Source organism: Salvelinus fontinalis, chromosome 24, assembly GCF_029448725.1.
Source record: "Salvelinus fontinalis isolate EN_2023a chromosome 24, ASM2944872v1, whole genome shotgun sequence".
NCBI classification, from domain to species: domain Eukaryota; kingdom Metazoa; phylum Chordata; class Actinopteri; order Salmoniformes; family Salmonidae; genus Salvelinus; species Salvelinus fontinalis.
In genome coordinates, this window is record NC_074688.1 from 6,142,728 (window position 1) to 6,214,816 (window position 72,089).

At 45.0% G+C, this 72,089-nt stretch overlaps 1 protein-coding gene across 4 annotated transcripts; it reads right to left on the bottom strand.

Moving 5' to 3' along the window:
- Nucleotides 1–3,013: 3,013 nt before the first annotated feature.
- On the bottom strand, nt 3,014–51,446 carry LOC129821840 (protein phosphatase 1 regulatory subunit 37-like). Of its 4 annotated transcripts, XM_055879528.1 has the most exons (13): nt 49,556–51,445; nt 24,369–24,466; nt 19,936–19,981; nt 19,746–19,846; nt 17,812–17,931; nt 15,806–15,956; nt 15,525–15,680; nt 14,949–15,079; nt 10,441–10,582; nt 10,116–10,282; nt 7,772–9,920; nt 7,542–7,640; nt 3,014–6,639 (listed from the first exon to the last, which is right to left on the bottom strand). In XM_055879528.1, the coding sequence occupies exons 1-12, from the start codon at nt 50,274–50,276 to the stop codon at nt 7,552–7,554; spliced, it is 4,071 nt and encodes a 1,356-aa protein (XP_055735503.1). In that variant the 5' UTR covers nt 50,277–51,445; the 3' UTR covers nt 3,014–6,639; nt 7,542–7,551. The 4 variants fall into 4 exon arrangements, with proteins under 4 accessions (XP_055735503.1, XP_055735504.1, XP_055735501.1 ...); XM_055879529.1 differs by lacking the exon at nt 3,014–6,639 and having other exon boundaries at nt 7,044–7,640; nt 14,967–15,079; XM_055879526.1 differs by lacking the exon at nt 3,014–6,639 and having other exon boundaries at nt 7,548–9,920; nt 49,556–51,446.
- Nucleotides 51,447–72,089: the final 20,643 nt, after the last annotated feature.

Sequence of the window (72,089 nt, forward strand, 5' to 3'; positions counted from 1 at the left end):
CAAATTGGAAAGTTCATACATATTCATCCTGGTCCCCCCGTGGGAATTGAACCCTGGTCCCCCCGTGGGAATTGAACCCACAACCCTGGCGTTGCAAGCGCCATGCTCTACCAACTGAGCCACACGGGACCACGGGTTTTGGGGCTGTTGCTGGGCAACACAGACAATTCATTAAAAATCCTACAATGTGATTTTCTGGATTTTTATTTCTCATTTTGTCTGTCATAGTTGAAGTGTACCTATGATGAAAATTACAGGCCTCTCTCATCTTTTTAAGTGGGAGAACTTGCACAATTGGTGGCTGACTAAATACTTTTTTGCCCCACTGTAGTATCAATAAGAATAAAGCTGTGTCATAATGTCAGGGGGAAAGTTCCTAATAAAGTTATATCCATCATAAAAACTCATTGTGAGCGACCACATCTGGCTCTCCAAGACATGAGTGGAGTCTTGCGGCAACCCAAATGGCATCCCTCTGCTAGGGTTCTACATTTTGATGGTTGTGATGAGACAGAAAATAAACGAGACACTTAAAAACATTTTTTTTAAAAATAAAAACCTTTAACTTGGCAAGTCAGTTAAGAACAAATTCTTATTTGCAATGATGGCCTACACCGGCCCAACCCGGACGATGCTGGGCCAATTGTGCGCCGCCCTTTGGGACTCCCAATCACGGCCGGTTGTGATACAGCCTGGAATTGAACCAGGGTGTTTGCAGTGATGCCTCTAGCACTGAGATGCAGTGCCTTAGACCGCTGCGCCACTCGGGAGTCCGAGTCCAACTCAAGATTTATTGACAACTGGTCAGCAAGAGAAGCATATGAATAGTATACAATCTTCTAAATACATGTTAGATTACGTCTTACATTCAGCAAGCTAGGGACTTTCCTTGGTCTCAGCCTATCAACTTCATACAGGATTGTCCAGGTTTGTCTTGTGATGGTCATGCTGACATGCCATCATCCCATGATACACAAATAGGAGGCTTAGTCGTGCCCTGGACATATTATGCTATTACAAACAAAGGAGAACCCATAGATTGAGAAGATCAACTCACCATCCCATGAGCAACCCATACTGGATACATACTAACCCACATGAGCACCACATACTACACAAACCTATCCCTCTGTAACAGAGTTGGGAATTCCAACCCAACCTGGGTGCAAACTCGCAACCGTTTTCTTCCCCTCCATCCATGCCAGTGTAGATGCAGCGGTGCCAGAGCCCCATCTCAGACAGCTCCTCCCTGCCTACGTGCAGTCCAGTGGACAGTGAGCCAACAGGCTAGATGAGGGTTGACACCAGAGAAAAGTCCCTTTCACCCTTATACCAACACGCCTGCACATTCCTCAGGCCCTGCTAAGCCCAGGGAAAGGCCTGGCGAGGAAGCATTTGATCACTTGCCACTGTCCTTAGAAAATAAACTCCCTATAAAGGTTGAATAGTTGGATCCTACAGATTTTATGATGCTTTAATAAAAGAAAATAAGGTATGCGTGACGTCAGCCAGAGTAGCAGGTAATTAGGTAGCATGTTATCCCTCACATACATTCTCAGGTTAGAGCTGCTATTTCAGCATTGCAGTCACACTCAATCCAATCTTTGCAAAAATTCAAACTGAATGTGTGTCCAGAGGTTGGCTGACTGACAACTTGCAAAATATTACATATTACAAGACATAGCATAATATATAATATCAACAACAATGTGGAGTATTATTCATCTATAAACCTACAAAGTATATTACTTCCCGGCACCTGTCGATTCTATGGGATATCTGTGGATGTGCATAATTTCCCTCTACCCTCTTTTCAACGTCTTGTGCTCACTCTGCATGTCATCACAGTTATGACGGTGATGTTTGGGTATGTTGTCTGCAGTGGTGGAAAAGGTACCCAATTGTCACACTTGAGTAAAAGTCAAGATACCTTAACAGAAAATGACTCAAGTAAAAGTGACAGTCACGCAGTAAAATACTATATGACTAAGTCTAAAAGTATTTGGTTTTAAATATACTTAAATATCAAAAGTAAAAGATTTCTAAAATATACTAAAGTATTCAAATATAAGTGTAAATCATTTCAAAGACCTTATATTAAGCAAACCAGACGACACCATTTCATTGTTTTTATTTATTTAAGCATAGCCAAGGGCACACCAACATAATTTACAAACAAACCATGCTGTATGTATTATTTTCTTTAGGAATATAGTAAAGTAAAAGTTGTCAAAAATATAAATAGTAAAGTACAGATACCCCCAAAAAACTACTTAAGTAGTACTTTAAAGTATTTTTTACTTAAGTACTTTACGCCACTGGTTGCCAAAGGGAAAAATTTGCCAGAACGGACACACAAGACGGAATGAGTTTGGTCTGTCCACTGACACTCAAATAGTTTAATAGCTAACACTGATGACCATTAACTTTCCAAGACAACCACATTAGTTTATCAACTAGACACCAGATTGTTAACTTGTTAATGTTTATGGCACATCTTCTCTGTCCGACCTCTGGTTTCACTTAGTGTGCTGGGACAGAAAACTACAGCAGTGTCAACCACAAAAATAGTACTAAACACAGCTGAGGAACACGGTCGACACTGTGCAGGTGGTCAATTGGGTTTCTGTCTTACAAATGCTACACAATTCATCACCAACACAATAACTGTGGCATATACAGAACATATAATGAATACATTGAAATATGTATAGCGCTTTTCATTACAGAAACTCTAAATCAGGGAAAATAAATATAGATGCAATATACAATAAAAACAACAGTGGGCCAGCAATATAGGCTATGAAAATGACAGTCTGTAGTAGAAGGTTTTAAGGGCCATTTTTTAAGTTCTCATGGATGAAGTGGCTCTCGGTTCGTCAGGGAGAGCATTCCATAGGCGAGGGGCAAGGGAGCATGAAGGCTCGGTCTCCCATAGTTTGGAGACGTGTATATGAACCTAGCTCAAAAGAAGGGTCAGGCAAGGCAACAAACATGAAACCAAGAGACATGAGAAATTAGGAAACCCTTTATTTCAACCAAGATTATACACAAAATCCATAAATGCAGTAAAACTTTAACCCAAATAAACAAAAACAAGATATTGTACCTTCATAGATAGTTTAGAAGAACACATTATGAGATGTAGGTGAATCTACAAAACACCACAGGTCACAATATTGCACAATATCATTGCTTATATGATCCACCTCATAAGTCTGCATGTACTCTAAAGACAACACTAATTATTTCAGGTGAGGTGTACTGGGAGCAGAAAGCCACGGCACTACTTCTAAGTTTACTGAAATTAAAGGTGAACGGGGAAGCTGAGAAAAGCAGGCTTAGAACTGAAGGTCACTTTTAATTAGTTTTCAGTGTTGCCTTCCTTGTGGATTTAAGCCTTTTCATGGGTGGCCGTTTGGGCTGGGGAAAAGTAGAACAAAAGAAATACTTGCATAGATACAGTAGGAAAGGGAATAAACATGAAGGAAAATGAGCTATTACATGTTAATGTTAGCATGGGTGTGGAGTTAAGTTTATTCCAGAAGGTCCTGCCCTTAGTCTCTCTATCCAATCAGATCACACATGTCTACTGTACAGAAAGAGAATGGCCCTTAAATGTATTTTTACTCTCTGTAATTCAGGGAGCTTTGCAGATGCTGAGTTTCGCTTATGACGTTTATGTTTAAGGCTTTCTCTAGCCCCCCCTACTTTCCTCTCTCATGATCTTTCTTCATATAAGCACCTGGGGGGTGGGAGGGTGGGGTTGAATTAGTATTGGCTGGAATTCCTTCAGAACAGAATTATTAATAAAAAGAGAACAGAATCCCCCCCCACACACAATCCCCTCGCCCCATGAGCCTGTCTCCGAGGGGAGCGGTGAACCGCCTCACCCCTCAACGTCCCATCTTAAAGTTTGGTCACATTTTTGGAAAGTTCAGATTGAGCCATGCCATCTCCTGAAATCTGATGCAAAGACGGACCTATTGAGTCTTGACATAGTAGAGAATAAGATCCATACCAGAATAGTACTGAATGCTTGGCCAAGATGCCACTCCATACTTCAAGCATGCCATGTCATAGTAGTACGCAATTGCTGGTCCGAGTGGTCTCAATGTTTTTTTTTTAGAACCATCTCTATATCAGTACACATGTCCTATTGGCAAAACAAAAACTAGAGAAAAAAACATGATAGAAATCCATAGAATACTTTGAAATGAGATAAAAACAATGGCAAGTATCCAAAACAGATCCTGTTCTCTCAATACCTCTCTTGAAAGAGGGGTCACTAGCCTGGCCAAGCTATCGGTCAGCTCTTGTACTGGGCCTTGGACCTGGTATGCGAATCAGATTTCCACCATTGTTATTGCAGTTCCACATTGTGTCCGTGGATTCTGTGTGAAGTGGATTACTACTTTTGTCTTTTAGATCTCTGACAGGTAACATTACATTAAGCCTCTTAATTCCTTCAATACAAAGCAGTATCACCTTGCCTAATACAACTCAGACCAGGTCACATCCCATCAGAACGAAAAGACGACAGGACAACACCCATTGAGATACACAGTATTCTTATTCCATATCTCTGACGCACCAGAGATCATCATACCAACCTGATACCAACAAAGGTGATAGTCATTTTGCATAGGCAGTCTCTCACTCCATCCATCCATCCATCCCTGCCTTCCTTCCTTCCTTCTCTCTCTAGTCTGGTTCTAATGTCTCAAAGCTCCAGAATTTGTTAAAATGTGGCTTAGAACACTCTTGGAGCAGGCTTATGAAACACTACCAAAGGCCTCCTACAAAGACCTTTTTTAACTTGATTGAGTCTCTAAAACTGATGTGCTGTGACATTGTCAGTTAAAGCCATACCATTTCCTTCCTCGTATAGAAAGACATTTTAGGTCCATGTCACCTTGACCAATAAATTCCTCTTCTCTACATCTGAATAAATGGAATATGGCCATTGGCTAATTCGCTTAAAACGTACACAAAAAAAAAGAAAAAAAAAGAGATTAACATGGAAACACTAGCAGCATTTCATTTGCTTGTTGATGGGATGGTACTAACCAGCGGAATAGCAGTGCAAAATAGACTTTCAGACCTACAGTACTTTGTCCTAAATGATGGTCCGTCAAATTAAATATTTTCCGAAAATTCCAAATAATTTCCATGCAGAACATCCAATAAATCAATGCAGTTCCCAAAGAGAGTATTTTCAGTGAAACACTCTGTCACTTCATTAGTCAGTACATGCATTTATTTGAGAGAGGAACAAAAATGTTTTGCCATACATATCTGTGATTACCAGCACATTTCGAATTAATTTAACAAATAATTAAAAATTACTAAAAATTAAAGCATTACAAACAGCGGTGGCAGCACAGACATGATTACCTGGGCTGAGAAACAACCTGGTTGACCAGGGGAGACAGAACAGTGGGATTGAGACAAGGGGCTCTATTCAACCAAAACCTATATCCAGAGGATCCCGCAGCTGAGACAAACCTGTATTCTTCTTGCACTGTAAGAAAGCACCTTTTTGCCTTACCCTGGAACCTTCTAGATACCGGTTAAATAGTGCCCTTGGTACCTGGGCCATAGGTTCACAGTGTTGGGCATTCAGGCTCATATATGTCCCAAGATGGTATAAGACTGAGGGACCCCTGTGTTCACTCAAACGTTCACCCACCTGTTTATATCAATGTCCTCCTGGCCTACAAGGAAAACACCAATATCCCCAGCGCTCCCTTGTGGTCTTAGCACAGCGCTGTTTAAGATGTACAGTTTCAACACAGGAAGTCTCTCAGTCAGCGTTTTATCAGAGTGATGTGAACAATCACTCACATAGCTCCTCCTTAGGAAAACGTTCATTTTCACAACTGCACTCTTCCCCCCCCCCCTCCCTATTGCCATATCCGTTGATCCCGCCACCCAGCATACTCTCATCTACCCCATACCCCCACCCCCCCCAAAATAAAAATAAACGTAATAATTGCTCTAATTTGAATCTGAAATATACACCAAAAATGGGGAAATCTTTAGAAGCAAACCCCATGGAAAATAACTAATAAAATGAGGAAGAGAAGGGGAGAAAAATAAATCACACGAAGGCTCATACAACTATAAAATAAATACAAAATGACTGATTTCTCCAAGCAGTAAAACAAAAAGAGATGAAATTAAACCTAGTCGAGTCGAAGGCAACATTTATCCTGTGTTGAGTTGGGAAATGAGATGGCACAGTGTTGTACCAACAAAAGACAAAGAAAGATGGAGGACTGCTTTTTATTTATACTCCTATTGAGTGTCACACCACATTTAATCACTCTGGGTCGGACAAACAAAAAAAATCCACCTGGAATAGAACGTCTGATAACTGTCCAGTCGAGAAAAAGACAAGAAAAAAAAAAACGGTAGACTTTCTCCGTAATGAACGGCATCACTCCGTCAAAGGCAGACATTTTGTTATCCAACATTTACAGAGGTTCCCAGAAAGCTTTAGATTGGAGTAACTCCGCTATCTGATTCTTAAAGGAAACCCAACATCATTTGTGAACTGAGACCGTGTGCTTTTGGCAGATGACAGGTGGTTTGGGTGTTCCAGAGCGTTGCTGGAGACACTGCAGGGGACGATTCCTGAGGGGGCCAAAGCGAACGGAGAGAACAGAAAAGAAAAAACGGTCACTTTGGCAGAGATCCCTTACGAGGTGGTGGTGGTGGTGGGGGGGGGGGGGGCAGATAAAACTGTAACACACACATTCCTTGGTTATAAAAACCCTCCGTTTCCCCACTGTCATTGTCAGAGAATGACACACAAAGCCAGTGGGTCCTCTTGTCTGGGTCCCACACTGTCACACACAGCTGTGCACACTCTCTTTTGTCCAGCAGAGGGCAATAGTATGTTTTTGTGTCAGTGTGCAAACCCACGACACTATGAAGAACACACGTCGGGGTGGAGCAGTGGGTGAGCAGTGTGTGTCCTGTGTCTTTGGTTAGCGCAGTGATAAACCCCCTCCGTCCCTCTCAACCTCTTTCTCCCCCCCCCCCCCCCCCCCAGTATGAGCGTGGTTTCCTGATTGACAGAATGTAGTGACAGGCAAAAGGTTAGTGTGATTTTCTTAGTGTCCATTCTTGTTTTTTCTTTACAATACAGTGTGCGCGCGTTTCAATTGAAGTGAATTCCTTATATGCTGTGACGAAGCTCAATGATTATTGTTTTGTGTATTTCTTGTTTGACTTAGATGACAACTGGTCCTCTGTTTTCATAGAGAGGGGGTGGTGAGGAGTTCGTGGTAACAACAACCAAATTGGAGGAGCAACAAGCCGAGTCACAGAGACAGAGACGATACGAGTCCTGTGTACCTCTTTCCTACAGAACCACCGCAGAACAAACAGATAGGACCGATATTAGAGCACACATTGTATTATTTGATATAGATCGGCCAATCTATTTTTGGGGTGTGTTACCACAAATGTGTCTAGCGTGTGTGGACTGTACATTGTAAAGAGATCCAGGAGATTAGTAAGTGTAGGTGTACCATGACACAGCTATGGTGCGTCTCTTCCAGTCTCCAGGCTGGCCTCCAGCAACAGCTCCTCCAGGTCCTGACCACAGCTCAGCTCTGCTGTGACACTCACTGCAAAATACACACACTTTGTCAGACTGTGTGTGTGTCTGCGAGTGTACCATGTGTATACCGTATGCATGTGTCGGTCACACCCGTTGTCCCACTACAGACAGGGTGTTCCCTCAGAGCCTGTGACTCACCGTGCTCCATCACACAGCTGCCAGGCCCAGGCTTGGGGCCCTCAGGGTCCAGCAGGTGAAGGGCGAACTCTGGCTTCAGGCCGTTGGGAAGGGCTGAGCCCACCACTTCCTCCCCCTCGTCCGTGGAGCTCTCGTCTGGGGACTCCTCTGCCTTGGGAGGGGAGCTACGGCCCTCCACCTCCAGGGAAGTGTCTGTCTCGGCTGGAACAGGTGAGGGCTCAGCGGGAAGAGTGGTCTGTGATTGCCCCTCTGGTTGAAGCTGCTGCTTCTGTAGTTCCTCTAGAACAGGATGTTGTTGTTGCTGCTGTTCCACCTGCACAGGAAGTGCCTGTTTTGCTAGTTGCTGCTGTTCCTCCGACAGATACAGTTCCTGTTCCGCTTCTGCTACACTCTCCGTGGCTCCCTGCTCCGACGGACTCTCTGGCGCCACCTGTCGCTGTGCCCATGGAAGTGTCTCTACCGGTTCCTGTTGCGGGGCCAGAAGCTCAGAGTCTGGCTGCACTGTTTCAGGCTGTGACTGGAGCGGTGCTGTTAGAAGCAGACTCCCCAGGGGCTTCGTGTTAGTCTGTGTAGCTAGCTGAGGTGCTAACGGTTGCGGCGCTAACGGTTGCTGAACTGTGTCACGAGCATGTTCCGGACTCTGGTCCTGCTGTGGAAGCCGTTCTGACTGCATCTCATCTTCCTCCTCTGTGTTGGTTTGAGACTCCGCCTGTTCACAAAGTGTCTCTTCTACTGGGTCCTGACTCTCCTCCTTTTCCACAACCACCACCTCCTCTCCTTCCAGCGCAGCTTCAGTGGACTGCTGCTCAACAGCAGACTGTTCTAGCTGGGGCTCTGTAGCTGTCTCTACCATCTGCTCCGTCTGTTGGGGTGATGCTAGTGTTGCTGCTGCTACTTCTGTAGGAAGGGAGGGTGAGTGTGATGGCTGGGCTGCTGTTAATGGGCTCTGCTCCGCCAGTACAGGTTGTGAACGGTCTAGAACGCCCTCCACTTCCTCCTCTTTGGGCTGGGTTAGGAGGTTGGATGGTAGTTCTAGCGTCTCCGACAGGTCATTAGGAGTCTCTACTACGGTCTCCTCTGAAGGGGGTAGCTCTGGCGCAACAGGACTCTGCTCCGTCTGTTTAGGATCGACCGTCTGTGGTTCGTCTGAACTCTGGACCAGCTCCTGTGTCAGTGGTGTCGGCGTGGTCTGGGGCTGTGTCTGTTCTGGCAGGCTCTGTGTCACCTCCTCCTGTGTCAGTGGTGTGGGCGTGGCCTGGGGCTGTGTCTGTTCTGGCAGGCTGTGTGTCACCTCCTCCTGTGTCAGTGGTGTGGGCGTGGCCTGGGGCTGTGTCTGTTCTGGCAGGCTGTGTGTCACCTCCTCCTGTGTCAGTGGTGTGGGCGTGGCCTGGGGTTGTGTTCTCACCTCCTCCTGTGGGGGTTGTGAAGGAGGATGTGGTTGCTGTGTGGTTTCCTTCACTAGTGACACCACCGGCTCTTTGGAGACCTGGGGCTTGGTCAGGCCAATCTCCCCCAGGACCTGCTGCTGGTCAGAGAAGCTCTCAACTCTGGTCACCATGAAGATCTTGTGGCCCCTCCCAGGGCTCGACACAGAGATACAGCGGCCCGGCGAGGGGGGCGTACCGGGGGCCCCCGTGGACTCTGTGACGGTGATCCCTGAAATGACAGACCCCGTAGCTGGTGAGGCAGAGGGGGCGGGGGGCGTCTGTGAGGCACTGAGGGGGTGCTGAGTTGTCGCCGCCCGGACTGAAGGACCAGTGTGTTTGGGGGCTGGGGAGACGGAGGGAGCTTTAGAGAGAACCACCTCTTCCTCCTCTTCGTCGTCCGTGTCCGAGTCGGACTCCGAAAGCAAAGGCAACACCACTCCCTCAGAGCTCGCTGCCAATTGGCTTTCAGTCAGGCGCTCAGTGTCTTTCACTCCTTCCTCTCCTCCCTCACACTCACTGTCTTTCCCATCGTTATCAACATGCTCGCCGGAATCAGCTCCGTCCTCCTCTATGGTTCTGTCCTCGGTGGCGATCTCGGCCATGGAGGCCGAATGCATCTGCTGCTCGGTCTCCTCCTTCTCCTTGGCTAGGATGAAGTTCCGCTTGCAGCCGTTCTGGATCTCAGCCAGCAGGGAACGCTGCGTATCGATGAAGCTCTTCACCTGGGAGGCAGAAGGAAAACACAGAGGCATGAGAACTAGGTGAGATCGGGGCTTTCTACATTGATGTTCCCTGTCTACTTTAACCCTACTCCCCCCAACCCTACAAATTCATCTGGACAATGTATTACAAAGGACAACCGGCATACAGTCCCCACTCCTCTCTGTAATTCTCCCCATCTCCCCCCTCTCTCTCACAGTCTCTTTCTTGGGCTCTCGGTCCAGGTCGAGGCGTAGGAGGGAGGTGTTGACTTTGAGGGCCAGGGAGAGGGCCATGAGGCCCCCCGTCTTGATCTCGTTCTCCCTCAGGTCCAGACGCAGCAGCCGGGGGCTCTCGGCGACGAACTCAGCCACCGCCACGGCACCTGACATACAGTACAGGGGGAGCGGAGATACAGGGCTCAGCTCAATGCCGTTTCACACACTAACAGCTCCATTTACATAGTCAATGAGGGTTTTATTTTAAACCAAAAGTATTTTAATAGTTGTAAATAGCTAAATAAGAACACACACACACACACACCCTCGCAAGACAGCTTGGTGGACGCCAGGCCCAGCCGGAGCACCGAGCGGTTGGCGATCAGACCGTCCTTCAGCTTGTGGACCCCCTCGTTCCCCACAGAGTTATGGCCCAGATTTAGGGTCTCCAAACTCTGGGTACAGGGCTAGAGAGGGAGAGAGAGAGGAACAGGTTTTGCACATAGCATGGGATAGGGGGCAGGAAATATACTGTGACGTATGATGCAAAGTACAACACACTACAAACAGATGGCTGTATCCATCACTTTGAAAATGGATATGTATATACAGTGCATTCGGAAAGTATTCAAAACCCTTCCCTTTTCCACATCTTGTTACGTTACAGCAAATTTTCTAAAATGTATTAAACAAAAACAAATCTCAATCTACACACAATACCCCATAATGATAAAGCAAATTTTTTGCAAATGTATAAAATAAAAAAAACTGAAATACCTTAACATAAGTATTCAGACCCTTTGATATGAGACTCGAAATTGAGCTCAGGTGCATCTGGTTTCCATTGACCACCCTTGAGATGTTTCTACAACTTGGAGTCCACCTGTGGTAAATTCAATTGATTGTACATGATTTGGAAAGGCACAAACCTGTCTATATGAAGGTCCCTCAGTTGACAGTGCATGTCAGAGCAAAAACCAAGTCATGAGGTTGAAGGAATTGTCCGTACAGCTCCGAGACAGGATTGTGTTGAGGCACAGATCTGGGGAAGGGTACCACAAAAAAAATTCTGCAGCATTGAAGGTCCCCAAGAACACAGTGGCCTCCATCTTTCTTAAATGGAAGAAGTTTGGAACCACCAAGACCCTTCCTAGAGCTGGCCGCAAAGCCAAACTGAGCAATCGCGGGAGAACGGCCTTGGTCAGAGAGGTGACCAAGAACCCAATGGTCACTCTGACATGGCTCCAGAGTTCCTCTGTGGAGATGGTTGTCCTTCTGGAAGATTCACCCATCTCTGCAGCACTCCACCAATCAGGCCTTTATGGTAGAGAGGCCAGACGGAAGCCACTCCTCAGTAAAAGGCACATGACAGCCCGCTTGGAGTTTGCCAAAAGGCACCTAATGGACTCTCAGACCATGAGAAACAAGATTCTCTGGTCTGATGAAATCAAGAGCAAACTCTTTTGCCTGAATGCCAAGCGTCACGTCTGGAGGAAACCTGGCAACATCCCCACGGTGAAGCATGGTGGTGGCAGCATCATGCTGTGGGAATGTTTTTCAGCGGCAGGGACTGGGAGACTAGTTAGGATCAAGGGAAAGATGAACGGAGCAAAGTACTGAGAGATCCTTGATGAAAACCTGCTCCAAACCGCTCAGGACATCAGACTGGGGCGAAGGTTCACCTTCAAACAGGACAACGACCCTAAGCACACAGCCAAGACAACACAGGAGTGGCTTCGGGACAAGTCTCTGAATGTCCTTGAGTGGCCCAGCCAGAGCCCGAACTTAACCCGATCAAACAACTCTGGAGACACCTGAAAATAGCTGTGCAGCAACGCTCCCCATCCAACCTCACAGAGCTTGAGAGTATCTGCAGAGAAGAATGGGAGAAACTCCCCAAATACAGGTGTGCCAAGCTTGTAGGGTCATGCCCAAGACTCGATGCTGTATTCGCTTCGAAAGGTGCTTTAACAAAGTACTGAGTAAAGGGTCTGAATACTTACGTAAATGTAATATTTCAGTTTAATATTTTCCATGAATAAGCAAATATTTCTAAAAATCTGTTTTTGCTTTGTCATTATGGGGTATTGTGTATAGATTGATGAGGGGGAAAAACTATTTAATTTCAGAATAAGGCTGTAATGTAACAAAATGTGGAAAAAGTTGAGGGTTCTGAATACTTTCCGAAGGCACTATATGTATGCATGCATGTATGTATACACAGTACCAGTCAAAAGTTTGGACACCTACTCATTCAAGGGTTTTCTTTATTTTTACTATGTTCTACACTGTAGACATCAACACTATGAAATAACACATACGGAATCATGGAATAACCCAAAAAGTGCTAAACAAATAAAAAATATATTTTCTATTCTTCAAAGTAGCCATCCTTTGCCTTGACAGCTTTGCACACTCTTGGCATTCTCTCAACCAGCTTCACGTGCATTTATTTTCCAACATTCTTGAAGGAGTTCCCACATATGCTGAGCACTTGTTGGCTGCTTTTCCTTCACTCTGCAGTCCAACTCATCCCAAACCATCTCAATTGGGTTGAGGTCAGGTGATTGTGGAGGCCAGGTCATCTGAAGCAGCACTCCATCACTCTCCATCTTGGTCAAATAGCCCTTACACAGCCTGGAGGTGTGTTGAGTCATTGTCCTGTTGAAAAACAAATGATAGTCCCACTAAGCCCAAACCAGATGGGATGGCGTATCGCTGCAGAATGCTGTAAATAAATCACAGACAGTGTCACCAGCAAAGCACCCCCACACCATCACACCTTCTCCTCTATGCTTCACGGTTGGAACGTTCAACTACTCTCTGCGTCTCACAAAGACATGGCGGTTGGAACCAAAATTCTAAAATTTGGATTCATCAGACCAAAAGAACAGATTTCCACCAGTCTAATGTCCATTGCTCATGTTTCTTGGCCAAAGCAAGTCTCTTCTTCTTATTAGTGTCCTTTAGTAGTGGTTTATTTGCAGCAATTCAACCATGAAGGCCTGATTCACAGTGTCCTCTGAACAGTTGATGTTGAGATGTGTCTGTTACTTGAACTCTGTGATACATTTATATGGGCTGCAATTTCTGAGGCTGGTAACTCTAATGAACTTATCCGCTGCAGTAGAAGTAACTCTGGGTCTTCCTTTCCTGTGGCGGTCCTCATGAGAGCGCTTGGTTTTGCGACTGCACTTGAAGTTCTTGACATTTTCCGGATTGACTGACCTTCATGTCTTAAAATAATGATGGACTGTCATTTCTCTTTGCTTATTTGAGCTTTTCTTGACATAATGTGGACTTGGTCTTTTACCAAATAGGGCTATCTTCTGCATACCACCTCTACCTTGTCACAATAGAACTTATTGGCTCAAACACATTAAGGAGGAAAGAAATTCCACTAATTCACACCTGTTAATTGAAATGCATTCCAGGTGACTACCTCATGAAGCTGGTTGAGAGAATGGCAAGTGTGTGCAAAGCTGTCAACAAGGCAACGGGTGGTTACATAAAATATATTTAGATTTTTTTTTAACACTTTTGGTTACTACATGATTCCATGTGTTATTTCATAGTTTTGATGTCTTCACTATTATTCTACAATGGTGAAAATAGTCCAAATAAAGAAAAACCCTGGAATGAGTAGGTGTCCAAACTTTTGACTGATACTATATATACATATAGTAAAAACAAATGTATTGTACGTGGTGCCTACATGTACACGTCTCTCCCATTATGAGAGTGCAGCGGAGGCAGTCATGGGATCTCGTGCATGAGCGTTAGATGAATGTCCAGAGCGTGTGTTCTGCACCACTAGATCCAGCCCGTGATGGGAACGCTAGCCGACAGGCCTCTCTGAGGACCCGGAATCTCGTGTCTATGTGCCAACATTCTCAGAAGGCCTCAGTATTCCAAACACCCCTCAACGTCGCGACAAAGGGACATCTAAAAAGGGACATCATTCTAGGTTCCTCAGTTCTTAAAGAGTGACAGCTGCGATTTCATTTCTGTATTTTGATATAGCGAGGAAGTATCAGTCGTACCAAACCTGTCCACCTGGGGGTCTGACTAGGCTTCTTTCCAGTTGGGTGATATACAGTACATTCAGAATATCCTCCACCCAGCCCTAAAAACACTTTCCCTCAGGCCTGCTGACTAAGTCCTCCACGCGGTCAAAACAGTATCATTCTCTATGTCAAGGATAAACGGACTGTTGGGAGCACCACCACTATGTGCATGAGCCACCCTCCCACTGACCGACAGGCCTGGATATAGACATCACCACCATGCTTAACTAAAAAAGGCCCAGTGCAGCCGTTTCCATCTCGGAATGTTGACTGCACTGGGCCTTTAAAGCTAGGCCCAGTTCTCCTGGCAACCGGATCGGTGATAATGACCTGTACCCAGCTTCTCTGTCCTGATAGGACGAGCCGAGACAGGCTGGGAAGGGGGAGATAGCAGTGGGAGGGAAAGGGAAAGCTGCTGACATCACTGGAAGTAAAACTAGCCATACGGGTGGGATTCTTCAGAGCGACTTCAATTAACTGTAGATCTTGCAGTGTTATGAACTTCATGTACAGAATGGGGTCCAATGTAACTGCCAACGAATGTCTATGGTTCCACAGGGAACCCATAGGGATTCATTGTCTGTTTTATACATCGTTTCTGTGGGAGAGATGTGAGGCAGGCTCCAGACACAAAAACACAAGACTGCTTAAATCAGCAGAGTCCAGGGAGCACACGCAAACCCCAGTTTCCTCAACCCCATGGCTGCATGACATGTGTGCGCGTGTGTGAATGCGTGTACATCAATGCTGAGCCGAAGCACCTCACTTTGCGGCGTGTGTTTACCAGTGCAGCTGCGAGGAAGCCCATGCCGTTGTGCGTTAGCTGGTTGTTCCAGAGCACCAGAGTGACCAGGCCTTTCCGCTGTTCCTTCAGGCCTTCACAGACATAGGCCAGACCTGCACATCACACAGAGGGGGGGATAGAGAGAAAGAGGTTAGGGGAAATGGTTGAGCGTGGGTTTAGTTTGTGATTCAAATGACATTTGTGGTTAGAGAATGCGGTTCTTCCGTTCTTTAAAACACGTCCAGATTATTTGTTACAAGGAAACAAGAGTCGGAGTGGAACTATTTTAGTATTTTGGACTGCAAGATGAAAAACTCAACGCTGGGTTATGAGGTTGTCATGATGTGATAGATAAGGTGAGAGAAACACACACACACAGACAGAGAGACAGAGAGACAGAGAGAGAAAGAGAAATAGTGAGAAAGAAAGGTTCAGACAGGGAGAGAGAGAGAGAGAACTGGGAGAGAAACAGAGTGAAGAGGCTGGTGTGAAGAGGCTGGTGTGAAGATGCTGGTGTGAAGATGCTGGTGAGATGATAGCAGCGAGCTGTATCCCTACCAGAGTCCAGTATGTGGTTGTTGCGGAGGTCCAGTATCTGGATGTTGCAGTTGAACTTGAGCAAGTTGCCCAGCTGTGCCGAGTCCTGCAGGCCGTTCAGCTTGTTATCAGCCAAGTACAGCTCCCGTAGGTTCATGTTCATCTTCAGAGCCGTGGCTGGAGAGAGGGAGGGATGAGAGAGGGAAGGAGAGACAAATGAGAGAAGGATGAGGAAATGGAGGCAAAAACTTCTTGGTTAACACAGTGATGATTCCCTGCCCCCCGTCTTCCCGCCCTGTTACCCAGCAGCATTAGTGGTCGTCCAGAGAGCCCAGCGTTCTCTAGGTGCAGCACAGCAAGACTGCCGCTGATGCGGAGCGCCCGTGCCACAAACGGGGCAGAGTGATCCAGCAGGGGTGTGTTGCGGGCGTCCAGGTACTGCAGAGAGCTCGTCTGGGGGCAAAAAACACATGCAGTAATGTTTAAATAAAATTTCTAGTCAAATTTATTTTATAAATCCCTTTTCACATCTGCAGTTGTCAAAGTGCTTTACAGATACCCAGTCTAAAACCACTTTATTTGTATGATTTGAGAGTACAAAGGAAGGAGCCTCATTCTCTAGATCTCATACCCACGTCGTCATGAGTCACTGACACATTCTTCTTACAATCAAAGGGTAGAAAAAACATGGTCTCCTCTGTGTAGGCATGCTAACCCATAACAGCAGACAGTTTTGTTTGTGCCTTCGGGAGGCCTGCGATCTGCAGCCCACGTACTGTCAGCTGTGGCTAATATGGACGGCAGGTAGTCTAGCGGTTAGCGCATTGGGCCAGTAAACGAAAGGTTGCTAGTTCGAATCCCCGAGATGACATGGTGGAAAAAATGACGATGTGCCCTTAAGACACTTCATCCTAATTTCTCCAGGGGCGCTGGCCGTGACCCCATTCTCCAAGGGTGTCTCAGAGAGTTGGGATATGCAAAAAATAAATCACATTTCAAATTTGCACATAATACACACTTGTGAAATAGGACAATTATAAGTGCCCACCAAATGATTATATCTGAACATCCATGTGCGCACAAACAGACTTGACAAGAGGATGTCTTTGGAAAATATATTGGATAATCCTCCCAGCATCCCTGGGAATGGGAGCACACACACACACACACACACACACACACACACCCCCCCCCCCCCCACCGGGTTTAACTGTGACCTGACCTCTCTTCCATAATCCAGGAACTTCCTGTAATCTGTAATCGGAGCTCTCATAGTGATGACTCACGTCACAGCGCCAGTTAAGAGCATTACACCTTGCTGTCACTGGAAAGAGACAATATTCTCTAACAAATACGTGCTACGTCCAGCCAGCGATGATGCATAGCCATATCCAGACACACCTGTACACACAACCAGGCATGTATAGTACCTCTGCAAACGCAAAGGACGTCAAGCTGCTTGCTTCGAGAGTACTGCTTCCCTGTGATTTGGCTCAAAGAGGCCTCGGAAGTCAGGACCTCTGCCTTGCAAACACATGACCTCTCTCCTGAATTGTCTCTACCCGTCACGCTATTGAAAAAGGCCTTTTAACTGCGCAAGGGGCTGAGGACAGTTTCACATATCCCCACCTGCTACACAAACACACAAGCCAAAAAGCACACTTGTGTACGTACACTAAACCTCCTGCATGCCTGAGTGCCCGATTGCAGCCCCAGGGGGTGCTTCAGTGGAGACCGCAGGCATGTCTCATCCTGATACATACCCAGGGGAGATGTCTTTCTAAACCAACAAGGGTTTAGTGTTAATGAAACGGGGGATAGGCTACGTTGCAAATCCAGTTGGTCTAAATGCACTAAACATGTCGCTGGATTCTACGCATTGTCATTTTAAAAACGCCTATCACTTGCCTTTTATGATGGCTAAATACCGCACCATTTAAACACCTGCCCCTTAATCCCCAAAAGTCTAAATATTGGACTGTAAATAGTGCCTTCCTGTACTATACTTATGCCATAAAATGTATTCTATTCTACTGAGCCATTTACTTTATGTTCCTATTTTATTGTATTTTATTTCTTCTTATTGTTGTTTGCATTGTCTAGAAGGAACCTGCAAGTAAGCATTTCATTGGACGATGTATACCACGTGTATCCTGTACATACGACTAATAAAACTTGAAACATTTAGAAAACCCTATCAATTAGTGGTGATAACATCACATCCACTGTTTCGCCATTGATTCATTGCTCGACCCCCCTCCCCCCCCCGACCCCAGTGACCCTCTGCCCAGAGGTCAAGACCTCTCACCTTCCTCATCATGTGTGCTGCGGCCTGCCAGCCGCGGGTGCCGATGTGCTTGTTGAAGGAAATGTTGAGGTGTGTGGCCGACTCATAGTACTCAATCATGTCAAAGAGAGCGGACGCACCCTGGGAGGAAGAGAGGAGAGACAGAGGAGGATCAAATGTTAGGCAACACTTTACACTGGCCTTACATCCCAACTACTAAGATAAGATCACGAAAGAGAAATATTCCATACAAGTGTTGCCAAACGTTCTAAATGGGAGGAAGGACTGAGTGTTGTGCACAAGCTCTGTTACTATGGAAACGACCAACCGCCTCAAGGGTGGGGGGGTGAGACCTGCTGGAACATACCACTGGTTGGTTGGTTGGTGAGTGAGCGTGAGAGACGGACCAAAGGAAAATAGAGAAATAGGCCTATATGGTAGAAGCTGATACTACTGCTCAGACATCAACACTCCAAAAGGTCCGGGATTTTTACCCAGGAAACCTACACCCAGAAAACTCATGAGCAGGCGAGTATTGTGAGTAGAAGGGAATCTACACACACAGGCATAGGCCCCATTTGCCTGAAACAGCAGAAATAGTCAAGTCATGAGTCCGGTGGGTAAAGTATCTGGCTGGCTGCAGAATCTCCATGTCGACCTCAGTCTAGGAAGCACCACATGACTGGGGCCAGGACAGCACAATCTGCACAGGGAACCTTTCCTCAACCCTCCAGAAATCATTAGAAACTGTGGAATCATTCATGCAAATAATACCGTGCCTTTGGAATTAATTCACGCAAATCAAACAAAACATTGTCTTCGATTAAATAAGTAGACAAAACGGTCGAGATAGAATCTGAGGTAACAACATCTTATCTGACCAGAACCATGACCATCCAAAAGTAAAGAAACTGAACAAATAAGTCCTGACGGATGTCCCTGGCTGGCTGGTGTAGCTACAGTAAGTCTCATTAACAGAGAGCCTGATGAAGTGAGGCAGCTGGAAAAGGGTAACACAACCCACTACAGAGAGACTGGGCTGATCCATGGCTGTCTCATCCACTGCCTCTCTCATTCACCCACTCCTTCGCTCCCTTTCTCTCTGTCGCCCAGGTAGGGCCATCCACATCCAGCCCGGCAAACCCACTGTCCCCATCTAAACTCCCTATAATGACCCCCCTGCCTTGGGGGGGGGGGGGACGACGACGAATCCGTGAGAGAGCCACTAAAAAGAAGGTCTTTAATGAGCGAGTGTGAGGGAGCTCTGCAAGTCAGTTCAGTGACATTTTCAGGGCAGTCAGTGAGTGTGGGGGGATGCGCCTGCATTCATACCACGATGTATTTGTTTAGTACTGTCGGTGTATCTATGCATGCATGAACATGCTTATGTGGATAGCAAATGGGTGCATGCACTGTCCTCTCTGCGTGCATGAATTTGCACTCACGTATAGGTCTACAGTATAGTCTGTGCAAGCATGGACAAAAAGTGTGTGCATTTACAGCACTTGACTGAGTAGCACATGGAGCCAAGCCTACAAAATGTGTGTTTGAGGAAATAAGACGTGGTCAGACTAGGCAGCGTCGGCAGCGTTGTGTCCCTCTGGCCTACAGCAGAGCTCTGGTTCTGACCGCCTTGTCTGTCTGCGTCTGACCGCCTGTCTGTCCGCGTCTCAACCCAACCCCATCTAATGGTGTTTACATTCACAGAGCTCTTAGAGTAATCGCGCGACCCTGGGAGACACTGCACATCCTGTCAGAGGAGAGAGGGACAGGAAAACAGACAGGGGGAACGAGAGGACAGGGAAATAAGAGGGAAATAATGAGAGCAAGGGAAAGGAGTGGAAGAGGAAAGAAGGCAAAATTAAAAAAAATGTAAAAAAGTAAGATAGGAGGGGAGGGTAAAACCGGGAAGGGAGAAGAGGGGGAAGGAGAGTAAGTGGTGTGGATAAACGTACATCTTCATCCAGGTTGGTCTGCTCCAGGTCCACCACTTTAAACTGGACCCGCTTGAACACCTCCTCCAGGGACTCACACGCCTTATAGTCCAGCTTCTCACCTGGAGGGACACAAGCGGTCACGCCTTGAAGACAGACCTGTGTGCACGTGTCTGTTGTACGCGGTGCATGTGTTTCAGTATAGGCTTACCTTTAAGGTCCAGGCATTCATTTCGATGAGTTAGGTCTTTCAGCTCCTAAGAAAACACAGGGAAACAGAACAACCCTCAGTAAGACACACAAAGCCAATCCCTCAGAGAGACAACGCAGTAGGGCAATGTCACCATAGAGACAGACTTTGACTTTCATCACATAAAAAGGGGACCAATATGAACCCATGTAAATGGAGAAAAAAAACTCCTGTGTACACAGGATACAAAGAACAGGTCGGCAGGACACGATTGCTCAATGGGATTAAAGTGTGTGTGTGTGTGTGTGTGTGTGTGTGTGTGTGTGTGCGCGCACGCTCTTGCGTCAGAAGAATACAACATCAAGCCAAGACCTGCCTGAACAGACAGGAAAACGGCAGACAAAGCATTTCTTCTCTTATCTGGACCAGTGTGACAGTATGCTTGTATGCCAATAATAATATCCAGCATTTTATCTGTTGAACGTCCCAGATCCCTATATAGGTAAAGGTTGATTCTTCCCGTTCAAACTCAGTGTGTCTGTGTGTTGTTACACACACACCTGGCTGACGCACGGCAGCCATTTTGTGCCAATAAGATGCGCGAGATCAAAAGGACAAGGAAAATAGTGTCATCTGAAATGTAGCAGGTCCATGAAACCGGAGCTGGACACATTGCGATTACAGCGTGTTATAGAGGCCCGTGGCGGGAATTGCCCTCAGTCACATCTCTACACGACCCACAAGTCTGTTTACGTGACGCATGTGTCCTCACTCCACAGCAACCAATTCTATTCTGCACAGTTAGTGTCATAACGCCGATGCATCCCAGCCCACCTCCAACCCTGTCGCCCTCCCTACCACCCCCCCCAGCAAATCCCATTGCGCTGCACTACACGGCACGGTGAACATGAACTCAATAACCTCACCTCCCCCACCACCGGCTGCTTGTCAGATAGTCACCGCTGATAACAGTAGCTAAACAGACCTATGTCCTCATATCAAAAGCAAAGTACACCGGAGTGTATTTTCAGGGTATGTGATCTACACAACCAAGAGCAAAATTAGGGCCATCCGTTCATAGGTTACGGTCAATACTTAAAAATTGCAGATGAGAAATACAGCCAAGTCTGTCCAAGATCAGCAGCGATAGATAGCTAAGAATGGATCACGGCCCTGAAGCTCTGCTAGGATCTGAATATAGCCCAGCCAGACAGCCATTCGTGTGAGAAACTACAGACCGCAGAAAAACAATGACCTTTCCATTTGCTCCCTGTTTGTTTTGGAAAACAGACTAAAGCAAATAGTCCCCTGGCCCTATAGCCTTCAGGTGGTTTTGACTGTCTGCAGGCGATACTGACAGACACTTCAGCCCAGACAAACACACCCTTCTTGAGAAAATTAAAAAGTCATTGTACTTTAAACTACAGCTTGTTTAGTTACTTGCCATGAAGAATACACAGCCATTAGCACAATATACTATGTTGCCAGAAGCCTACAGCAGATGCATGTGAATGTGACGGTGTGAGAGGAAAGACAGACCTAGTCAGGTGTGTGAGAGTGCGTGTGAGCAGCACACAGTGAAGACGCGTAAGACCCACTGAGGCACTGCATAGTGTGTGTGTGTGTGTGTCACCCATTCAGGTACAGATACATTCATCTGAGTGAACAACTTTCTGGGGCTGATGGTGTGTGACCCTCCGTGGCGTTCTGGGATTGGCAGGTCCTCCACTCTTCTACCTGGGGTGATTGTGTGTGTCTCAGAGAGGCGAGCGAGGAACTATGGAAAAGGAACCCGATACGGCACTGCACAGGCCTCCACAATAGGACATAATAGGACTGTTTGGCCGCAGGTATGTCTGTCCCTGAATAATGAGTGTAGTTCTATAGACCTTAACGAGTATGCCAAAGTGAACATCTGTATCCTTATGAGTGTGCGTATTCTTGAGCGTGTGTGGACATGTGCGTACACATCTATAGTTGTGCGTGTGTGACAGAGGGGGAGATTGAATGTCCTTGTGCCGAGGCGGAGCAGCGGAGACAGAAATGTGACACAGGCGTGCCAAGCGTCTAAGCCCCGGGGCTCTGGTTGGGGCTACTGAGGCTCAGGTATTCCACACACAGACGCTGAATAGGCTAGAGCCCCTTAAACACACACACACTTAATGTAGGTAACCTGTAGGCCCCTGGCTGAACACCACGTGCACAGTACACACAAAATAAAAAGTGTATTTAAAGGGAAGGGGGGGGGAAACTAAACACCTCTTTCTTGGCAGCCATTTTTTTTTTGACGGGTATGTTTATACAGCCGTTTCTTTCAAGGATGACTAAGCAGAAAAACCGGGCCGTGGATCAGAGCAGACCAGCAGCCAACACACTGACGACGGTGTATTCACTGGCTGTTAACCCCACAGTGGAAAGTTACCCGGCCTTTATTTAAGGCCCGAGCAGAAGGCCAACTTAGCGCAGTGATGAGTCTTTCCACAAGTGTGCGCGATGTCACCCTCTCTCTCACCAATGACTAAACACCGCCTGAGTGCGGTGACGGGAGATTCCCTGAGCCTCCGTCACAAGAGAGAGAGGAGGCGGATTGAGCAAGGTTTTTCTTGCGAGGAATGCGCGAGGTAGAGAGGTGCAGGAGGGGTAGACAGGCGACAGTACAAGGGGTTGAGAGAGAAGGAAAGGGAGGCAATTCTTCCACCAAGAACATGTGTGTTTGCACAGTATGTGTGTGTGTGTGTGTGTGTGCGTGTGTGTGGGCAGTGCGAACCGCAAACATCCAACAGTGATAAGGGCTTGTAAGTAAGCATTTCACGGTAAGGTCTACACCTGCTGTACTCGGCGCATGTGACAAATAGGACAACATTTGATCACGTGTAGCTGCACTCCCCATCCTGCCGCCAGCCCTTCTGTCACTCACCCTCTGACTCGTCCCTATGAGCTCATCCTCACACAACTGCGGATTTAAACCGCCATCCCACACACACACACACCCTGACGCCCATTGTCTTCCTAAGACGAGACACACAACAGAGAAGGACAACCTGCTCAGGAGACTTCAGGAAGCTACTGTGGGTATTAAAAAAAAAACATGCCCATAGTTCTGTACGCAAGCAACAGGGTGTCTATTGACCATCAACAGGGTGTCTATTGACCATCAACAGAATGTTTACAGTAGGCTGCTTTAGCTTAAGAGTGTGTGTGTGTTTGTACTGTGCAAGGGTGTGTGTTTGAGAATGTCTGTGTGCATGTGTGAGTGTATGCGCGAGTGTGTTAAGGGAAGGTGGATGGGCGGAAAGAGTTCTGTATAATTAAATTGAACCTTTATTTAACCAAGCACTTCCCGCAAACACTCAAAACTTTCCAATGACACGGCACAGCAGACAGAGACATTCTGGAGTGTGCGGTCGCTGGGCAGGAAACCGTGGCAACTTACACTAGGAGTCACACACACCCTCTCTTATGCTACTTATGGCTGTGCCTCGGCCTGGCTCTTCATTTCCATCTGCCATTCCATTCCATCTGTGATTGCATTTTTGTCCATTTTGTCTCTCGTTCTTCACAAGCAAATATCATGGTATCAATACGGCATTGGTCGACCTCTCACGCGAACGGAAAGGAAGAAAGACTATTGGACAGTAGAACGACAGTGATAAGCCCAGTACAAACAGCCATGGCCCGTGTCATAATCTGTTATACATTCATGAGCCCTCCAGACGCTTAAGGTGAAATAGGCCTTTCACGGGTTTCTCCATTCATTCCTGTTGCCAAGACAAAGTGTCTGCATAACAGGCTTTCAACTGAATGAAAAACAAACAATGCCTACTCTTGCATTAACACGTTAATGTGTGGACACACACACGGCACCGGTATTTCAAAAAAGAAAACAGAGTCGAGGCATTCCCTATCAGACCCCAGGAGCTACTTATTATTAGGGATTAGAGCACAAGGCCGGCAAACGGAAAACAACAAACATCAACAAACCAGACAGACACAGCACATCAATCCCCCTGCTGCTGTCAGCAAAGCCCAGCTAGCTCCATGACAATTCCCACGGTGGGTGTGAGTGAGCTGCCCCAGCAGGGTGGTTTGAGGTCAGGTGGTGTTTGATTGGGTGCCAGGGTGAGAGAGGGTTCCACTGGTACCCGATTTTGATGAGGTGGTGATGGTGTTGGGGATTTAAAAGTCCAGATATAGGCTTAATCCAGCTCCACGACAAGACTAAAAGCTAATAAAGCCTGAATTAAGTCTAGTGTTTCAGTGCTGTTATTAGGCTACTGAAATAGTGGCATGGAGAATGAGTGAGTGTGTGTGTGTGTGTGTTACTGTGGATCCACAAACTATTAAAAGCCTACTTTGTTTGGGCTAACCTGTGTCAGTTTCTTCTTTGGATATGAGGTCTATATCTCTGTGTGTGTGTGTGTGTGTGTGTGTAAGTGTATTTCATTCAAGTTTACCTGCATCTGTTTAAGCACTTTGGGGATGGGTTTACAGTTGAGTTTCACGCAGGCCTGTCTGTAGGCAGAGAGAATCTCATCCACCGTCACATTCTGGGCTGAAAAACAAGAGAGTTATTCCAACAATGGTGACAACATGATTACACACACGTCGATACTCTAAAGGTGGCCTGTTGACGACATCAGTTTGCGTCACAGACATTATAGCACAGTACGATTGACAACATGGTGACATAACATTATCACATTTACCTGGCTACGTTCTCACCTCTATATAAAAAAAAAAAACACATGCAACTGGCGAGTAAAAATCTGTCAAAAACGTTCAGCGATATCACACATTAAAAAACATCTCCCTTGGTGGCTGAGTGAGTCATACACAAGGAGAGCATGAGGTATTTTGAGGCACAGTAAGTATATGGGATTTGCAATCTGCTTAGCTAATGGACAGGAAACGAAGCCAACCAGATTCCCTCGCTATAAATGGCTGATGTGAGTGTTCAGACTGCATCTGGCTCATCAGTGGAGCGAGGGGCACACCGTGGAGACCCTCCGATGTGCCTCTGTACTGCAGCTTTCTAAAGAGTCCAGCCCGCACGTGTGTGTGAGAGACCCTCTCGCTCTCTCAGGGCTAACTGGTCAGATGACTGTGGTCCAGATTCCGCCCAGTTGTTTCAGCTCATATAGACTAATGAGAGAAACGCAGACAAAAGGGACAGGTGTGGGTGTGTGTCTCAAGTGTATGCATATGCTGTGAGTCTGTGTGCGCACACAAGTCATAAAGGTCCTCCCGCTCTCCTTCCCCACCCTTCAGCTGAATCTCGCACTGTCATTCTATCCCCGCTCCCGAGTGACAGGCCAGTCATCCTCTTAGCCTAGGTGCCAGTCTGTTTCTGCTCTCCTGCCAACTCATAAAGGAATTGTTATGTTCACCTTGCCAATGACGATGGATCGCGCAAAAGCACAAACAGATCTGGGACCAGGCTACGGATTGTTGAAGACGGTGAACGTTGAAGAAATTAAAATGCACAGAGACTCCGAACAGTATGGTTCAAACATAGACATTCAGGGCGCTGCCGTGGTGTTTTTGTCGCGTGGGATCTTCACCCATCAGAGCCCTTTGAAACGCATCCACAAGACACAGATAACGCTTTGTCCTTAGTGGCTTTGAGGAAACCTGAGGCTTTTATCAGTCATTCTAACAGCAATGAGTCGCCAGGGGACATCCCACAGTTAGGCTTACTGTGTCTACAAGCGTGTGTATGTTTAAGAGACCGAGGAGCATGGATGGGTGCAAACATGTTAGTCGGCGTGTGTGTCCATATTCTCCAAATCACAGCCCAAATAACTCATGACCAGGGAGCACCACCAGACGTCGACGCTGTGTGTTACAGAGATAGAAACAAAGACACTGGGGAAAGTGTAACACACACACACAGTTGAAGTCGGAAGTTTACATACACTTTAGCCAATTACATTTAAAATATATTTCAACTCAGTTTTTCACAACTCCTGACATTTAATACTTGTACAAAATTCCCTGTCTTAGGTCAGTTAGGATCACCACTATATTTAAAACATGTGAAATGTCAGAATAATAGTAGAGAGAATGATTTCATTCAGCTTTTATTTCTTTCATCACATTCTCACTGGGTCAGAAGTTTACATACACTCAATTAGTATTTGGTAGCATTGCCTTTAAATTGTTTAACTTGGGTCAAACATTTCAGGTAGCCTTCCACAAGCTTCCCACAATAAGTTGGGTGAATTTTGGCCCATTCCTCCTGACAGAGCTGGTGTAACTGAGTCAGGTTTGTAGGCCTCCTTGCTTGCACACGCTTTTTCAGTTCTGCCTACACACTTTCTATAGGATTGAGGTCAGGGCTTTGTGATGGCCACTCCAATGCCTTGACTTTGTTGTCCTTAAGCCATTTTGCCACAACTTTGGAAGTATGCTTGGGGTTATTGTCAATTTGAAACACCCATTTGCGACCAAGCTTTAACTTCCTGACTGATGTCTTGAGATGTTGCTTCAATTTCCCAAGCTGTTTAAAGGCACAGTCAACTTAGTGTATGTAAACTCCCACTGGAATTGTGACACAGTGAATTATAAGTGAAATAATCTGTCTGTAAACAAATGTTGGAAAAATTACTTGTGTCATGCACAAAGTAGATGTCCTAACCGACTTGCCAAAACTATAGTTTGTTAACAAGAAATTTGTGTCGTGGTTGAAAAACTAGTTTTAATGACTCCAACCTAAGTGTATGTACATTTCCGACTTCAACTGTATGTGTATGTGTGTGCGTTTCTCGACACTAAATAGTGCAGTTGTTAAGCTTTCCCACGAACGCATGCAATCAAAACAGATAGTCCATTTCAGATAGAAGCAGAACTAAAGCTCCCCTGCAGGCCATACAGGCCCAACCAGTGATCAGCATCATGAGGCTCTGCTCTGCCTGCCATCAGACGCAGACTGAATGAACAACAGCCTGCTCTAAAAGGGCCCTGGAAAGCACACAGACAGAGCCAGGGCTGCGCTGCTTATGCAACACACCTACCACTCACTCACACACTGATAAAAAGGCTCAGGGCATCAACTGTTAGGCCCAGGCTGTGCTATATCAGGACTGATCTGGATACGGCGGAGCAGGCGACAGAGGGATAAGGCTTTAAAAAGCAGGCAAAACAAAATGCGTCTGAAAAGAGGGTGAGTGAGTGTGTGTGACAGAGCGTGCGTGTGCTTGCCTTGTCTACCTCTCTGTGCGCACACACACACACCTGTTGATCCAGGAGGGGCTGTATTGTATTAGAATCACCTGGCTGGACATCCAGGGCAGGCAGCAACTCAATAAAGCAGTCTCAATAGTCGCCCGTCTCCAAAATACAATACAGTCTATTATGAGATCTCCTCAAACTGACGGAGATCGAGCATCTCCCTTCAAAAATAAATATCCAGAAGCAGATTGTGAAATCACCTTCACCATCCCTCCCCCTCACATTAAGACCATTCCTTAAACAGAACACACCCAAAACTCTCAACTTCACCATAGAACATATCGCTTGCTTTCCTTCCTCCTCGTGCCCCCCCCCCCCCCCCCCCCCAACATAATTACAGGAGATCCAAAGACGTATTACGCATCCTTCAAATGGTCAGAACAGTGAACATTTTCATGTAAGACTTACTACTGCTACATGCTTTTTCTTATGTTCAATTGTTAACCCCAATTACACCCTGCACACAAACCCTTTCAGCTCTACCTGTGGCTCCTGTTGCAACAGCCCTGAGGCTCATGTCAGCTCCTGTCAACGCTCTGTGTGTGTGTGTGTGTGTGCATGCTTAGGTGTACACCGTGTCCTTGGGAAAGCATTAGGCCTAGCTTGCAGGGTTGTTGTCGAGCAGGAGTGTACACTCTTTCTGGAGGGGGGAAAGAGACGTGAGTCGCAGGAAGGTAGCACATTCCAACAGCCCAGAGGTGGAGAAACTCCCCTGGTTCTCAGAGCACGCCTCACACACACACACACGATATCATCACTTTGTTACCTATTCTCAGTACTCTAGAGAACTAGTTCTCAGCAAGTAAGGAACTGGAGTAAAAGTGGGAGAGTGTGTTCTGTTGAGAAGCCAGGGCCACACTGTGTACCATACAGCTCCCTGGCCGGATACAGCTCAAGGTAAATAGAAGCAGGTAAAGATGTGCAATAAAAGCTACAGGGCCATAAAGTCTGGGCTGTTCCCATCCCACAGTAATCTGAGAGTTTAACTGCAACAGCACGAGCACTAATTCACCTTTAAGCAGCACAATAGGGTTGGTTGATGCCTGGAATGACACGTCATCCCATCGACCTGTCCAAACATCGTTGATATACAATTGTATCGTCTTTAAAAAAAATTTTTTTTACCCAGGGCGGGGGTAGAGCGTCCTTGCCTAGCAACCCAGTAAACGATCTGTAATGCAGCCTGTCACTCAAACCACCGATTAAAGTCTAAATAATTCGACTACAATGTGGAAATCGTTTATCCAATATTGTATTTTCTTGCGGGCAAATAAATAAATAAACCAATCATATGGTGATATGTGGTAACGATAACTCTGAATGATGATTTGGTACCAAACGTTGTAGGCCTACAGTGTGATACGAGACCCTTTCAGTGGTGATTAAGAACAATTTCAACTGAGATCGAGCGTGCACGTCGACCATAGAAGACGTCACTGGGCAGTCTCTTGGGAGAGCTAAGCAAAGTCACACTAAAATGGAATCGGAGGAGATGATGACCCACTGGCAGGATAGTGAGGGAATGAGGGTCGCTTTCCGCTCTTGGCCAGCGTCGCCCTCAAATACCTCTACATATGTGCAAAAAGCGTTCCGTCTGAACTTGTTTTCAGTCGACCTTACAGCAGGTAATATTGTTACCCCACACCGCAGTCTTAAAGCCAGAAAAAGGTGAACATTCTTGTGTTCCTTGCCAGAAACCTTTAGGTAGGTTAATATAAAATGACAAGAAAAACAGCCCAAATGGTTCTTTATTGCACTTTCGGTTTCATTTTCAAAGCCTGTATTCACAGATGCGTCTCATTCAAAATAAATGTAGCCAGGCTAGAATATTCTGTTGTGTCTTAACCAAATAAATTACAGTGAAAATACGTTTGTCATACATATTTTGTTAACTTTATTTATTTTGTAGCCTATCCAAAATGTTTTATTTGAATTTTTTATAGGCAACATTTATTTTTTGTTCCCATAAGCGCTGCTGTGAGAGCTTATGTAATGCCCGTTGCACAATTCAAGGATATTAATAAAACACTTCCACAATATATCCATATCTGTTTAACTTGTACAAGTAATGTTAACCGCACATTTTACTGACAGTAGTCTAGTCTAGGCCTATATTTCTGGCTGTTTGGTTTGCAAGGATTTTCCGGCTGCACACAATTTGTTTTTCCTAAAACATTGGTCAGGTGGAGGCCAGGAACTTGTCACGTTTGTTTAAACTTCCATTCGATTTTTCTATCTTGCAATTGTTGGTTCTCTCTCATTATTACCATATCATGTTTTTATTTAGGCTATTCACAAACATAACTTTCTGAGATATAAAACTCTGTTACGGTCCTCCGAATACATTTGAAAGTTGATCATGAAAGATATGCTTAGACCAACAAGTCACATTCAAATAAAATGGCGACATGGGAAAATGCAGCTTTTGGCACTCTTCGCTGTCTACAACCTACATTGTAGGCCTACTTATTGCATTAATAGTTGGCTAAGTCTACCTACATATTTATTGAAAAGGGCTTTGGCAAATAGGAATAGGTAGGCCATTTGGCATGTCGCCCAGCTGTGAGCTGCCCTGTTGTGCGCTGCCTGCTGCATAGGTTAAACTATCATGTGTAAAAACTATAAAAAAACATTAAAAAAATAATATGTTCCAACATCACCACTAGATGATGTTGGAACATTGCTGCAGGGACTTGCTTCCATTCATTGCAGTCAACGATGTCTGTCAAACATAGTTGATTTCCAATTATATCATAATATCGTCCAATCCTACAGCACAAACCCTACTGTATGGAGAAGGTGGGGGTGAGCTGTATTGCACAATTCCTGGATCTAAACAAGACTTCTAAAACCAACATACAGTTTGAAAGGGAGATGCTCCGAGGACAAGCCAAACTGTGCCGAATACACCATTTTACCCCTCCTTAAAGACAAAACAATGTGCAGGCAGCAGGCACAACCCAAACAGGATTACCTATAGCTGACATTAATAACCTGTTTGCACAAAGGCCATAAAAAAAATACCTGTGGGACTTGTTGGCGCTGTTGTGAAAGAGAAGTTATTTGTCCCCAAAAAATGATGACAATGCTCAAGGAAGACATTTGCGTTCTTATTCATTATTTTTCTTTGTTATGCAGTTAGGCTTATTTAAATGTATGCCACCAGGAACAATGTAGCCTATAATGTTCACCACAAATGCAGGTGTTTGAGCCATTGACCAATATTTCATGAGCTCAAGCTAACGTTGTTCATCAACAGACGGTCCCTGATTAGGCTACATGTTAAAAACAATGACAGAATTCACCTCGGTGGTGAGGTGGCCAGGCGAGGCGTGAACAAAAGAGAAAAAAAAAAAAGAGAACCCGTACAGTCAGTCTCTGGGGCTGCTATGCGATTACAACACTACTGTAGGTATTGGCCAGCCTTCATAAAGCCGTCAAGTGCTGCTGCCGAGCCTCCTCTCCCAGCTTGTAAGCTTAGCTTGCTGATTCTAATCAATAGGCCTACATCACATAAATGAACACTAGAAAGGCCTTGAGGGACCCCTTCAAGCCATGGACATATTTTGGACGTCAACATTCAAAACAGTCAAAAAATGATTTCATATATGCTATTGCAAAAACAATAATTTGGTTGTGTTTATGAAGCTCGTGTTAAGAATTCGGATTAAAATGGATGTCTTTAGTCTACACGGGGAAAAAACAGTCAAAATGGAAGAATAATCTTTTTTTTTTTTTTTTTTTTTTAAACAAACACTAATACACACTACATGAACAAAAGTAAGTGGACATCTGCTCGTCAAACATCTCATTCCAACATTATGGGTATTAACATGGAGTTGGTCCCCCCCTTTGCTGCTATAACAGCCTCCACTCTTCTGGGAAGGCTTTCCACTGATGTTGGAACATTGCTGCAGGGACTTGCTTCCATTCAGCCACAAGAGCATTAGTGAGGTCGGACACTGATGTTGGGCGATTAGGCCTGGCTCGCGGTCGGCGTTCCAATTCATCCCAAAGACGTTCAATGGGGTTGACGTCAGTTCTTCCACACCGATCTCAACAAACCATTTCTGTATGGACCTCGCTTTGTGCATGGGGGCATTGTCATGCTGAAACAGGAAAAGGGCATTCCCCAAACTGTTGCCACAAAGTTGGAAGCACAGAATCATTTAGAATGTCATTGTATGCTGTAGCGTTAAGATTTCCCTTCACTGGAAATAAGGGGCCTAGGCCGAACCTTGAAAAACAGCCCCAGACCATTATTCCTCCTCCACCAAACTTTACAGTTGGCACTATGCATTGAGGCAGGTTGCGTTCTCCTGGAATCCGCCAAACCCAGATTCAGAGTCCAATGGCGGCGAGCTTTACACCACTTTAGCCGACATTTGGAATTGCGCATGATGATCTTAGGCTTGTGTGCGGCTGCTTGGCCCTGGAAACCCATTTCATGAAGCTCCTGACAAACAGTTATTGTGCTGACGTTACTACAACTCAGTAGTGAGTGTTGCAACCGAGGACAGACGATTTAAGCGCGCTATGCGCTTCAGCGGTCCCGTTCTGTGAGCTTGTGTGGCCTACCACTTCTCGGCTGAGCTGTTGTTGCTCCTACATGTTTCCACTTCACAATAACAGCACTTAGTGGGCAGCTCTAGCAGGGCAGAAATTTGACAAACGGACTTGTGGAGAAGGTGGCATCCTATGGCAGTGCCACGTTGAAAGTCACTGAGCTCTTTAGTAAGGCCATTCTACTGCCAATGCTTGTCTCTGGAGGTTGCATGGCTGTGTGCTTGATTTTATACACCGGTCAGCAATGGGTGTGGCTGAAATAGCAGAATCCACTCATGTGAAGGGGTGTCCACATACACTATATATACACACAAAAGTATCTTGATTATATAAGTCTTCAACCCCGAGTCAATACGTTAGAATCACCTTTGGCAGCGTTTACAGCTGTGAGTCTTTTTGGGTAAGTCTCTAAGAGCTTTGCACACCTGGGGCCTCATTTATCAATCATGCTAAGGCACAAGTATGTGCGTAACCATGCTGGGGATCATTTCTACTCAAAGTGTGAGATTTATCAATATGAACATTTGCTTGAGAATTTACACATAGCCATGACAATGCGTACCGCACAGTGTCAAATGGTGGAATAAGGGAACTGCTTGTCAAGTGTAGATATGTTGAAAATGTGAGAGTAATAATTCAATAATTTTTCAATTTCATTGTGAAATCATGGAACATATTGGCAGGCTATATCATTAGAATTTGACCACATCAGTGCATTTGTTACTACACTGCTCAAAAAAATAAAGGGAACACTTAAACAACACAATGTAACTCCAAGTCAATCACACTTCTGTGAAATCAAACTGTCCACTTAGGAAGCAACACTGATTGACAATAAATTTCACATGCTGTTGTGCAAATAGAATAGACAAAAGGTGGAAATTATAGGCAATTAGCAAGACACCCCCAATAAAGGAGTGGTTCTGCAGGTGGTGACCACAGACCACTTCTCAGTTCCTATGTTTCCTGGCTGATGTTTTGGTCACTTTTGAATGCTGGCGGTGCTTTCACTCTAGTGGTAGCATGAGACGGAGTCTACAACCCACACAAGTGGCTCATTTAGTGCAGCTCATCCAGGATGGCACATCAATGCGAGCTGTGGCAAGAAGGTTTGCTGTGTCTGTCAGCATAGTGTCCAGAGCATGGAGGCGCTACCAGGAGACAGGCCAGTACATCAGGAGACGTGGAGGAGGAGGGCAACAACCCAGCAGCAGGACCGCTACCTCCGCCTTTGTGCAAGGAGGAGCACTGCCAGAACCCTGCAAAATGACCTCCAGCAGGCCCCAAATGTGCATGTGTCAGCATATGGTCTCACAAGGGGTCTGAGGATCTCATCTCGGTGTGATTGACTTGGAGGTACATTGTGTTGTTTAAGTGTTCCCTTTATTTTTTTGAGCAGTGTATAATACTCCATATAAAGTCCAGTAATTTGTTAAATTAGAAGTATGTGTGATTGAGAAACCATTGTTGAAATACTATAAGAGACTGAGATAATGGGAAATCGAATGAGAGATGGCTGATCTTGCTCAACTGGAAGATTTGGCACAAGATGCATTTAGTAGAGAGCATGTTTTTAGAGACAGGTGAGACTTTTTTTTTTTTACAGAAAATACAGACTGGCTCAACAGATATCGTTTTCCAAACCAATCTCATACAATTTTTGCGAGGATGAAAGACCTACTTTAGAAAGGCAAACATGTCATTCTGGTTCACATCCAAGTGCTATCCACCCTCGGGTGTTTGGCAACGGGCACTTTTCAGCCGGAACTTGCCCTTCGGCATCTCACAGCCCTCGATGAGCCAATGTTTTGGATGAAATCATCAGCAAAAAGATCTAACATACCATTTTTCAAACACCATCGCACAACAAGTTGAAGTCAAAGGGGTTTCTTTGCCATCAATAGGTTCATCAATGGGTTCACAAATACGAACGGAGCAAGATGGCACCCACATCAAAACATTTCCAAAAACACAATACCACTTTGACATTATGGGGTATTGTGTGTTGGCCAGTGACAAATACAATCTATATGTAATCAATTTTAAATTCAGGCTGTAACACACATTTTTGGGGAAAAAGTCAAGGGGTGTGAATACTTTCTGAAGGCACTCTAAACTGCCATAGAGACATGGTACCATCACTTCACTGCCTGTCCGGGCACACACACACTGTAGGCCTACATGGCAGAGTACAGATGTGAATAAGAGAAACCAGATAAGGGAACGAGGGAGGATGGGAGTAATGAAAAACAGTATGACCACTTACTGGGTGGAGAGGGCTGGACTGAACGACAGTCAGTCAGGCAGGTGTGTAAGGTAGATATGGATGATTGGGAAGAAGAAAGGAAGGAACGAAGGACAGAGACCGAGGAGCTCCGCTAAACTGACTGACAGCACAGAATTCAGGGAGAGAAAAACAGGAGGAAGGAGGGAGACAGAAAAGGTGGAAGGGAAACAGAGGGTAAGCAGACGTGGAAGTGAGGCAGGGGTGAAGAATGGAGGGAATACAGGCAGGGCACTGAGAAAGAGGGTAGAAGGCAGGCATTTCCACTGAGGGTGCGGCATAGAATTAGTCTAGAAAGGGTTAGACACTTGGCCCTGATCCCTTCGCACTGTGGTGGAAAGCAATTAAGTAAAAATACTTAAAAGTACTACTTAAGTAGTTTTTGGGGGTATCTGTAATTTACTATTTATATTTTTGACTTTTACTTTACTACATTCCTAAAGAAAAAGTATGTACTTTTTACGCCATACATTTTCCCTGACACAAAAATACTCACTACATTTTGAATAATTAGCAGGACAATAACATGGCCTAATTTATACAATTATCAACAGAACATCCCTGGTCATCCCTACAGCCTCTGATCTGGTAAACTCACTAAACACATGCTTCATTTGTAAATGAAAACGATGTCAGTGTTGGAGCGGGCCCCTGGCTATCCGTAAAGACTTTTTTTTTAAACAAAAAAATGATGTCGTCTGGTTTGCTTAATATAAGGACTTTGAAATGATTTACACTTAAGTATATTTTAGCGATAATATTTACTTTTGATACTTAGATTTAGTACATTTAAAACCAAATACTTTTAGACTTTTACTCAAGTAGTAGTTTACTGGGTTACTTTCACTTAAGTCAGTATCTATTAAAAAGGTATCGTAAGCTTTTACTCAAGTATGACAAATTGGGTACTCTTCCCACCACTGCCTTTGCACTAACACGCCAGGTTGGGAGAACTAGAACGAAAGCACAGGCCAAAAGGGAGAGTAGTGTCATAACATTCTTCTCTTACTTTACGATTAGGCTTCAACAAGCACAGGAAAATGTGGCTTTGAAAATGTGCCTCTAAACACAACTGAAGAGGAGACATAAAGCACACAGTGAAGAGTCAAGCTGAAAATCAAATATACTGTGTCGAATATGGGACATAGCTTGTCATGTTGCACTGACGTAAAACCCCAAGTGGTCAAACCAACCAAAGGTCAGCCTTTCCCACACCACCTACCTCACCATTTGTCTTTAAATTATATATATATATCTGTTAATGTTTGAAATGGATTAAAAGTATTTTTGTCTGTTTTTCTGTTGTTTTTGTTGTCGGACCCCGTCGCCATTGGCGTCGGCTACTGGGGAACCTAATCAAATCATAACCATCCGATCATATCGTAAGGGCTACCTTATGAGTAGGCCAATCCACTGACGCACACACACCTTAGCTGGGGATAATCCTTGACATATGAAGAGGACAAAGAATTTGAGGCCATTAAACTGAGCCCTGGTGAAACAGGCAGAACCCGCTCGCTTCTCCTGGGGCCTGAACGGAGAAGTCGTCGTCCCTATTGTGTTTCTGGTCTTGGTAGGGCAGCAGGGAAGGGCCAGTCTAAACACAGTGCATTCGGAAACTATTCAGACCCCTTGACTTTTGACATTTTGTTACGTTACAGCCTTATTCTAAAATTGATTAAATATACTTTTTTCGCATCCATTTTTGAATAAGGCTGTAACATAACAAAATGTCAAAAGTCAAGGGGTCTGAATACTTTCAAAATGCACTGTACATGGCTCTGGGCCAGTCTATGTGTGCATTTTATATTCTGCAGTAAACCTACAGTTCCTTCGGAAAGTATTCATATCCCTTGACTTAATCCACATTGTGTTACAGCCGGAATTCAAAATGAAAGTGTTTTTCTTTCTCACCCATCTACACACAATACCGCATAAATACAAAATGTAAACATGTTTTCATTTATTTTTGGCAAATTTACTGAACATGAAATACACCCTAGTCAACACGTTAGAATCACCTTTGGCAGCGGTTACAGCTGTGAGTGTTTCTGGGTAATTCTCTAAAGAGCTTTGCACACCTGGAGTGTACAATATTTGTACATTATTTTATGGAAAAAAAGTCTTCAAGCTATCAAGTTGACTGTTGATCATTGCTGGACAGCCATTTTCAAGTCTTGCCATTGATTTTCAAGCCGATTTAAGTCAAAACTGTTACTCGGCCACTCAGGAACATTTATGGTCTTCTTGGTAAGCAACTCCAGTGGCCTTGTGTTTTAGGTTACGGTCTTGCTGAAAGGTGAATTTGTCTCCCAGTGTCTGTTGGAAAGCAGACAGCCAGGTTTTTGCCAGTGCTTGGCTCCATTCCGGTTAATTTGATCCTAGAATTTTTTTTCCTAGTCCTTGCCAATGACACGCATACCCATAACATGACGCAGCCACCACTATGCTTGACAATATGAAGAGTGGTACTCAGTGATGTGTTGGATTTTCCCCAAACACAACGCTTTGTATTGTGGTTGAATCGGTGTTTGAAATTCACTGCTCGACTGAGGGACCTTACAAATAATTGTATGTATGTGGTACAGTGATGAGGTAGTTATTCAACAATCCATGCAACTTAAGCAAATTTTGACTCCTGAACATATTTAGGCTTGCCATAACAAAGGGTTGAATACTTTGACATTTCAACTTTTCATTTTTAATGAATTTGTAAACATTTCATAAAAACATATTTCCACTTTGAAATGATGGGGTAGTGTGAGTAGACCACTGACGCAAAACCTAAATTTAAATCTATTTTAATTCAGGCTTAAAACATTTTTTTCAAGGGGTGTGAATGCTTTCAGATGGCACTGTAGCGGTCATCTAAATCAGGATGTAAACAAATTTGACCTTTAAGCTGACAGTAATGCCTCCTTTTACCTCTAGATACGGCCTAAAGCTCCCTACTGAATATTTTTACAGAGGGGAAAATGGCATTTCTGGAGTACGTCTACGTTAATACTCCTTCAGAAGGGTTTACTGCGCAAGCTAGTGCAGTCTGACCCCAATTTCTCCCTGTGTGTCAATCTCCCTCTTCCCTTCCTTCCTCCTCTATTTCACTCTCTCGTTGACAGGGAACAAAATGCAAACACACACTGGCCATCGGTGCTGTGCGTTTTCCCCCTTTCACCACAGCGGCTGGGAGGAGCGTAGAGGGGAGTGTGGAGACACTTATCAGTGCTGAGAGGGACAGTCTCTGGGTTAGCGAGGGAAAGCAGTCTGGGTGCCATAGAATTCAATTTGGTAGATTCAAAGCAATGTTCTGTGGTAGGTGGACCGGCCGTGTCAATGTTTGAATGTTCGTGTATCAAACACCTGTAAGAATTGGGCTGATTCTCAGAGTCCTACACGTGGAACAATGCTTTTCTATTGAGCAGACAGTGAAATCTCCTGTAGATTTTTAGAGCCATGTCCGTTCTACTCATTCTAATTTTATGCTGGGCACGGTGTCTGTGAAGGGACTAGGACTGGGTTCAGGTGTCCCTGACTCAGCCAAGCCACCACAGATGAACACAGTCTGCACTAGCAAGAGCATCCGAGTCATCTGCAGGCCGCATGTAGGACTGAGACTTCAGAGGATAGCGTTGTTTTCAATCAAATGGGAGGAAGGAGGAGGAAAGAAAGCGAGGGGGAGGGGGTACGACAATGCTGCTTTGACAATAGCATCATATTACTTTTGATGTTCAAACACCTGTAAGAATTGGGCTGATTCTCAGAGTCCTACACGTGGAGCAATGCTTTTCTATTGAGCAGACAGTGAAATCTCCTGTAGATTTTTAGAGCCATGTCCGTTCTACTCATTCTAATTTTATGCTGGGCACGGTGTCTGTGAAGGGACTAGGACTGGGTTCAGGTGTCCCTGACTCAGCCAAGCCACCACAGATGAACACAGTCTGCACTAGTAGGACTGAGACTTCAGAGGATAGCGTTGTTTTCAATCAAATGGGAGGAAGGAGGAGGAAAGAAAGCGAGGGGGAGGGGGTACGACAATGCTGCTTTGACAATAGCATCATATTACTTTTGATGTTCTGTGGTAAATCATCTCTTCTGAAAGATAACTTTGATCTTGGATGTCAATTAATATTACCGTTCTGCAATGACCGACAAATTAGCGTGGTAGACAAAGCATGAATGACTGATAGTCAGTGCACGATGGAAAGTAAAAGTCACCTGAGCTAATCATTTCTGGCTGAAGGGTGAACACTGACTTTGACTCAGGGTGTTGATGACATGGTGACACAGACATGCTAAGCCATGCCAACCGGCATGGTGGTCTTTAACGATCAAGGTTGACAAAGGACGAAAAGGAGACGAGGAAAGGAAGAGTAGAGCTATGCACATCTGATGAGGAACTGCACTTGTCACTCAAAGAAAGCCCATGCAACACAGCGGCATGTAACATCACAGGTTCTTTAATAGACACTCCATTTAATCCTGTGACCTGTATCGATCGGCCCCCACATTGAGGGGACAAGGAGAAGTAGAAATGGCAAAGCAACCATTTAGTAGGGTTGAGAGGTCCCCAGGACTGGGCGTAGGGTTCAGTGGGAAGCGACGGAGGATTGGGCCTGGTGAAGCAATCAGTCAGCAGTCACAGGCCATTGACTGTGCGGAATGAGGGGAGCCCTCTGGACGAGCGGAACCGGGACTGGACCTGACGGCCTACTTAACAACTGAGTGTTAAGACAGTCTTAAATAGCGCCCTGCTCCCACGTCCCCATCCCTGCCATTTCACACCACCATGCTGCACAGGGTGGCAGCAGCGTCATTCACACATGACAGCTGACACTGGTCACAGGGGGCGAGGAACGCATGGTCCATGAAAAAGAGAAAGGCCTATGCTACGGGGCAGAGCTCTACTGACAGTGGCCTGGACGGATGCCTGCTGGATAGGCCTGTTTCCGACTAAACTACATCTTGGTCGACCTAGAGTCGTCTTTTCTTTTGACCAATCTATTGGTTAAAATAGGGAAAAAGCCCATTGGATGTCTACTACAAGAATGCTAACAAAATGAACGCAAGAGCGCATATCCATGAGGCTGCTAGCGAAATATGCTAGCGAAATATGCTGCACCTGAGCTTAATTTTAAGTCTCATAGCAAAGGGTCTGAATACTTATTTAGATACGGTATTTCAGATGATTTTTATACATTTGCAAAAATGTATAAAAACCTGTCATTATGGGGTACTGCGAGTAGATTGATGAGGATGTTTTTTTTTTTTAAATCCGTTTTAGAATAAGGCTGTAACGTAACAAAATGTGAAAAAAGGGTCTGAATACTTTCCAAACGCAGGAGCTACCGAATGTCATTTTTGGTGAGTTAGGACATTTACAAGTGAATGTGAACGAGACACATTGTGCAAATGAACAAAGTTTTGACTCATGCTTTATGATGGAAGAACTGGCTCTGGAGCAGCATGTGTACACGCTGTGTCTGTGTGGAGTCTGGAGTCGATTGGGCAACAAGCCTGCCTGCTCTGCTCAAAGACTATGGGGGAGGAGCAGACGGGCCAAGAACAGAGTAGAAAAAAGGAAATCAAGATACAGATAACTCATGCAAAAGGGATTTGACTTCTCAAAAACTGCAGAAAGATAACACAATGATGCCCCGTCACCTTATTAAATTCTGCCACTTACTTAGAAAACTAGCAAGTTAAACTTAGGGGTCACGTTAATGCAGAATTCTGCATAAAAAATAAAAAATAAATGACAAAACGCATAAGAAATTTCTTGCTGCGTTTTGTAGACGCAGATCTAAAATGCTTCTTATTGTCATTTCTGCTAGACATCAGACAAACTCTGTGCTTCAGTTGCACCTCTCCATTCGGATGAGAATTCACTAACGGCATTCCATCAGCAGACAGCGCTCTGACTGACGGTGTAGCTAGTTTTCTTGGTGTAGCCAGCATACATTTCTCCAGTAAAATGCAATATTAACTTTAAGACAAACAATAGGAACTGTACACTGAACAAAAATATAAATGCTGCAACAGGCAACAATTTCTAAGATTTTATTGAGTTACAGTTCATATAAGGAAAACTGTCAATTGAAATAAATGTATTACGCACTATGCCTCTATGGATTTCACATGACTGGGAATACAGATATGCATCTGTTCACAGATACCTTAAAAAAAGGTAGGGGCATGGACAAGAAAACCAGTCAGTATCTGGTGTGCTCACCATTTGCCTCATGCAGCGAGACATCTCCTTCCCATAGAGTTGATAGGCTGTTGATTGTGTCCTGTGGAATGTTGCCCCAATCCCCTTCAACGGCTGTGCAAAGTTGCTGGATAGCAGCGGGAACTGGAACACAGTGTCATAGGCATCGATCCAGAGCATCCCAAACATGCTCAACGGGTGACATCTGGTGAGTATGCAGGCCATGGAAGAATTGGGACATTTTCAGCTTCCAGGAATTGTGTACAGATCATTGCGACATGGGGCGTGCATTATTATGCTGAAACATGAGGTGATGGTGGCACGACAATGGGCCTTAGGATCTCGTCATGGTATCTCTGTGCATTCAAATTACCATCGATAAAATGCAATTGTGCCTATACCGTAACCCCACCGCCACTATGGGGCACTCTGCTCACAACGTTGACATCAGCAAACTGTTCGCCCGTGGCTCTCAAAGGTGAGCTCTTGCCCACTGAAGGCGGTTACGACACAGAACGGCAGTCAGGTCAAGACCCTGGTGAGGCTGACGAGCACACGGATGAGCTTTCCAGAGATGGTTTCTGATAGTTTGTGCAAAATGATTTGGTTGTGCAAACCCACAGTTGTGGAAGTCCTGGGCTGGCGTGGTTACACGTGGTCTGCGGTTGTAAGGCCGTTTTTGCAAAAAATACATTTGATTTTCCATTGTAAAGTCATTGCACTTCTGCTGTCATCTGATGAAAACGAAGCTATTTTCTGCCGAATGTGTTTCGATAATGTATTTTCTGTGAAGGAAAACTATAGTTGCACGTCCCTGATCACTCAATTGAAGAAAAAATACATAGTTGGCTTTCAATATAAAACGCAACCCTTCAATAAACAGCTGGACTCACATGCTCCCACTTCATCCAATTGTGTCATTTACAAACAAACACGTGACTGGGCTCAACCGTTTTGGAGTACCACGGTACGCTTCATAACGTAAAATAACGTGACAGGTGAAATGAACACGATCTGCTTCATCGTATTGCACAACTGAAGGTATATACTTAAAAAGTAGCAACAAATATAAAAATGTATTGAAAATGTATTAAATTAGTTTCAACGGTATTGCATGTATTGAAAAACCATCCTGTGGCTATTTCCAAATACCCTGGTAGGAACCCACCCAGCACACATATGATCATATTGTTTAGGTTATGTTAATCCAAGCTGAACAATGAGGAAGATGAGCTTCAAACACCCCCCCCTCCCACCACACACACACACCCCACACACCTGGACTGACATCCCTGGGCTGATCCAAGGCCAGCTGCTTTTCCCCCTGGACCACGTCTGGCCCCACTCACTCACTCACTCAGGGACCACATGACTGTGAGAAACAAGAACAGAATGTCCAGGCCAGGCTGTCTAGAAGAAACCAACACAACCACAATGGTGCCTCAGGAGGGAGAAAGTTGGAGGGGGGCCTGAGAAGTCAGCAGTCCTGGATTTGGTAGCGATGTGAATCTAGCAATAGCAGGGAATCAAGTGCTCCAGAATCACATGGAATGTGATTATGAAACGATTCCGTGCTAAGTTAGAGCTAGCCTGCTGGTCAATAATTAACAGACGGCACTTAACGGAGAGGCTAATGCGAGGGAAATGGACAAACTTCTGTTTCTCTCACTGCCTGAGTGAGAAAGTGCCCATATGGGGCGAATTCACCTTCAGATGCAGGCAAACTGTTGCATTTAACATCAATTTAAAGTTCATAACATCCGTTATAAGTGAATTAACATGTGTCATTATAACAGGTCGTAAGAGCCATCTCCTCCTGAGGAGGCAAGAGAAATCTTTTCTTCCATCTTAGTGATATGTTGATCTGTCATTAATTGTGGTGACAACAAGTGACATTTCAATTTAAAGACGGCTTCACGTTAATTGTGATGCCGCTGAGGCATTGTCTGGCACAGAGGGATTGTGATATCATGGGCTTAGAACAGAACAAATGAACTTGCTCTCCACAGGATCTTGTCTATTTATAAGTGAGCAGGCATTTTGTGACAAGCGCCGGCCAGCACTGTTTAAAAAAGAGGGGTGATAAGTGTTTTGTGGGAAGCTAGTCATCCCTCAGGCAACAACAAAAAAATGTAATAGGTACAAATAATGAAGGATGGAGGTGGCTGAAGAATAGTTTTTGGGACAATAACAAGGTCGTCATCTTAAACACTGCAAACTCCTAGAGGTATGTTGTTTTCATAAGTGGAGGAGAGCAGCTCCCCCCTGTAAACACGCTGGTCAAAATGGTGGCCTCTGAGCACACTGGCTACAGTCCCAATATCCATGACTGAAGTTCAGACAGACACAGTTAAAAGGGCAGGGTTCATGCCATGACCCCAAACTGCAGGGGCAGAGCAGGACAGACAGTACAAACAGTACACAAAACATACTACAAACTGCAGCCAAGTAAAAGCGTTGGCCCAAGCTCAACAACAAAGCGTTTAAGCCTGTCAGGTCCAACTCTGGTCCAGAGGCACATCACATAGCCTAACGTCACTAAAGAGGATAATCAGACTTCAAGGGTCAGTTCATTACTGGTGCCAATTTCCAAGTGGGCCTTCTTTGATTTGACATGAGATAACGCATTCGACTTATTTTCTTCAGGGAAAAATGCTTTCACTTATAACACACAGTGTAGCTAACAGAATCAGAATATTTACAAATATCAACTAATCTCATTTGTTTGATACGTCAATGGAAGAACCAACAATAGCCCACATGCTTCTAGCATAATGTAAGGCAGTGGTTCCCAACCAGGGTTACTAGGATTCCTGGGGGTACTTGGCCTAACCACAGGGGTAGTTGAGAAGACTAATGAGACCGTAGGTTTACTGGTAAAAATGTTAATGCACTTGAGGGGGTGCTTCAGGGGTACTCCGGGCAGAGCTAAATTCAGTTGGTGGTACAGTAAAGGAAAAAGGTTGGGAACCACTGATGTAAGGAGTCAGCACATGGTTTTCCCATGAATGCCCGAGAAGGAGAAAGGATGGACGAGAGAGGGAAAGGATGAGAGGGAAAGGGAGGGGGAATAAGAAGGGAGGAGAGGAAGCAAAGCTGCTAAGAGTCATGATGGGAAGTTCAGGAATCTGGAGGAAATTATGCAACATTCAGTCCCCAGCCAGGACTGGGGAAGTGCCACAGGACAAGAGTCTAGGACTTCTTGTACAATCTCACTGCAGGGTGACACTATACAGGGAGTAGGGTCATCTATCAATTTGTTCAGATTACAAATCACCTTCAATGTTATCGTGGCTAGTCTCTACAACACCCAGTGGATGTGTATTTCAATGGCAAACTACATCGTGACATCTATCTACATCTATCCACAAGCGCCGCAGAAACTAAACAGACACCACCTCGTAAGGCTGTTATCCTAGAGGCCACATAAACTATGACCATTCTGAACATGTCAGCATGTGAGACAACAAAGAAAGGCTATACAATTTCATGACTTGTAGCTACTACTACAAACAGGCCTAAACCCCTATGGAAATAAGAGCCTACAGTTTAGTCTAACACTGAAAATATAACACCTAGTGAATTCATCTCATGCCTACCTCTAGTCTAGCACAGTGTGAATAACATGGAGAAGCATCCTGTCTCTGGGTCTGCTCCAGGTGGAGAGAGTAGCACTAAGCACCCGTTTGAGGCCAAGTTTATTCCTCCTGACTGCTTAGATGAGATTTGGGAAGTGAAGAGCTGATCCTAGACCTGTGAGTCAAGGAAGTCTCCAGGCCGGAGACTTTGTGACGATGATGAGTCCAAGTGAACCATGAAGAGGCTTGGGGGCGGGGATGGAGATGCGTTTAATTTCCTGGGCCTCGGTTGGTTCAGTCACTGCCCATCACACCCACTCAAGACACACTTCTCCATGAGTGAACATGACCCTGGGAAAGACAGCTGAACCAAGACACACACAGAGACAGAGCGAGAAATCTGGGGTAGGCCTACTCCTTCATGCAGTATCAAAGAAGAGGAAGGAAAGACAAAGACAGACAAGGATACTGGATGGGGATTGAGCACACTGCACGCTTGTTATGAATACTAGGCTTCAAACTTCCTGGGATGTCTAGATCTGGATGTGTCAGATGGTGAAAATGGAAATAATGAACGTGTTGAGGGAGTAAAGCATCAGTAGACAACACCACTCAGTCTTCTGCAGCACTTACCATAGATGGGTTATCATCCTGATTAAAACTCATTTAACATTGGCCTGAGTTATCTACCACTTAGTGCTGGGCGGTATACCGTATTTTACTCTACACTGGTATTGATGCACTGACAGCTTTGAGTTTTTACTTTACCTTCTATAACAGTATTTCAATGTTTGGTTTGTAAAATGTGATACGCAGCTCTGGCGTGTATGTCAGTTTCTATAGTTTACGCTGTTTGCTACTTCAGTCATCTCTCTCTCTCCCTCTGCTGCATGCCACTAACCACACCAAGCCCTCTGTCACTCGAGGAGAGAGCAGTTACTCGACAACGGAGTAACGAGCACTTTCTTGCCGTTCACTCTGCATGGTCAGACCGACGGGCTACCGAGTTGCGCAGCGGTCTAAGGCACTGCGTCTCAGTGCTAGGGGCATCACTACAAACACCCTGGTTCGATTCCAGGCTGTATCACAGCCGGCCGTGAGTGTGAGTCCCACAGGGCGGCACACAATTGGCCCAGTGTTGTCAGGGTTTGGCCGTCATTGTAAATAAGAATTTGTCCTTAACTGACATGCCTAGTTAAATAAAAAGTTAAATAAAAAAGACAAAACAATGTTGGTGGCGTGCTACTTTCCACAAGGGTTCTTTCTATACGCCGGCTATTCCCAAGCTGGGGTACGCAATGCCGTCGCGGGTACACCGAAAAAAACTGATATACATTTTCAAAAAGTCCATTTAGAATTTCCAATGAGTGATGTTTTTTTAGACTCGTTTCCCTGCCAAAAATAAAATTAAACCATTTAGTTTTCAGCGAAATAACAATGTCAAATACAGATAGCCTAGTCAAACAATTAACATCCAATCACATTGACCCTTACTCTCTCACGACATTTTGAAACGAAACATGCCAATTTGAAAAATAAGCCATAGGAGTTTATTTGAGCGAGACTTAATACAACTTTCGAGTAGTAAGACATGTATAAAAGCAACATACCATTAATAAGAAGGGGCTAGAAGCGTCTTAAATGGTGAGCTACCGAGTGGCTAGGACAGGCAAGCCCCATACTATTGTGGAGGACTTCATTCTTCCTGCTGCCGCAGATATGGCTCGGACAATGCTGGGGGATAAGGTAAAAAAAACTAGAGAAACAATGCCTTCATCAAACAACACTGTTTCACAACGCATCAGTGACATGGCAGGAAATGTTTCGAAAAAATTACTGCTTCGCATACAAGCCAGTGAATTATATTTGTTACAGCTGGTTGAGTCAACAGACGTGGCGGGCCTGGCACAGCTCCTGGTATATGTCCGTTATGTTTATGTGGAGTCAATTAAGGAAGACATCCTCTTCTGCAAACAAGGACAACAGAATAAGATATTTTTAAAGTACTGGACAGCTTTGTGACATCAAATGGACTTTGGTGGTCAAGATGTGTTGGTATCTGTACTGATAGAGCAAAAGCAATGACAGGGAAACATAGTGGAATGGTAACACACGTGCAAGCAGTTGCTCCCAACGCCACTTGGGTATACTGCAGCATCTACCGAGAGGCTCTTGCTGCCAAGGAAATGCCTGACCGCTTGAAAGACGTTTTGGACACTACAGTGAAAATTGTTAACTTTGTTTAAAGCAAGAACACTGAACTCGTGTATTTTCTGCATTATGCAATAATATGGGCAGCGACCATGTAACACTTTTACAACATACAGAAGTGCACTGGTTATCAAGGGGCAAAATAGACACTTTTTTTTTTTATTGAGAGACGAGCTTAAAGTTCTCTTTACAGACCATAACTTTCACTTGTTATCATGCAAACGGTCGGACGAGTTTTTCACACAACTGGCCTATCTGGGTGATGTTTTTTCTCGCCTGAATGATCAGAATCTACGATTACAGGGACTCTCCGCAACTATATTCAATGTGCGGGACAAAATTGAGGCTATGATTAAGAAGTTGGAGCTCTTCTCTGTCTGCATTAACAAGGACAATACACAGGTCTTTCCATCAATGTATGATTTGTTGTGTGCAAATGAACTCAAGCTTACGGACAAAGTCAAATGTGATATAGCGAGGCACCCGAGTAAGCGGGTGTGTGCAATTACACAGGAACTTTCCCGAAAGAAATAATACTCACACTCATTCTAGTGTTGAATAAATATTGTATAGTGTGTGTATTGCAGGCTTACAATGATGTCAAAAAAACAAGATTTGAGAGCGCTCTGACCCTGGTGCTAGAGGGTGTACGCAGCTGGAGGTTGAATGTTTGAAGAGGTACAGGACTATAAAAAGTTTGGGAACCACTGCTATACACTATTAGTTTGTGTATCTTACGCTCTGCAAACTATCTGCTTCTTTGTCTTTTCTTTGCAAGGTGTTGCTAAAAACAGTGTTAGCCACTAATGCTAATCACTAGTTAGCTGCCTTGCTAGATTGCTAAATGTTCCAAGAGTCAGAGCAAACGCAGCTAATACTGTCTGGTACCAGCGCTGGTGTAGGCCTAGATAAGCATGTTTGTACAACGGTATCTTATCTTAGAGAGGAATAGGCGAAGCATGAATGTTAGCTAGCTACACAAAGTACGAAAACATGTCATGTAACACTAATTAGGGTCACATGGAAACACTGACCAAGACATTTGTTCTTACCCTGTCAATAATTCCTCCCGGGCTTATTCAAGATGCTGACCACTATATTCTAACCATTGATGGGTTCTGACTTCTAAACTTGAAATATCCTTATTCATGTTACCGTGGGAGACGGAAATGCAGAACATTTACATTGTCAGAACATGTTATTGTTGGACATCCTATGGAAAGGAGAAGGGCCACAGTCGGGTACAAGTCAACAGGACAGCAGTGAGTTTTGGAAGAGTGAGGAAGTTGGGCCGAGGTCAGGTCAGATGAAGTGAGAAAGAACAGGCATCGCTAAAGTCCTGTCTAGCAACAGATATGTATTGGCTGTCCAGATTTGTGAGGAGACTCCGCATAGGAGGAAAGTTTAAATACCAGTGCTTGTGTAAATATGTCTTTGTCTTATGCAGCTGCATGGCCCAGCGGGTGAATAAACTTGGTTTGAGCTTTACTAGTCGTCCGTGAGTTTTACTCTGTTTATTTAGAACCTAACACTATAGAATAAGAATAATTATTATATTTCCATGATTCCAATAGTTCACCAATTAACTAGGCCTATATTGTTTGCCCATATCAGGCTTCGTGGCACAGCGTGGGAATGTATTTAAAGTGCAGGAAATGCAGAAATGTATGAAAATTATTTTTGCTTGGAGTAGGCTTGAACACGGTAAACGGAGAAAGGCCCATTGAAATCACTTATAAGTTATGTGTTACCCCCCTAGGGTCATGAACTACGCATAAAGCATATTTACAACTATTATTAAAAAACATAAAATACCATCATAAATGTCAAAGACATCGTGATGTGATATTTTGTTCATATCGCCCAGCCCTACCACCATTTTGTCCTATTTACTGTTGGCAGTGTAACTGACATGACTGATAGTATTGAATTGATAGAAATATAGGAATGCACACACTGATCAAGATATCAGTCATGTCTCTACCCTAGATGGCAGAACGTTATCTTGAATCATGTGATATCCCTGGCACCCTCCCTCTCCGGCCACTGGACCTTTGAAACCGATCATTTCTTGTCAACCATGGCCGTAACCTCAGGAACTGCCGTGATGTAACGGGGGGGGGGGGAGACGTCGCCTGCAGTCTGATGAAGTTCAATTTCGCCGTGGATTATCCCCATGAGTAAACCCATCGAGATGATTCCTGTTTTGATGTGAAATCTAATTGCACGAATTAGGGAAACATGAATAGAAATACCCTATCTGGACACTCATGTAAAACAAATTGAACTGTGTTCAGTTAGTGACATGGTAAATGTCACCCACTTGACCCTCATTGGACACGACTGTCTGAGTAGGTTTGTTTTTGGTGGGAGTAGGTTTATTTTGGTGTTAAAGTACTATGAAGCTATCCAGATCATTTCAATTCAATTGAACATTGAGATTGAAAATGCATGTCAACCTTGCTGCTTTTTTTTGCATCCCCTGAAATCTCCCCACCCACACCTGACCCTCCTACATTAATGACCCTAGTCTGCAAGTGCTTGGGGTGCCTACAGGAAATGTTCAATTAAGACAAACTGCAGCATCCTTATAAAAATAAACCCACAGGCATACAAACACTTGACTTGTTCTGTATGCAAAACAGAAAGACAAATTGTCCATTCACTAACACACCCCCATCCCCATAGCAGATGTAAGGATTATCACTACAAGCCACATACAACAACACAGGCTAATACTGAGGCCTTTTCCCTAAATAAACAGTGACCACTACTAAAAAGCACTGCATTTAAGGAGTGCCTGGTCTGACTCACGAGGAAGACACACAGAGACGTCTAAGGGAACTCACTTCATCTTGAGCTGGTGGAGAAACCCATGTGGAACCATTACCCACCTTGTATTCTCACATGTCAAGCCATCTGTGTAAGATGATTAAATTCTTCATTTTGACAAGGGAGACTGATAGATTTATATAGACCCTAGGTATTGTATAGGCCCTAGATACTCTCTACCGTACGTTTCTCTGGATAAGAGCATCTGCTAAATGACTCAAATTGAAATGTATTGCCTGGGGATGAAATTGACAATGGGATGACTGCAGATTGGGGTCTAATGGTTGCTATGGAAGGCAGAAGAATACACCAAATTAGACCGAACTCTCTGGCCCTATAAACACCTACTTTGTCAAATTGTGGGTGCTATAGCTTGCAAAATAAACAAATGTAACTCTAGGTGATGACAATAATGCTGTTTGTTATTAACATTAAGACTGTTTTCATCAAACTACTTCCGCTTCATGTTTCAGAGTATCGCACCAACCCTACAATCCAACACTAAAAGTGCAAAGTCTAGTGAGCGTCAAAACCCTATATTAGGCCAGGGACAACAGAAAGTTACACTGTGACAATGTCCCTCTTTGCCAGTCAGAGTTCAAGAGCACCAGTCTGCACTGTATGGCATCCCCAGCTTGAGGTCACAGCAAGGCTAAGGACGCCATACAAACAAGGCCTAAAAATATGAGTCACATAAGCAGATATAGCTTAGAAAACTGTGTTAGAAATTACCATGTCTCCAAGGGTCCTTGGGCTCCACTGCTCCAGAGACAATATCCTCATCTGAAGGAAAAGTCACCCTCTTGCCATTTTTGTGGTTATCATCCCCCTCGTCCAGGGCTGGAGAGAGGACCTCTCCCGGGGCAGTGACAGGTGGAGAGTCCTCCTGTTCTGAGGGTTTCTCAGGTTCCTTGTCGGTGACAACGTCTGGAGTTGATGAATCTGGATTGGTACTGCTTGAGGATGTCTCCTTTGCTAGGGATGGTCCCTGGTCAGCAGGTTCTGACTCCAAGATGCCACTTTCATCCAGACTCAAATCCACACCAATGTCCATATCCCCACCATCATCCCCTTCCTCAATTGCAAACATAAGGGCCAATGGTGTTGTATCCTTGATTCTCTCTTCTTGGCGTTGGTCGTCATGATAAACCTCAAAGTCAGAACTGACTATTGCAGGGGTATCTGGGACGCTGTTGTTCTTATTCCCATTCACTTCATCGAATTCTAGTGTCTCTTTTGACCGGTGGTTGTCCTCCCTTCGTGGGTTGTCTGTGAGCTTGGCTAGAGAGGACGTGTTGGCAGCCTCGTTGCCAATGCCTTGCTTACACAAATCTCCATCCATCAGTTCCGAGAGCCGGGGTAGGATCTCTTGCGAGTTATTGGTAGTATTGTCACCAACATTATTCTTCATTTTGACATTGCACAAATCTAGAGCTTGCTCCTCGACATTCATATTTTCATTTCCAGGAAGATAGTGTTGGCAATTGACTGGATTCGAGAACTCTGTACTTGACACAAGATATTTAAAGTGATGCCTTCTGAGTAGATGTCAGTCTAGCCTTTGAATGCTGGTCTTTGATTCTTCAATAGCTAACATAATTTGTCAAATAAGTGCTTTCATCAAGAATGTTTACAACTTTGTCAATATAAGTGCTTTTTGAGTGTTAACGTAATTGATTGACAAAACAGCTATTTGTGCCCACACACACAACTATTTCAATAGATAATTTCGCATATTATTGACAACTTTCAAGCAAGCAAATGTAACTGTTTGACACGTGATGAGTGCCTGCAGTTCAGAATATTTATAGCCTGAAATTGTAATTTCAGAAAACCTTTGATAAATTGACCATATCACATGTCCAGGAACGGTAAATTGTTGTGAAATTACCAAGAGGTAAAGGCAACACCTCGTGTCAAACGACCGTGACAAATCCTCCTAACCAAGAAACAATGTATTCTGCTGCTAGTCTCAACCTAGTTTACTTGTTTGGCTAGCTAACTTAACGCTAGGTAACCACGATAGATATCAACAAAGTGCATAGATAGCCGTTTTATGTTACAGTATTCTGTCTTTTGTTGGTCAGCACACTCTAAAAGTGGATGTGGAAGCTAGCTAACGTTATAGCTATATTTTGGGTGACCAGCTAGCTAAAACTGTACCCACGGTGCCTCCATTACGTTAGCAAAATACTATTTCATGTGCATGAAGCTAGCTAAAGTAGTTGCCCAACAATGACATCTAGACCGGTGTAGTTTTATGCACCTTTCGGTAAACCCAAATGCTTTGTTTTCGAGTCAATCATTCTATTTCAAGAAAAATAATTTCCGAATGTCGTTCGCGGTCTCACCAAAGCACCTCGCATCACAATCCTCGACTAGGCAAGGAAAAAAACAAGCGTCATAGTCCGGAGCATGTTTCGTTCTCGTGCCCAAATGATTTAACTGTTGAACAATAATCTCCTTTTTGGTTGTTATTTTAAAACAAAGACATGCCGCTTATTGACGTTCCCCGAGAAGCGCTTGGATGTAAAGATGCTGTTTTCTCCTCGTCCTTGTGCTAGCTAACGTTAGCTTACTCAAGTCCAACAACTGTTTGTTGTCCATACGTCATCGCATATCCAGGGGCATGGAGTTTCCACTAGTTACCATAGCCACAAAGTTATGTCGAAAACATTGAAACCAAAATTATATTGTTGGTCTTAATTTAAGGTTAGGCATAGGTTAGGCATAATGTAGGCATGTGTGGTTAGGTTTAACATCATATTTTAAGAATACAAATTGTAGAAATAGGCAGGTTGTTTTACTTTGTGGCTGGGGTAACTAGTGACGACCGGGGGGGGCATGTTCAGTAGACGTTACGTCGCAGGACGCTGAAAATAGAAATGTAATACATAGAACGGTCGTGGGATCGCTAATACGTTTGACACAGAACACTTCTAGTTCGTATATTCTATTTCTATTTGCAGCGTTTTAAAATGCTAAAATTATTATGCCACTTGCTGGTCATTTGGTGTTAGTACTTTCGCATAAAAACATAATCAGTTGAATCATAGATATTTACTGTCGCAATAAATGTTACAAATATTTGTGTGCTGATGTGCTGTCTGACAATAAAATGTGATGCACATTGGCAAATCACCGTCCCATGGCCCTTACAATCAACCTAGTCAAATTGTGACATGTAGACACAACTAGGTTTCCACTAGATAACACAGCCACAAAGTCAACATTGGCTTTATCGTAAAAATAGAGAGAAATTGTCGAAATAGGCGGGGTTTATGACTTTGTGGCAGCTAATGACCACCACACAACTGTACAGAATGATGACAGACAATTCTGTAATTACGATATAACTAACTTTGAAAATATCCTCATATTTGCATCATGTACCATCAAGGGTGACAACAGTGATAATTGAACTGATCTCCACCTGACACAGCCAGAAGAGGACTGGTCACCCTTCAGAGCCTGGTTCCTCTCCAGGTTTCTTCCTAGGTTCCCTGCCTTTCTAGGGAGTTTTTCCTAGCCACCATGCTTCTACATCTGCATTGCTTGCTGTTTGGGGTTTTAGGCTGGGTTTCTGTATAGCACTTTGTGACATCGGCTGATGTAAAAAGGGCTTTATAAATACATTTGATTGAAATAAATTTGATTAATTTGATTTGAGAAAAACTTTTTTGTTTTCAGTTCCCCCACCTACAAATCCCAATTCAACTCATTGCATACAGACTCAGATGGTAGTGTTGGTGAACTCTGAATAGGCCTACCAGTAGAACACCGGGATGGGAAGATCAATGGGTCAATTGTTTATCTCCCCCTAAAAAGGGACAGACCGTAGAGATACTATTACATTACTAGTCTAATTCCTCATTTTCTGGGACAGCCTCACAATAATTAATTGATTAGATTGTTGGATCACACTTGCAGTGTCCTTATGACAGACAGTGTTATGTGAACACAATGAAATGACAGAAATTTAAAAAAGAACAACTAATGGCAAACTGCCTTCCAGGTGTTATTTGTGTGAACAGTTCTTTATGCACTTAATCAGAATACTGAATGAAACATAATTTTTCATTTCTGTATGGTCTTTGTTTTCAAAAAATATACACTGATTATACAAAACGTTAAGGACACCTGCTCTTTCCATGACATAGACTGACCAGGTGAATCCAGGTGAAAGCTATGATCCCTTATTAATGTAACTTGTTAAATCCACTTCAATCAGTGTAGATGAAGGTTAAAGAAGGATTTTTAAGCCTTGAGACAATTGAGACATGGATTGTGTATGTGTGCCATTCAGAGGGTGCATGGGCAAGACAAAAAATGTAAGTGCCTTTGAAGGGTGTATGGTAGTAGGTACCAGGAACTGCAAAACTTCTGAGTTTTTCACGCTCAACAGTTTCCCGTGTGTATCAAGAATGGTCCACCCCCATACGACATCCAGTCAACTTGACACAACTGTGGGAAGCATTGGAGTCAACATGGACCAGCATCCCTGTGGAACGCTTTCTACACCTTCTAGGTATTCCTAATGTTTGGTATACTCTGTGTATATAATGGTGAGACAAAAACATCTCCACCTACTGGAACTGAACAGTTTCAATGGCACCTAAATGAATTAACTTCATGAAATGATATTGTATGATCAGTAGAGCTGAATAATACATGATCAATAACTTGTTCTTCATGGATATACATTAGCATCGGGAAACCGATTCTAACACATCTTAAGTGGAGGCAAAATAAATAGCCTAAATATCAGCATGTTGATATTTGTAGCCACTGTAAACCCAGCTAACAATTCTAGGGAAAGAGAACGTTTTTGTAATGTTACCCGTAATGTTCCCCACATGTTTGAGTGTCCAGTTTTCCGTTAGTTAAGGGAACATTCTATGTATGTTAGCAAAAACATCCTGAGAACCTATTTAGCATGTTTTGGCATTAGAGTAAGGATAACATTCCCTAAATGTCAAACAGAATTTACCCAGGACGGGGTTATCATGTTCTCAGAATAGCCAATGTTAATGTTCTTGACACGTTTCATTGGAAAGTTGCAAGAACATGCCTGTGTCCAATTTTCTGAGGGTTAGGAGAATATTTCATCAACGTCCCACCAAACATACGCAGAACATGGTTGCCAATGTTCTCAGAACACGTCACCTGATGGTCCCAAAGAAACATTCTCCCCCCCCAAAATTGTTTTCATCACACATCACACCTTCTTACTGTTGCAGAGCCCATCAAGGCCCTGATTAGTGAACCACTGATCCAATCACAGTGCTCAGTCTGTTGCCAAGGTTAGGGACACACGCAGCGCTTTTAACATACAGTGTTTTCAATTGACTTATTTGACATACATGATTGCATTGCGGGTGGCAGGTAGCCCAATGGTTAAGAGTGTTGGGCCAGTGACCGAAAGATTGCTGTTTCAAATCCCTGCGCCGACTAGGTGAAAATTCTGTCAATATGCCCTTGAGCGAGGCTCTTAAACCTAAATTACTCTGGATAAGAGCGTCTGCTAAATGACTGGTAATGTTAATTTATACAGTAATTCTTATTCAGTATGTCTTCACCTGGGATTTGAACTCACAACTTCTTAGGTTCACAGCATTCCGATCTTTCTGCTACGCCACCATGTCTGCATCCGTTAGCAGTTCATCTGACTATTCTCTCATCATTGATTTGATTGACTTATTATAACAATTTTAGGGCTTTCTGTTTAGTGGTCTAATGTTGGTGGGGCCTTTTGCCCTGTTTTAATGTTAATCCTGAATCACCATGATCAATAAAAAAAAAAGAGTACTTTTAACAGCTGAGATTTACTTCAATGCGCATTCACCATGTTGCTTACACCTATCCAGTTGTTTCAGATCTACACAAGTGCCTAGGGAGAAGGGGTTAGTGTTTGCCTCAGGACCTTACTATGCTGGCCTGATAAGCACATTTCCTAGGGATATCCCTTATTGGGACAGTGGTTAGGGCATCTGTCATTGGTGCTAGTGTGCTGGGTTTGAGACCTGCTAGGGTACTCACACTATTCAGGCATTCTAAGCAATATATGTTAATGTTGTTGTATGGCAACAGATACAACACCCCAAATTGATCAAATTAAAATCTGTTTCTCATTGAAAGATGGGAATCTGTAGGATTACCCCTTGAGCATGAATTATGACCACATTTCCACTACCTCATACAATATCAGTACTTAATAATTTTATATAGCTGAGCATCTCTACACTGTCTTCTTAAAATCCACACGTCTGCGTTTACACAGGCAGCCCAGTTCTGCAATTTTTCTACTAATTGGTCTTTTGACCAATCACATAAGATCTTTTCATATCAAAGCTTTTTCAGAGCTAATCTGATTGGTCAAAAGACAAATGATTGAAAAAAGACCAAATTTGAAACAACTCCAGCACAAGAACTGTTCGTCGAGAGCTTCATGAAATAGGTTTCCATGGTTGAGCAGCTGCACACAATCCTAAGATCACCATGCGCAATGCCAAGCGTTGGCTGGAGTGGTGTAAAGCTCGCCGCCATTGGACTCTCGAGCAGTGGAAACGTATTCTCTGTACTGATGAATCACGATTCACCAAATCAAATCAAACCAAATGTTATTTGTCACATGTGCCGAATACAACAGTGAAATGCTGACTTACAAGCCCTTAACCAACAATGCAGTTCTAAGAAAAAAATAAAAATAGAAATCTAACAAATAATTAAGGAGCAACAATAAAATAACAGTAGCGAGGCTATATACAGGGGGTTCCGGTACAGAGTCAATGTACGGGAGCACCAGTTAGTCGAGGCAATTGAGGTAATATGTACATGTAGGTAGAGGTAAAGTGACTATGCAGGGATAATAAACAGAGAGTAGCAGCAGTGTACAAATGGGGGGTGGGGACAATGCAAATAGTCCGGGTAGCCATCTGAGTAACTGTTCAAGAGTCTTATGGCTTGAGGGGTAGAAGCTGTTAAGAAGCCTTTTGACCTAGACTTGGCGCTCCGGTACCGCTTGCAGTGCAGTAGCAGAGAGAACAGTCTATGACTAGGGTGGCTGGAGTCCTTGGCAATTTGTTGGGCCTTCCTCTGACACCGCTTAGTATAGAGGTCCTCGATGGCAGGAAGATTGGCCCCAGTGATGACTGGGCCATACGCACTACCCTCTGTCGTGCCTTGCGGTTGGAGGCCGAGCATGCCAAATATTTTAAGTCTCCTGAGGGGGAATAGGCGTTGTCGTGCCCTCTTCATGACTGTCTTGGTGTGTTTGGACCATGATAGTTTGTTGGTGATGTTGACACCAAGGACCTTGAAGCTGAGAATGGGGGCGTGCTAGGTCTTGGTTTGGCAGATGCCAGGAAAACACTACCTGCCCCAATGCATAGTGCCAACTGTAAAGTTTGGTGGAGGAGGAATAATGGTCTGGCGATGTTTTTCATGGTTCGGGATAGGCCCCTTAGTTCCAGTAAAGGGAAATCTTAATGCCACAGCAGACAATGGCATTTTAGACGATTCTGTGTTTTCATCTTTGTGGGAACAGTTTGGGGAGGGCACTTTCCTGTTTCAGCATAACAATGCACCCGTGCACAAATCGAGGTCCATACAGAAATGTTTTGTTGAGATCGGTGTGGAAGAACTTGACTGGCATGCACAGAGCTCTGACCTCAACCCCATCTAGCATCTTTGGGATGAATTGGAACGCCGACTGTGAGCCAGGCCTAATCGCCCAACATCAGTGCCTGACCTCAATAATGCTCTTGTGGCTGAACGGAAGCAAGTCCTCACAGCCATGTCCCAACATCTAACGGAAAGCCATCCCAGATGAGTGGAGGCTGTTATAGCAGCGAAGGGGTGACCAACTCCATATTAATGCCCATTATTTTGGAATGAGATGTTCGACAAGCAGGTGTCCACGTACTTTTGGTCATGTAGCCTATTTTGAGGTGCAAAATAAATGCTTATGTTTCTAGCTCCAACAGTGCAGTAATACCTAACAATATAAAACAATACACATAAATCCCCAAAATGTTATTAAATAAATTAAGAAATATCAGAATGAGCAATGTCAGAGTTAAGGAATATAAATACACACTGAACAAAAAAAAGTGTTGGTCTCATGTTTCATGAGCTGAAATAAAAGATCCCAAAAATGTTCCATACACACCAAAAACGTATGCATGCCAGTCTGTCTTGGCTAAGAGTTGAGGAGACACTGACTGCATCACTTCTTTTAATGAGAAACATGAATGTGTTGAAAATTCCAAATAGTTTGCATAGTCAACTTACAAACAGCTCTGACTCAGACACTTACCCTACCAGACATGCCACCAGGGGTCTTTTCATAGTCAACTTACAAACAGCTCTGACTCAGACACTTACCCTACCAGACATGCCACCAGGGGTCTTTTCACAGTCCCCAAATCTAGAACAAATTCAAGAAAGTGTAATATATAGAGCCAATATTGCATGGAACTCCCTTTCATCTCATATTGCTCAAATGAACAGCACACCTGGTTTCAAAAAACAGATAAAGCAACACTTCGCGGCACAACATCTCTCTCCAATTTGACCTAGATATTTTGTGTGTACAGTATATATTGATATGTAGGCTGTGTGCCATTTTTCCATGTTTGTAGTTCTGTCCTTGAGCTGTTCTTGTCTTTTAATGTTCTGTAATATGTCATGTTTCATGTTTTGTGTGGACCCCAGGAAAAGTAGCTGCTGCTTTCGCAACAGCTAAGGGGGATCTTAACAAAATAGCAAAATACCAAACCCTCAGAAAACTGGACACAGGAATGTTCTTTCAACTTTCCAGTGAAACCTGTCTTGGATATTCTGAGAACATGGCAACCATGTTCTGGTTAAGTTATTTTTGACATTTAGGGAATGTTAACTCTAACACCAAAACATGCTAAAAAGGTTTTTGGGAGGTTTTTTACAAACATATATAGAATGTCCCCCTAACAAACAAAAAACTAGACATTCAAACATCTGGAGAACATTATGGGTAACATTACAAAAACGTTCTCTCTCCCTAGAATTGTTAGCTGGGTAGACAGGCCTGGCACTCTTCATCAGGCATGCAGTTTCCTCGTCCTCCATACTGTAGGTAGGCTGGATTACCAGGTAGGCTGGGTGATGCTTTGGCGACTGTAAAAGTGCCAGAAAAGACCAGCACACCTTGAAAGTAGTCTGGAACAGTCTCCAATGAGTCGAGCCTCTGCCATTCTCTCACACTGCAGTCCACATCCTGCAGGAGCCAGGACAAGTGGTACAAAAAGCTGGTGCAGTGATGTATCATTCAAATACCATTAGCCTGCTAGCTAGCAAATAAACATGCCTTAAACTTCATTAGTTACCACCAGATATTTCAGTTCAACCCTCAAAAGTTTTGTATTAAAAACATACATAATATTAACAAATAATGAAAATGTGTAAAATATTTTGCAGAGCTCTGTCACGTTCCTGACCTATTGTTCCTATTTCTATTATTCATTTAGTTGGTCAGGGCGTGAGTTGGGGTGGGTTGTCTTTGTGTGTTTTGTCTAGTCTAGGGGTGTTGTATGTGTATGGGGTAGAGAAGAGTGAGGTTGTCTAGTTATGTCTATGGCTGCCTAGATTGGGTCTCAATCAGAGACAGCTGTCATTCATTGTCTCTGATTGGGAGCCATATTTAAGGCAGCCATAGGCAGTAGGCTTTTGTGGGTAGTTGTCTATGTTGAACGATTGTTGCTTGTCTGTGGACTTACGTTATTTAGCTTCACGTCGTTTGTTGTTTTGTTAGTTTGTATATAGTGTTCATTTTGTGTTTTGTCTCTCTTCTCAATAAAAGAAGATGTATTTTGCACACGCTGCGCCTTGGTCCAATCTCTCTCAAGAAGACGATCGTGACAGAACTACCTACCAACCATGGATCAAGCAGCGTGAGCGGAACCAACAACAGCGGCAAAGTAACCAGGACTCGTGGACATGGGAGGATGTATTGGACGGCAAGGGTTGCTACACATGGGAGGAGATCCGAGCTGGAAGAGATCGCCTCCCATGGGAACAGCTGGAGGCGATTAGGAGAGCAGAGGCAACCGGAGAGAGGAACCGGAGCTATGAGGGTACACGACTAGCAAGGAAGCCTGTGAGTAAACCCCAAAAATTTCTTGGGGGGGGGGTTAAAGGGAGAGTGGCAAAGTCAGGTAGGAAACCTGCGCCTACTCCCTGTACTTACATAGCCCGGTGCGGGTTATTCCACCTACCCGCACTGGCAGGGCTAGATTGAGCGTTGAGCCGGATGTCATGAAGCCGGCCCTACATATCTGGCCACCAGTGCGTCTCCTCGGGCCGGCTTACATGGCACCAGCCTTACGCATGGTGTCCCCGGTTCGCCTACATAGCCCGGTGCGGGTTATTCCACCTCCCCGCACTGGTCGGGCTACGGGGAGCATCCAACCAGGTAAGGTTGGGCAGGCTCAGTGCTCAAGGGAGCCAGTACGCCTGCACGGTCCGGTATTTCCGGCGCCACCTCCCCGCTCCAGCCCAGTACCACCAGTGCCTACACCACGCACCAGGCTTCCAGTGCGTATCCAGAGCCCTGTTCCTCCTCCACGCACTAGCCCTATGGTGTGTGTCTCCAGCCCAGTGCCTCCAGTCCCGGCGCCACGCACCAAGCCTTCTGTGCGTCTCCAGAGCCCTGTGCGCACTGTTCCTTCTCCCCGTACTCGCCCTGATGTGCGTGCCCTCAGCCCGGTACCACCAGTGCCGGTACCACGCACCAGGCCTATAGTACGCCTTGAGAGTCCAGTGTGCCCTGTTGTTGTTCCCCGCACTAGCCTGAAGGTGCGTGTCCTTAGCCCGGTACCTCCAGTTCCGGTACCACGCACCAGGCCTACAGTGCGTCTCAGCCGGCCAGAGTCTGCCGTTTGCCCAGCGGCGCCTGAACTGCCCGTCTGCCCAACGGCGCCTGAACTGTCCGTCTGCCCAACGCCATCTGAACTGTCCGTCTGCCAAGCTCCGCATGAACTGCCCGTCTGTATTGAGCCTTCAAAGCCGCCCGTCGGTACTGAGCCTTCAAAGCCGCCCGTCTGCCATGAGCCTGCAAAGCCGCTCGTCTGCCATTGAGCCTACAGAGCCTTCCGCCCGACAGGAGCCGCCAGAGCCTTCCGCCCGACAGGAGCCGCCAGAGCCTTCCGCCCGACAGGAGCCGCCAGAGCCTTCCGCCCGACAGGAGCCGCCAGAGCCTTCCGCCCGACAGGAGCCGCCAGAGCCTTCCGCCCGACAGGAGCCGCCAGAGCCTTCCGCCCGACAGGAGCCGCCAGAGCCTTCCGCCAGACAGGATCAGCCAAAGCCTTCCGCCAGACAGGATCAGCCAGAGCCTTCCGCCACACAGGATCAGCCAGAGCCTTCCGCCAGACAGGATCAGCCAGAGCCTTCCGCCAGACATGACCAGCCAGAGCCTTCCGCCAGCCATGACCAGCCAGAGCCGTCATCCAGCCAGGATCCGCCAGAGCCGTCATCCAGCCAGGATCCGCCAGAGCCGTCATCCAGCCAGGATCCGCCAGAGCCGTCATCCAGCCAGGATCCGCCAGAGCCGTCATCCAGCCAGGATCCGCCAGAGCCGTCATCCAGCCAGGATCCGCCAGAGCCGTCAGCCAGCCAGGATCCGCCAGCCAGTCCGGAGCTGCCCCTCAGTCCGGAGCTGCCCCTCAGTCCGGAGCTGCCCCTCAGTCCGGAGCTGCCCCTCAGTCCGGAGCTGCCCCTTAGTCCGGTGCTGCCCCTCAGTCCGGTGCTGCCCCTTAGTCCGGTACTGCCCCTTAGTCCGGTGCTGCCCCTTAGTCCGGGGGGGTTCATTTGGAGAGTGGCCATTTGGAGGAGGCTACGAAAGCGGGTAGTGACTATGGTGGGGTGGGGACCACGACCAGCGCCAGAGCCGCCACCGTGGACAGACGCCCACCCAGACCCTCCCCTAGACTTTATGCTGGTGCGCCCAGAGTTCGCACCTTAATGGGGGGGTTATGTCACGTTCCTGACATATTGTTCCTTTTTCTGTTATTTATTTAGTTGGTCAGGGCGTGAGTTGGGGTGGGTTGTCTTTGTGTGTTTTGTCTAGTCTAGGGGTGTTGTATGTGTATGGGGTAGAGAAGAGTGAGGTTGTCTAGTTATGTCTATGGCTGCCTAGATTGGGTCTCAATCAGAGACAGCTGTCATTCATTGTCTCTGATTGGGAGCCATATTTAAGGCAGCCATAGGCAGTAGGCTTTTGTGGGTAGTTGTCTATGTTGAACGTTTGTTGCTTGTCTGTGCACTTACGTTATTTAGCTTCACGGTCGTTTGTTGTTTTGTTAGTTTGTATATAGTGTTCGTTTTGTGTTTTCTCTCTCTTCTCAATAAAAGAAGATGTATTTTGCACACGCTGCGCCTTGGTCCAATCTCTCTCAAGAAGACGATCGTGACAAGCTCTCTGCCTAGACAACCTCACGGTGCCATGGCAATCATGGAACCTAAGCATGTAACCTAAGCAACCCATTGTGGAGGTCTTATCAGGTCTTAAAAGTTGGACTTGGACCCGAACGTACCCAAGGACAATCTGACCCGGACTCAAAGGGAGCTATCATTAAAAAAAATTGGCCCCAGAGTCAAACGGACCGTAGAACAATCAGACCCAAACTCCGAATGGACCCGACGACAATCAGGTCTATCAGCTGTAGTTACATAGACCCTACACCCAATGACAATCAAACAGGACCCAACCCTGATGGAAAGTTTGATTTTTAGACCAGGACCCGCTCAGTTACCGGGTCAGCATTGGCGTGTATTCATAGATGCCAGGGGAAGCAAAGCTTCCACAAAAAATGTACCAAGAAAAAAGAAAACATATACAGTACCAGTCAAAAGTTTGGAAACACCTACTCATTCAAGGGATTTTCTTTATTTTTTACTATTTTCTACATTGTAGATAACACATATGGAATCACGTAGTAACCAAAATAGTGTTAAACAAATCAAAATATATTTCAGATTTTAGATTCTTCAAAATAGCCACCCTTTGCCTTGATGACAGCTTTGCAGACTCTTGGCATTCTCTCAACCAGCTTCATGAGGTAGTCACCTGGAATGCATTTCAATTAACAGGTGTGCCTTGTTAAAAGTTAATTTGTGGAATTTATTTTCTTTGTAATTCATTTGAGCCAATCAGTTGGGTTGTGACAAGGTAGGGTTGGTATATAGAAGATAGCTCTATTTGGTAAAAGACCAAGTCCACATTATGGCAAGAACAGTTCAAATTTGCAAAGAGAAACGACAGTCCATCATTACTTTAAGACATGAAGGTCAGTCAATACAGAACATTTCAAGAACTATTAACATTTCTTCATGTCACGCCCTGGCCTTAGTATTCTTTGTTTTCTTTATTATTTTAGTTAGGTCAGGGTGTGACATGGGGAATGTTTGTGTTTTGTTGGTTTTGGGTGTTTCTATGGTAAAGGGGTTGTTGGGTGTAGTATATGGGTTTGTGTTGAGTTCATGTGTCTAGCGTTGTCTATGTATGTTTAGTTATCTAGGAGAGTCTATGGTTACCTGAATGAGTTCCCAATTAGAGACAGCTGGTTTCGGTTGTCTCTGATTGGGAGCCTTATTTAGGGTAGCCATAGGCTTTCATTTGTTGTGAGTAGTTGTCTATGTGATACGTTTGTAGCCTGTGTGTGCACATCGTTATTTAGCTTCACGATCGTTTTCTTGTTTTGTTAGTGTGTAAGTGTTTTTGTTTCGTTTTGCCTTCTTCGTCAATAAAAGGAGATGGCTTATTTTACTAAAGCTGCGTTTTGGTCCGTCAATCCTCCACACGATCGTGACAGAACTACTCACCATTACAGGACCAAGCGGCATGGAAAGCGGCAACAGGACCCACCTACACAGGATTCGTGGACATGGGAGGAGATACTGGATGGTAAGGGGCCGTGGGCACAACCGGGAGAATATCGCCTTCCTCGTGAAGAGCTGGAGGCAGCTAAAGCCGAGAGGAGGCGATATGAGGAGGCAGCACGGAGACAAGGCTGGAAGCCCGTGAGTACAACCCAAAAATTTCTTGGGGGGGGCCTTAAAGGGAGTGTGGCGAAGACAGGTAGGAAACCTGCGCCTACTCCCTGTACTTACCGTGGAGAGCGAGAGTACGGGCAGACACCGTGTTACGCAGTAGAGCGCACGGTGTCTCCTGTACGCGTGCATAGCCCGGTTCGGTACATTTCAGCTCCACGTATCGGCCGGGTTAGACTGAGCGTTGAGCCGTATGTCATGAAGCCGGCCCAACGCATCTGGTCACCAGTGCGTCTCCTCGGGCCGGCGTACATGGCACCAGCCTTACGCATGGTGTCCCCGGTTCGCCTACATAGGCCGGTGCGGGTTATTCCACCTCCCCGCACTGGTCAGGCGACGGGGAGCATACAACCAGGTAAGGTTGGGCAGGCTCGGCGCTCAAGGGAGCCAGTACGCCTGCACGGTCCGGTATTTCCGGCGCCACCTCCCCGCCCCAACCCAGTACCACCAGTGCCTCCTCCACGCACTAGCCATATGGTGCGTGTCTCCAGCCCTTTACCACCAGTGCCTAAACCACGCACCAAGCCTCCTGTGTGTCCCCAGAGTCCTGTGCGTCCTGTTGCTGCTCCCCGCACTAGCCCTGAGATGCGTGTCCCCAGCCCGGTGCCACCAGTCCCGGCACCACGCACCAGGCCTACAGTGCGCCTCAGCCGGCAGGAGTCTGCCGTCTGCACAGCGATGCCTGAACTGCCCGTCTGCCAAGCGCCATCTGAGCCATCCGTCTCCCTAGCGCCATCTGAGCCATCCGTCTCCCCAGCGCCATCTGAGCCATCCGTCTCCCCAGCGCCATCTGAGCCATCCGTCTCCCCAGCGCCATCTGAGCCATCCGTCTCCCCAGCGCCGTCTGAGCCATCCGTCTGCCATGAGCCTGCAAAGCCGCCCGTCTGCCATGAGCCTGCAAAGCCGCCCGTCTGCCATGAGCCTGCAAAGCCGCCCGTCTGCCATGAGCCTACAGAGCCGTCCGCCAGACAGGAGCCGCTAGAGCCGCCCGCCAGACAGGAGCCGCTAGAGCCGCCCGCCAGACAGGATCTGCCAGAGCCGCCCGCCAGACAGGATCTGCCAGAGCCGCCCGCCAGACAGGATCTGCCAGAGCCGCCCGCCAGACAGGATCTGCCAGAGCCGCCCGCCAGACAGGATCTGCCAGAGCCGCCCGCCAGACAGGATCTGCCAGAGCCGCCAACCAGACAGGATCTGCCAGAGCCGCCAACCAGACAGGATCTGCCAGAGCAGTCAGCTAGCCATGAGCAGCCAGATCCGTCACCTAGCCATGAGCAGCCAGATCCGTCAGCTAGCCATGAGCAGCCAGATCCGTCAGCTAGCCATGAGCAGCCAGATCCGTCAGCCAGCCATGAGCAGCCAGATCCGTCAGCCAGCCATGAGCAGCCAGATCCGTCAGCCAGCCATGAGCAGCCAGATCCGTCAGCCAGCCATGAGCAGCCAGATCCGTCAGCCAGCCATGAGCAGCCAGATCCGTCAGCCAGCCATGAGCAGCCAGATCCGTCAGCCAGCCATGAGCAGCCAGATCCGTCAGCCAGCCATGAGCAGCCAGATCCGTCAGCCAGCCATGAGCAGCCAGATCCGTCAGCTAGCCATGAGCAGCCAGATCCGTCAGCCAGCCATGAGCAGCCAGATCCGTCAGCTAGCCATGAGCAGCCAGATCCGTCAGCTAGCCATGAGCAGCCAGATCCGTCAGCTAGCCATGAGCAGCCAGATCCGTCAGCTAGCCATGAGCAGCCAGATCCGTCAGCTAGCCATGAGCAGCCAGATCCGTCAGTCAGCCATGAGCAGCCAGATCCGTCAGTCAGCCATGAGCAGCCAGATCCGTCAGTCAGCCATGAGCAGCCAGATCCGTCAGCTAGCCATGAGCAGCCAGATCCGTCAGCTAGCCATGAGCAGCCAGATCCGTCAGCCAGCCATGAGCAGCCAGATCCGTCAGCCAGCCATGGGCCGTCCCTCAGTCCGGAGCTGCCGTTCCTCAGTCCGGAGCTGCCGTTCCTCAGTCCGGAGCTGCCCCTTATCCTGGTGCTGCCCCTTATCCTGGTGCTGTCCCTTACCCTGGTACTGCCCCTTACCCTGGTACTGCCCCTTAGTTCGGAGCTGCCCCTGACCCTGGTACTGCCCCTTACCCTGGTACTGCCCCTTAGTCCGGAGCTGCCCCTTAGTCCGGAACTGCCCCTTAATGCAGTGGGGTTAATGTGGAGGGGGGTCATTTGGAGGAAGCTAAGGAGGCGGTTAGGGACTGTGGTGACGTGGGGACCACGACCAGAGCCGGAGCCGCCACCGTGGATGGAAGCCCACCCAGACCCTCCCCTAGACTGGTTAATGGTGCGCCCGGAGTTCGCACCTTAAGGGGGGGGTTATGTCACGCCCTGGCCTTAGTATTCTTTGTTTTCTTTATTATTTTAGTTAGGTCAGGGTGTGACATGGGGAATGTTTGTGTTTTGTTGGTTTTGGGTGTTTCTATGGTAAAGGGGTTGTTGGGTGTAGTATATGGGTTTGTGTTGAGTTCATGTGTCTAGCGTTGTCTATGTATGTTTAGTTATCTAGGAGAGTCTATGGTTACCTGAATGAGTTCCCAATTAGAGACAGCTGATTTTCGGTTGTCTCTGATTGGGAGCCTTATTTAGGGTAGCCATAGGCTTTCATTTGTTGTGAGTAGTTGTCTATGTGATACGTTTGTAGCCTGTGTGTGCACATCGTTATTTAGCTTCACGATCGTTTTCTTGTTTTGTTAGTGTGTAAGTGTTTTTGTTTCGTTTTGCCTTCTTCGTCAATAAAAGGAGATGGCTTATTTTCCTAAAGCTGCGTTTTGGTCCGTCAATCCTCCACACGATCGTGACACTTCAAGTGCAGTCACAAACACCATCAATCGCTATGATGAAACTAGCTCTCTGAGGACTGCCACAGGAAAGGCAGACCCAGAGTTACCTCTGCTGCAGAGGATACGTTCATTAGAATTAACTGCACCTCATATTGCAGCCTAAATAAATGCTTCACAGAGTTCAAGTAACAGACACATCTCAACATCAACTGTTTAGAGGAGACTTTCATGGTCAAATTGCTGCAAAGAAAACACTACTTAAGGACAACAATAAGAATAATATAGTTTCTTGGGCCAAGAAACATGAGCAATGGACATTAGACCAGTGGAAATCTGTCCTTTTGGTCTGATGAGTCCAAATTTGAGAGTTTTGGTTCCAACCACAGTGTCTTTGTGAGACGCAGAGTAGGTGAATGGATGATCTCCACATGTGTGGTTCCTACCTTGAAGCATGGAGGAGGAGGTGTGATGGTGTGGGGGTGCTTTGCTGGTGACACTGTCTGTGATTTATTTAGAATTTAAGGCACACTTAACCAGCATGGCTACCACAGCATTCTGCAGCGACACGTTATCCCATCTGGTTGGCGCTTATTGGGTCTATCATTTTTTGTTTTCAACAGGACAATGACCCAAAACACACCTCCAGGCTGTGTAAGGGCTATTTGACCAAGAAGGAGAGTGATGGAGTGCTGCCTCAGTTGACCTGGCCTCCACAATCATCCAACCTCAACCCAACTGAGATGGTTTGGGATGAGTTGGACTGCAGAGTGAAGGAAAAGCAGCCAACAAGTGCTCAGCATATGTGGGAACTCCTTCAACATTGTTGGAAAATCATTCCTCATGAAGCTGGTTGAGAGAATGCCAAGAGTGCGCAAAGCTGTCATCAAGGCAAAGGGTGGCTACTTTGAAGTATCTAAAATCTGAAATATATGTATTTAACACTTTTTTGGTTACTACATGATCCTATATGTGTTATTTCGTAGTTTTGATGTCTTCACTATTATTCTACAATGTGGAAAATAGTACAAATAAAGAAAAACCCAAACTTTTGACTGATACTGTATATAAATATGTATCTTTTGTCTCTCTGTGTTTCATAATTTTCCTACAAATCGCAAGAGGCTGAATGTATTTAACCGAAGAAAGCATCCGATCGAACGAAACAGCGCTCCTCTGTCTCTGTATGTGTAGGCCATCTATCTGATGCGGTCTGGTCAAAAAGAGTATGACATCGTTGCCGCCCATAGCATTTAATGGAAGGGAAGCCAGCGAATATTTGGGCTCCCTTGATTTAAAAAAAGGTTAAAATAATAGCCAATCAGCAATGAGCTAAACTGAGTGAGCTCAATGGTGAATGGTCCTGGCAAACGAAAATAAAGTGTCAATGGAAGCCAGTTTGGATCATTGACAGAAATAACTTGAATTGTTGCATCTCTTTGTGTTATTGTCCTCCGGTGGCTAGCTAGCCACAATTGGCACTTTCCAAAATTAGTCATGGATGGAGATAGGGATTTGAACTTGTAGTTTTACATATTTGTCTGTACTGGTCAATGATTCTAACGACGATTCTGATCTATCCATAAATTCATACATTGTTGTGCCCCTGGCCTGAGAGGATGGAAGCTAGATACGTAGCTAGATGTAGAAGGCTAATGTTAACTAGTTAACTTTGTCCATGAAAGGAAGTTAGGCTAGCGAGCAAGCATTTTAGCCAGGTAGCCTAGGACAACAACAAAAATAAAAGCCTATACCCTATGACCGTTTCGTCAACATGAATTAGGAAGGATGGCTTTCCCATTTCTCTACAAGTAGGGTGAGTTAGCATGTTTTTTCTACATGCATGAATGCACGCACGCACGTACGCACGCACGCACGCACGCACGCACACACACACACACACACACACACACACTGTAACGTCCTGACCAGAGTTCTTATGTGTTGTGCTTGTTTTAGTGTTGGTCAGGACGGGAGCTGGGTGGGCATTCTATGTTGTGTGTCTAGTTTGTCTGTTTCTGTGTTCAGCCTAATATGGTTCTCAATCAGAGGCAGCTGTCAATCGTTGTCCCTGATTGAGAATCATATATAGGTGGCTTGTTTTGTGTTGGGGATTGTGGGTGGTTGTCTTCTGTCTTTGTGTTCTGCACCAGATAGGACTGTCTCGGTTTTTACATTTGTTATTTTGCATTTTGTATAGTGTTCACGTTATTGTCTCTTCTTTATTAAATCATGTTGAACACTAGCCGCGCTCCATTTTGGTCCTCTCCTTCATCCCAGGAAGAAAGCCGTTATACACACACACACACACACAAACACACATACACACACACACACGGATAGCCACATCATATTTAGCTTACGTTGATTGGACTAAATTGTTTTTGGTATCTATTAGTTGTCACTGTATTAGACTAAGCAGAGGTGATTTCATGTTGAAATGTTGAAGTTGAAATGGTGCTGGAATAGTTGAGGCAGCTCCTGTTTTCTTTCCGACTTGTGGTAACTCCGTGGTTCTAAATCAATAGTTGTTTCGTGGTCTGAAAATGTCAGAAACATTAACTTGCTTGACCATGCTGAAGGTCATGTAATTGTTTGTTACATGCAAAATGCTTTGTGGACTTGACATAGGGCAGATGTTGCTATACGGTTTTGTGATGAAACAAAGGTGTGGTTAAATGTATTCTTCCACTATCTACTTATTGTCTCGGCCGTAGGCCTATATATCACGGTGTCAAGGCATATGAACTAACAGGTTAACAATTCAATTATCAGAACAAATAGGTTTTAATATGGCTTTTTTCTCTGGCTAGGCTTCCCCAGTCATTTTACCCACGCACCACTATTGCGGTTCAGGTATTGGGTATTCAGGTTCGGGTGGACCCATGAAGACCTCTAACCCACTGGGCACAAACTGTTTGAATCAGCATTGTTTTAATGTAATTTGTCAATGTATTGTGCCGTGGGAACCACGTGGAAAATACATTGGATTTGAAAAAAGTCATCAACTGTTGTTTTGAGAGTGAAATGTCAAACACAGCGTTATGTTATCATGGTAACAAACCATGTCTAAAATAGACAACCCAATGTAACGTCTAACCTTAAATTGAGTAACACACCCAGGTCACATTGAGGTTACTGTAACTAAAAATGTGTTCTCACAGCATGTAAATCATATAAAGAGTGCATGTTCATGATAGCATGCCATGCATAGGTTGTAACAGGTTTGTGGAAATCTTGACCATTGATACAATAATCTGCCTAACATATTGACAGGCATTAACCAAAAATCAGACATTGGTTTTACCATTGGAATTCTGTTGTGCTTTAAGATGGTTGAAAGCATAGTGATAGCGCATTGGAAATTCAACAAACTTTCAGCTGTTTTTTGAGTGGGTGAACATAGGTTGTAATGTCATTGATCAATGTCTCAACCAAATGGTACCCAGTTATCCACACTGAAATGGCGTGGTGTGCACAGTGGGAAGTGTAGGGTTCTTCATAAAGCAGAAAAAATACTTTATGACTCCTTTCTGTCTCTCATTGACATTCAACCTGGCATAAAAAAAATATGCAAGTGTAAGTTTGTTCCACCTGAGCAAGTCTGACCCACAACCGCGCTATGATGACACAACAAATGCGTTTGATGCATCTTTTTGGTCGTCTTCTCATGCCTCTTCAGGGGAAAGTAATCCAAAAGTAACTAATAGTAATCCGATTATGCTACTGAGTTTGGGTAATCCAAAAGTTATGTTACTGATTACAATTTTGGAAAGGTAAGTAGTAACTAATGGAATCAGATAATGTTACTGAGTTTGGGTAATCCAGAAGTTGCGTTACTAATTACAATTTTGGAAAGGTAAGTAGTAACTAATGGATTACATTTATAGAAGAATGTAACCTATCCAACCCTGATTGACAGGTGTGCATATTCTTGAGACATTTACACAGTGTCAAGGTACACAAACAACTGTATGTGAAACATTTCCTGCATTTTGTTCCAACTTTTCTCATTAATCTTGAAATACAAATACATTATACCAGTAGTTTTATTTTGACCACCCTGACAGCAGAATGATTGTGTGTTAACCAATCCTCACACAAGAGGGCAGTAAGTAACAGGGCGGTTTTATGCCAAGAAAAAGAAAGAACCATTTATGGTGAAAGTGGATTTATGTAGCCTAATTAATGAATATATTAGGACACTACAGACACATACTCCACTCATGGCTTTATTTACCTTTTTCATGTTGTGTGTAATCACAAATCAGATGTTGCAAGCTCAAGTACACAGTACAAATATGATACAAATATGAACATTAAAAATATTTTTATATTTCCTATAAAAAAAACTGTAAGAATAATGCTTGAAATGCAGTATAATCAAATTATAAAACAACTAATTAAGATATCACCTTCCTTATAACTGTAAAATACACCGTATTTAGAGAAAATTAGAAAATGTGCATATTTTGTAAAGGCCTTTCTCGATCAAAACATCTGCTTCCGTCACTGTGAATGTCACACAGAGCTCTAGCTTGGCTTCCCGAACTCGTTAGGAACTCGCCTTTCATCTCATATTATTGTCCGTCTATAACAAACAGAAAGTGTTTTTTTGTTTCAAATCTATGAATTATTTTAGATTAATGGCTGTAAATCGATCTCTGAATGTGCTACAGTGATGAAGCCGCTACGTTATGATGTAAGGATTGTAAACTGTCTACTGTAATCCAGGCATGTGTTTTGACAGTGGCCGTGAAGTAGGGTTCAGCCAGGAGTCGATGGACAGTCGGAAGAGCGAATGAAATGGTAGGAGGGACATCCCAGCTTCAAGTCGTTTCAGATTTCACATCCTACAGTGTGTCACCCAGGCTAAAAAAAATATACTACTGTGTCCATGGGAACCAGGGCTATTGCGCAATACAAGCCATTTCGATCTAAGGTGTCCACAGATCGATTTATAAGTGAGAGACAGGGGACTACATCTATCGGTTATTAATAATGGAATGCATTTCTGAAGTGCTTTTCACAAGCTCCCCCCTGGGGCTTCACATATTGACTCACATCATCTGGACCATTACCAGTGTGAAGCTCTGAACTCAACACAGACAACTCTAACGGAGAGGTGCTGAGAATTATTGCCTAATGTCTGTTACTATGCAAGATATAGAGTATTGGACATCCCCCTGTCTTTGTGATGGATGCATGCCTCACTATGAAGGAATAGGCCTATATACATGAATGAGTTTAAAACAAAATTTCAGAGCTATGGAAATATCATCAAGGCCTCGCCACATGGTCAGGCCAGTGTATTACCCCACATTAGAACAGTTCACTAGATTTGTCTCCCCGAAACATAAACACCATCTGACATGTGGTGCGTGACCCCCTGCGTTTGCATGAGGACTGAAAACAGTTACCAGGCTGCTCTAATGTGTCTGGGGTTCCAGATTAATGCAACAAACAAGGATTTAATTTACCGCTGGTGCGCAGAGAGAGAGCAGGACGGGAAACCGAGACCTCCCACGGGTGGACAAAAGTAAATATTTTAACATCAAATTGGAAGCCCTTGCAGCAGCTTGTTTTTTGAAGTCATTTCTGGACTTTCTCTATTTCCTCTGCAATCATTAATGGCTTGCTTTGTCACTGCCAATCTCCTGGTTGCCCAGTTTGAGGGAAACCAACTGTATCCGCTGTGCGCTTCCCCTTCCCTAAATTCTAAAAGAAAAAAGGTGGAGGGGAAAGCGAGAGGGACAAAGAGAGATAAAGAGAGAGAGAGGCGTTTTGAGTACAAGATCAGATTCACTTTAAACATGGCATTAGGCCAATGGCTGCACCGCGGGAAGACAAATTAACCTCAGACTTTCCCATAGGTTGCCCTTGGACAGATTTGATCTGATTCTATTCAATCTCTCATTCTTTTGGAAAGTGTGAGATAGGGGAGGACTCACTAGCTGTCACAGACAGGTGGCTAGCTACAGATCCGCATGGCCTTCCTGTTAGGTGAGTGAGTGTGTGGAAAGTGAAGCCAGCCATCACACTATGCGAAGATCCCAAGACAATTTATTTGCACACCGTCTAGGTTTTCATCATTTGAGATGTCATGGTTGGGACCAGCTATTTGTTTTGTCTGCATCTTTAGACAGTAGTCCTCAGGATAAGGGCAGAAGGCTCTCTGTATTTATTAGTGACAGTAGCTGGTTAATTTATTAGTGACAGTAGCTGGTCACAGTGACCTGTGTGATGAGTGAGGAAGGAAGATGGAGAAGAGACGAGGGGACGTAGAGTGAAAGAGTCTGAACTCACATTTGGAAAGTTGAACAGGTCAAGAGTAACAAGAATACTCATGCAAACCATATTGGA

What these genes read in the sequence shown, in the direction of transcription:
- LOC129821840 (XM_055879526.1), bottom strand. Translation starts at nt 50,276, where the DNA reads ATGAATGTCGAGGAGCAAGCTCTAGATTTGTGCAATGTCAAAATGAAG. An exon ending in AAGTGCTTAAACAGATGCAG is followed by an intron (nt 19,982 to 24,368) that starts GTAAACTTGAAT and finishes GTGTTTTCTTAG; the next exon opens with GAGCTGAAAGACCTAACTCA. An exon ending in CACCAAGCTGTCTTGCGAGG is followed by an intron (nt 10,283 to 10,440) that starts GTGTGTGTGTGT and finishes ACTGTATGTCAG; the next exon opens with GTGCCGTGGCGGTGGCTGAG.